This window comes from Salmo salar, chromosome 10, assembly GCF_965601325.2.
Source record: "Salmo salar chromosome 10, fSalSal1, whole genome shotgun sequence".
NCBI classification, from domain to species: Eukaryota; Metazoa; Chordata; class Actinopteri; order Salmoniformes; family Salmonidae; genus Salmo; species Salmo salar.
This window is the reverse complement of record NC_138300.1, coordinates 18,230,605-18,301,495: the sequence shown is the minus strand read 5'-3', so window position 1 is coordinate 18,301,495 and position 70,891 is coordinate 18,230,605. Positions and strand designations below refer to the sequence as shown.

Sequence of the window (70,891 nt, the reverse complement as noted above, 5' to 3'; positions counted from 1 at the left end):
GGAACAGCTAGCATGCTAGCTTTCGTTGTAGAATTCGTCGTTACGCTAAAGCTAGTTAGCATTGGCTCACGAAACTTCCTCCAACTTCCTTCGTACTGGACGTTGAGACATAAAAATGGTATCCCTAGTTCATCTGACTCTGAGGAAGTAGATACAGGGCTTCATTGCCAAATCCCTATAAGGTCTCCACATCAGTTTATATGGAAACCAGTGGTAATTTTTACAAAAATATTTGTCAGTGGCAATTGACGAGACTTTAACTAAATAGACCCAGAAAAAACTAACTAAACGAAAAAGCTTTTTCATTTCAGTCGACTAAAACGAGACAAGAATAAATGACCTCTGTGACTAAAATCTGACTGCTAAGTGGACTGGACAAAAGTTCTTGGAGAGATTGAGAGCTTTTCAGTGACGAGCACAATTAATATTAGCAGCACAGATGCGCAGCACAGTTCTGTTCAGCAGTGGGAAGGACACACCAAACCCGGCCTAGATCAGGTGAGCTGCGGGGGAGCAAGAGCTGAGGCAGACAGGCTCCGCCTCTGATTATACACGTCACGTTAGTGACTCTCTCTTGCTTCCCGTAGATGACTAGTCACCACCAGCTTTCTCGTTGGCTATCCTTTACCTGGATAAGAAACACAAGCTGCTTTACGAAATGAAAAACAGTAGCTGCATTTGAGTTTAATAGTAAAACAAGTCTAGCTATGTTTTTCTCTCCCTTGAGTATAGAGAAGTAGGCTGTCTTTGAATGTGTAGTCTCACTCAACCCTCCCACTTTCCCCACTGCATTTCATAGGCAGGTTCAGTAGCCAAGTCTCCCTCTTTTCCTCAGAGAGACAGCTTGATTCTAGCCCTTACGGTTCAAACGATATGACCCATAATACCGTCACTACGTGTTTTTCTTTCTATCGTGCTTTAGCGGGCCGCATTTTGCATTCGTAAAGTGGCTCGTTCTAAAACTAGGCTACTTGCGGACCGGACTGTTAACTATTTGTTTAGGCGACAACTTGTTCAGTCATAGCAAACAATTTATTGACTAAATTCCTCTTGCCACTACACTGTATCTGACTGGGTAAATAACTTTTATTTTGAGTTAATGGGGACTGAGACTTGAACACTTGGACTAGTTCTCGATCACTGATTTGGACTCTAGGTTTTTGTGACTGCACGACATCACTGGGCGAAAGTCATTAGCTCCCATTCTACTTTTGGACACCAATGTGGCTGTGGCGTCTGTGGAACGTTGACCACAATACCAATGACGCGACCGAGTGACGGATGTGCAACCCTTCCTGCTTTGCCAATACTTTGCGGCACCATCTGGTGATTATGCTTCTCTCGCGCTCTCTCTCTCTCCACTTGTGTGTGTGCGTGTGTGTGTCTGTTCTGTATGTAATGTACACTATCAATGTAGGCTGAGTTAGGAATTTACATGGCCAGATAATTCTTAAATAGTGGGGAGAACAAGTATTTGATACACTGCCGATTTTGCAGGTTTTCCTACTTACAAAGCATGTAGAGGTCTGTCATTTTTATCATAGGTACACTTCAACTGTGAGAGACGGAATCTAAAACACAACGTGATTTTCTGGATTTTTGTTTTAGATTCCGTCTCTCACAGTTGAAGTGTACCTATGATAAAAATTACAGACCTCTACATGCTTTGTAAGTAGGAAACACTGCCGATTTTGCAGGTTATCAAATACTTGTTCTCCCCACTGTATGTTTGTCATATTTCTGCTGCTGGGAAGAGAATAGGATGTTACGCAGACAAATATGTTGGTAGGACAACGCTATGTATGTTTGTGCTCATAGAAGTCAGTGACGTATGTTTACTATAGGTTAATGAGGCAATACAAATGTAACGTGACTAAAATGAAAGGGCATTTAGTTGACTAAAATGGCCCACTGTTTTCGTCATTTTGAAAATAACTACACAATCTTTTTTTTTTTTTTATGTAAAACATTTTACTAAGTCTTAATGATATTTTAGTCAGAGTGCCAAAGTTAACATTGATGGAAACTGAAGTTGTCAGTCGCTAGCTTTTACAACTGTTACTCTACATAAGACCTGTTGTATCAAGATGTCATTCTTCCCTTGCTCACCTGTACCTGCTTGCCCCCCGCCCCTTCCTGTCCCAACAGGAAGTAGAGATCAGTCTAGAGGATGTGTGTCACACTGACGAGCCCAAGTCTCAGGACCAGTACCACTTCGCCATGAGTGGCAAGTCCTTTGCTGTCATCACTGAGCACTTTCAGGATGTGCTGCAAAAGGTAATGGGGTCCATTCCCCAAACACATAGCTATTGCTGTTGTGATTTGGTTGTGTCTAATGCATTGTTGTCGGCCTATCTGGTGTAGTTGGTGCTGCATGGGACAGTGTTTGCCCGAATGGCCCCCGACCAGAAGACCCAGCTCATTGAAGCACTGCAGAGTGTGGAGTGAGTAGAGATGCTGTTGACCCATGGGCACAAATGGCACAGTACACACTCACCCTCTTCATAGATCTGTTTAAATTGCATTCGTTACACATTTTGTAAATTACAGTTAAAAACAGTCAATTATCTTTCCTTATCTGTAGCTATTTTGTGGGCATGTGTGGAGATGGCGCAAATGATTGTGGTGTAAGTACAGACCTCTTTTGAAAGCATTTTTTGTTGTCAAATGATCATGCAGATAGAAGTAAAGACGCTATGTTATTGCTTCAACTTGCTCCCCTCCTCCAACCTTGCTTTCTAGGCTTTGAAGAGGGCTCATGGTGGGATCTCTCTCTCTGAGCTGGAGGCCTCTGTAGCCTCTCCCTTCACCTCCAGGACCCCCAACATCTCCTGTGTGCCAAGCCTCATCAGGTAGGCCTGCACTGGGCCTCATGCACCAGAACACTACCCATCAGCTCAACATGGCTGATGGGTAGCCTTATAAAAGCACTTCCACACTGACTCGCTCAATTCTTTCCTAAAAAAAACCGATCTATCCACAGAGAAGGGCGAGCGGCTCTGATCACCTCCTTCTGTGTGTTCAAGTTCATGGCCCTGTACAGCATCATCCAGTACATCAGTGTCACCCTGCTCTACTCTGTGAGTACAGTACCCCTCCCTTAGTCTCTGCACTCCTGTCAGGACATTACTAGTCTCTGGTGTATACAGTAGCTGACCTCTGACCTTATCTCTCTGTAACCATGTCAGATCCTCAGTAACCTGGGAGACTTCCAGTTCCTCTTTATCGACATCGCTATCATCCTCCTCATCGTCTTCACCAGTAAGTAGATCAACACTAGTTAGTTTGACACTTGTCCACAAGTGTCCAGACACTTTTATTGCGATTTAATTTAGTTTTTAGAAACTTACCCCACCAGCAATAGACTTCCTCATTGCTTGTTCTGCAGTATGGGAGTCACAGTATGGGAGTCCAAAAACACCCAAATACTTTATTTTAGAAATTGCAAAGCTCTCAGTAGAGTGATGCAGGTCTTTAGATGTTGTTGGTAAGTTTCTATAAACCAGGTGAAATTTTAGAAAATTGAGATTTGGTAGAAATAAAAGTGAGCTTGTCCTTTTTAAATTAAATGTTTGATCTTCTACCAGCTTTGCTGGGTTTGTACCTCACTCTCTGTACCCATCCTACCTTCCGGTTCCTTACTTCTTTCCCTGTGTCTTTGTCACTGTCTCTCCCACCTTCTCTGTCCAGTGTCTCTGAACCCAGCGTGGAAGGAGCTGGTGTCGAGGCGTCCCCCCTCAGGTCTGATCTCAGGCCCTCTGCTATTCTCCGTGCTGACTCAGATCCTCATCTGTCTGGGCTTCCAGACCATCGCCTTCCTCTGGGTCCGACACCAGGCCTGGTACGACATCTGGACGCCAGAGTCAGAGTGAGTCCAAGTTCAACCCCCAAGCTAACTACAGGACCTATTCAAAACACACCATTGGGGGGACAGCAGTAAGAATGTAACATCACCAATTCACACCAAAACCGTTCCAGTGCTAACACACCTGTAACAATACACCAATGGACAAATGAGATGACACTACCAGACTCAAAACAAACCAATAAGCCATATACCGTGAATGTCTTATTGTGTATCATTACTGCAAACAGTAGGGACGTCGCCAGTCAGCTTTTGACTTGTAAAACTGCTTCCCGATATACATATGACTCTGTGTGCATCTCTGTTCTCTCCTCTCCCAGTGCCTGCAACTCGTCCCCCCATGCCAACTTCTCCCCGAAACACAACTCCTCTGAGGACGACCACAACATCAAGAACTACGAGAACACCTCCCTGTTCTACGTCTCCTCCTTCCAGTACCTCATCGTGGCCATCGTCTTCTCCAAGGGGAAGCCCTTCAGACAGCCCAGCTACAAAAACTGTGAGGACCACTACTAACACCAACATTCCCACGTATTCGCCTGAAAATCAGATAACAGTATAAAAGTGTTGGTTCAAAAATCAAGTTAGGGTTTGAGATTGGTTGGAAATGCACAATTATTTTCTGTGTGACTGACCTATGTTTGATTAGTTGTTCTGTCCGTCTCTCTGCAGGGCCCTTCGTGGTGTCATGTATTGGCTTGTACATATTTCTGTTCTTCATCATGTTCTACCCTGTGTCTGCTATCGATGAATTCCTAGAGGTGAGTGGACATCAACCAGGAGAGACGAGCTTCATACTGATATTAGCCTCAAGCTTCGGTTGAATTGGCTCCTACAGTAATGACTTTGTGAATTAACGTGGCGTTGCTTCACTTTTTGTTGTTGAAATGTGCTCTTGTGAATCTGTTCCTCTCCCTCCCGTCTAGATTGTGTGTGTTCCGTTTGAATGGAGAGTCACTCTGTTCTTCATCATCGTAGTCAATGCAGCCGTGTCTGTCTTGGCGGAGGTAAGACACGCACACACTGAACTGTCCATTTTGCAGTATTCTGGGCTCTCTTTACACCACGTTACGTAGGTCTTTCTCGCATGTACAGTTTTTGTTTTGTCGTCAGTGTTGACGTCATTAAGGTGCGTAGGTTGTCACGTGGTGTTCGATTGTGCGTTGACTCTGACCTACTGTCGGAGAGTGTTAAAGGATGAAGTGGAGGGCTGAGCTGTGATGTTACCATTTGACTACCTTTTCAGTATGAAAAAGACAGAAACTGCCTCGTCTTTCATTGACGTAACCAACTGAAAAAGCCCTCTTGTAAACTTGAGCGGGGACACGCACACAATTCCTCCCTTTCTTTAAACACAACCTGCCATCACCACAGTGACGGCCACGCTGTAAACCACTCGGCGTATTAAATCTAATGAGTGGTTGGTTACACACCCAGGCTCTGCTCTTTCTCAATCTCCAAGCGTAGACAAGTGGCAGAACATGATGCCTTCGAGCTGTGTGGCCCAATGATAGAGATGGCTCACCGGTGATTTAGTATTACAAAATGCCCCTGGCTTGCCCTGCGCAGTAGAGCAGTTCTCTCTCCCCGCTCTTGAGCCTCCCAAGCACACACAGCTTAGCAGTGACACAAGATGGCGGTCTCGCCAAGGCTGCCAACCTCCCACACACCAACCAATGACGCTCAATGGATAATCACCAGGAACAGATCCCTGTCACACAAAATCCACTTTTGAAACGCACCATCCTGTTGTAGATGATGACACCCTCTTTCTCACTGTATTTATTGTCGTCATTTATGTTGAGAATAACCCCTTTTGCCTCTACTCACGACTAACGTACAGCGCTGAAATCACCTCCAAACGTCTTTTCAGTAGTTTGACTATACAAAAAACAAATGAGGGTGGACAAAATCTGCTTGAGAAAAGCTGTGTGATCAAGTAGCCACTCTGCTCTTTGTAATTTTTTTCCCGCCCACTGCGCCTATTATTCCATAGACCCTCGTCCTTGACGTCGTCTTATGGAAGCTTGTGTTCAGCCGAGACAAGCAGGGCAGCTATGGCGCCACACCCGCCACCCCGACAACACAGGTTGGGAAATCTGACACTCTTCCACTGTCGCTTTTAATCTCCCCTGGTGACCCCCCCCTTCCCCCCCCCTTTCTTTCTCTCCTTTCTCTTTCTCTATCACCCAGCACTCTTATTATATAACCTACCCAAACCTTGCATGTGTGGACCTTATTGTTCTCTGACCCTCTTTCGCCCCCCCTGGTGGGTTGTCTGTGTTATTACTCTCCTCTGGGAGCACGATTCCTTCCTGTATTTAATACCCCCAGCAGTAGTACAGTATTGGCTCCAGTAAGCTCCTCCCGCTGCATGCGCCTCAAAGCGTCCCCTGTTAGCTCCTAACCGTGTGAGTGGAAACCGCATGGTCTAGATCAGGTACAGTACGTATCCACTGCAGGCTAGCTGAGAAGGGTGTCTCCCACCCATGGTGTCAAAAATTATCCTAATTATCTTCTCTGTTGCACTGCATGTCTGCTTGTTTTGAGGTAATTCTCGGCATAAAAACGACAATCCCCCAAACGTATTGCCATGCTTGACTTGAATTTGAATTACCTAAGAACTTATTCTGTTGAAATTATAGAATTTTTCACAACAGTTAAAAACCATAATAAAACAATGTGTGTGCATGCTGCAATAGGGAACCAATCGGAATACCATCACTACCTTTAGGTTATATAGTGCATGTGGTGACATAAGCATGTGAGATCATTCTACCTTCTAAAGGCACAAAAATACAAAAGAGAATTGGGAAGACAATGAATGAGGAAACATATCCACAGAGGAAAAAAATATTCATAAAGTTTTCTTTTCCCTTTCCCTCCTCTTGTTGTTATTGTGCGGTTTCCAGGGTGGCATTGACCTCTGGGGACCCAAGTGTCTGTCGTGGCTGTGCTGCCGGCAGAGGAAGGTACCCAAGGCACTCTACATGCACCTGGCCCAGGAGCTGAGCGTGGACCCCGACTGGCCCCCCAAACCCACCACCACCACTGAAGCCAATCCCCCGCCGCCTGGCAACACCCCAGAAAACTGCTCCTCCTACCAGATCATGGGCGACTCCTAGCACCCCCCCGCACCCGATCTTGCTAAAGCAGATATACATACACGACCAAAAGGACAAAAAATTAACTGTTGTCGATGAAAAGCACGAGGCGAAAGACTATGAAAGATGGGGTGATGGTGGAAATGGTTTGTGGGATGGACAAATGGGAGTGTGGATCCTCCAGGTATCTGGTCTCTCCATGCTCTTTGCTGCTCAGATCAATCAGTGTTAAGACCCTGGCTAGTCTACATAAGCCCCACCAACCAAACCCCTCAACCTGCCACCACCCCCTGGTCTACAAAGGTTTGTCTACTACACAAATACATCCCAAGGATAGTGAACTCCAGCGATTCTCAACTGGTGGGTCACAACCCAAATTTGGGTCGCGGGTGGTTTTGAATGGGTCGTGGGTGTCTGGATATTTATTTATTTACTCAGTCTGAACTTAAACGACTAAAACCAGTTAGAAAGTGATTAAATAATTTAATCTGACTATTTTTCTTCAATCACTGTATTTTCAATATAGAGCTATTAGCAGCGCTATGTTGGTTGATTTTGTGGTCTCAAACCAGTGAGTTTATGAACATACATTTTCCAGATTACATTTTTGCTAATTTTCTTTGTGACGCAAATACACTATATGACCAAAGGTATGTGGACACCTGCTTGTCAAACATCTCATTCCAAAATCATGGGCATTAATATGGAGTCGGTGCCCCCTTTGCTGCTATAACAGCCTCCGCTCTTCTGGGAAGGCTTTCCACTAGATGTTGGAGCATTGCTGCAGTGATTTGCTTCCATTCATACACGAGCATTAGTGAGGTCAGGCACTGATGTTGGGCGATTAAGCCTGCATCACATAGGTGCTCAATGGGGTTGAGGTCAGGGCTCTATGCAGGCCAGTCAAGTTCTTCAACACCAATCTCGACAAACCATTTCTGTATGGACCTTGATTTGTGCACAGGGGCATTGTCATGCTATAACAGTGAAGGACCTTCCCCAAACTGTTGCCATAAAGTTGGAAGCACAGAATCGTCTAGAATGTCGTATGCTGTAATGTTATGATTTCCCTTCACTGGAACTAAGGGACCTAGCCAGAAACATGAAAAACAGTCCCAGGCCATTATTCCTCTTCCACCAATCTTTACAGTTGGCACTATGCATTCGGGCAGGTAGCATTCTCCTGGCATTTTCCAAATTCAGATTTGTCCTTCAGACTGCCAGATGGTGAAGTGTGATTAATCACTCCAGAAAACACGTTTCCACTGCTTCAGAGTCCAATGGCGGAGAGCTTTACACCACTTTAGCCGACGCTTGGCATTGCGCATGGTGATCTTAGGCTTGAGTGCGGCTGCTCGTCCATGGAAACCCATTTCATTAAGCTCCCGACGAACAGTTCTTGTGTTGACGTTGCTTCCAGAGGCAGTTTGGAACTCGGTAGTGTTGCAACCGAGGACAGACGGTTTTTACGCGCTTCCGCACTCAGCGGTCCCGTTCTGTGAGCTTGTGTGGCCTGCCACTTCGCGGGTGAGCCTAGACGTTTCCACTTCAAAATAACAGCCCTTACAGTTGACCGAGGAAGCTCTAGCAGGGCATAAATTTGACGAACTGACTTGTTGAAAAGGTGGCATCCTGTGACAGTGCCATGTTGAAGGTCACTGAGCTCTTCAGTAAGGCCATACTTCTGCCAATGTTTCCTATGGAGATTACATGGCTGTGTGCTCGATTTTTATACACCTGTCAGAAACGGGTGTGGCTAAAATAGCCGAATCCACTAATCTGATGGGGTGTCCACATACTTTTGTGTATATATAGTGTATCAAGTTGCGACTGAGCCAACCTGGTTTAATTTGTGTCCTGGGCAAAACCAGTTGAGAACCACTGGTCTACTCTATATCCACCCCACTTCTCCTCCTCCGCCCTCACCTGGTCTACCTGCAGTCCAAGAGTCCTTGGTGTCGACAGGCTGGGTCCTGTGGCAGAGTCAGACCCCTGTGCTGAAATATGCAGCAAACGAACACACTCCAATCTTAGTTCTTATTTTTACAGTTGTAGTTGCTGCTGCCGTGATTCCTCCAGGAGCTCAAGATCTTCTCCCGTTGCTTTTGTTTGTAAGCAGCCACCAGACATCTCCACTAAGGTGGTTATCATCATACAGGAGACTCGACGCATGGATGTGCATGAACCCAGCTCCATATAGCCATTGTTACATGGTGGTTGGAACACTACTGCTTACCCAACAGTACTGTAATCTCATTGCTGAACCAGAACCTTTTTGTAGTATGAAACAGTATGTGCACACAAGAGGCTTGGAATCACGTGTAGCAGCAATCCCCCCCCCCCCCCGCATGTAGAAACCATCCATAGGCGAATAGACTTGCAAAATCGTGTCAAACTGGCCACACATGGGCTAGCATTGCTCCGCATAAAAACTGTCTTTGAAAAAAAATAAAAATTGATCCTGTATTGCATTTCTTCCCATGGAAGAAGAATCAAGGTATGATAATGGCATTGTGAAATTAATTAGCTAGCTGTATGCTCTCTCCATACAGCCGTGCAACTGGCAACACATACTGTACTACCGATACACACTGCGCTATAGCCATAATAGCATGCATGTATAACCACTGCACAGTCAAAAGTGAAATCAAAGGGCTAATACTCATTGTCCATCAGAGGAAGCTGCTGGGTGGAGATCTAGGATGACGGGCTGAAATCAAATACAATCTCATTTCATTTGTCACATGCTTCGTAAACAACCGGTGTAGACTGACTGAAATTATTACTTCCGGGTCCTTTTCCCACAATGCAGAGTTAAAGATAAAAAAATTACAATAGAAATACTAACCAGGAATAAATACGAATAACAATAACAAGTAAAAAAACATTGCTATATTCAGGAAGTACTGGTACAGAGTACAAGGTAATTGAGGTCGATATGCACATCAAGTAGGTGTAAAGTGACTAGGCAAAAGGATTGATAATACACAGTAGCAGCAGCATATGTGGTGAGTGTGAAAGTGTGTGTGGCATCAGTATGCATGTGTGTTTGTGGGCGTGTGTGTTGGGGGTGTCAGTGAGTGTGTAGGTAGATTCCATTGTGTGTGCATAGAGTCCGTACAAGAGTTGGTGCAAAAAAGGGTCAATGCTGGTAGTCCGGGTAGCCATTTCCTTATCTATTTACCAGTCTTGTTTAGCAGTAGTGCTAAGTGATTAGTGTTTTTTTGGAGGTTGTTTCGGTTCGATTATTAAAAAATAATCACGGTTTTAGGTTGCGGTTATTTGGGTTAAATGCTGCCCATTACTGCTGATCATTTATTCACATTACTTTAATATAAAATATAGTTCAGTGTATTACATTTGTTTTATTTGATGACTTTCAAGTCATCATCATGTCTATAGAGCTGCTGTCTGACAAAATCACTATTTTGTAGCTCTTCAAAGTAAATAATATTTTTATGACTGCTGAATAACAACGATCAATCACTTTGATCATGTATTTTCTGGTAGAGATACCTCTCGAAGCAACAGCTGCTCTGTCACCTCACGATCGTGCATTCTTGTCTCTTCCTATAGCAGGCATAAAAGAAACATAGACCGGACAAGTAGATGCGCAATGGATTATGGCCAATTGTAGTTAATTACCATGTTTTATGCACTAAACTATGTAGAATACTGGCCTGTTGGAAACTACATCGCACAGTTCAGGCTGGATCTGATTTGTCTTAAGAGAAACTACAATGTGCGCATTGAGCATACAGAAAAAAAACGGAACAGAATGGAATTCAAATAATTGAACCAACTTTAGCCAATTAGTTGCTTAAACAACAAAAAATAAACTTAATTGCTCAGCAATATTTAGCAGTCTTATGGCTTGGGGGTAGAAGCTGTCCAGGGTCCTGTTGGATCCAGACTTGGTGCACACTGGCACTGCTTGCTGTGAGGTAGCAGAGAGAATAGTCTAAAACACGTGAGAGAAAAGTCTGAACGTGTTTGATACCATTTAATTCTAACCAGTACAATGAGCCAGTCCTATACCTCTGCCACCATTGTTGTCCATATACTCGAAGATACAGTACACAAACATGCGCGCGCGCACACACACTCTGTCGCGATTAATATATTCTCAACAGCTAAATTGGTTCACATGATTTCACAACATAAAATGTACTGTGTGCATTGCTGTCCACCCTCATGTGTTGACCATATTGTAGATGTCATATTTTCTGCAGGTCAGTTGTGTACTACATAAGCCAGTCTTTCTCCTCATAGTAGCAGATCACATATCGTCAGAGATCCTAGTTTGTGTTCATCCAAAATGTGTTTCAGAATTGTCAGAAACACGGTACTGAGAGATACCGCTAGAATGCTAGTTCCAATCAAAAATACATGTTTAGACGGAATGACATGTTAAGGCAGTGTTAACTTATATAGTTTTCTTTTCTGCATCAATCACTTTTGTTTATTTTTTAAGATTCACATTTAAATTTCAAGAATAACAAACGGTTGTTACTTACAATGTCCTAGTTATACATGATTACATGATCAACCCTTACAGATCTCTATTGTAATGTTAATGATTTCCTGTGTGTTGGTAATATGACAGGTCCTACGGGCCCTAGTTTTGTCGCACCAGGACTACTGCTCAGTTGTGGTCAGGTGCCACAAAAAAGGACAATTGCAATTGGTTCAGAACAGGGCAGCACGGCTGGCCCTTGGATGTACACAGAGAGCTAATATTAATAATATGCATGTCAATCTCTCCTGGCTCAAAGTGGAGGAGCGCATGCTTGTATTTGAATGCACCAAGCTGTCTGTTTGAACTACTGGCGCACAGCTCGGATACCCATGCATACCCCACAAGACATGACACAAGAGGTCTCGTCACAGTCCCCAAGTCCAGAACAGGCTATGGAAGGCGCACAGTACTAAATAGAGCCATGACTACATGGAACTCTATTCCACGTCAAGCAACTCATGCAAGCAGTCATATTAGATTTTTTTAAAACATTAAAATAACACCTTATGGAACAGCGGGGACTGTGAAGCAACACAAACATAGGCGCATACACACGTACACATGGATTTTGTACTGTATATATGTGGTAGTGGTGGAGTAGGGGCCTGAGGGCACACAGTCTGAATGTATTGTAATGTTTTTAAAATTGTATAAACTGCCTTAATTTTGCTGGACCCCAGGAAGAGTAGCTGGCAGCAGCTAATGGGGATCCATAATAAATACAAAAATATGATAAGTGTATACAATGCACACTAAAGAGCATTTTTCCAGAAATATCGGTCATTGATTGACGATATGACCAGGGGCAATAGTACATCCTTATGTGCCAATTCACGTGTCTAAACCAACTCTATGATTGAATCCATGACAGTTTTGCTTTTAGTAAGGTTATTTTTACTCAATGTTTCTGAAGAATTATCCACATTGGTGGTGTTTATTTTCTTCTGTTCAGGGGATCTTTCCTAAATATCTGTAGAAGACTCAGATTTTTTTATTTTTTTAAATGTGGCATTTAGTTCGATTCAAAATCAAATGTTAGTTTGTTGAATGATTATATAAAACAAACCATATTTTGTCTTTCCCAAAGAGTAAAGAACATTTTAATCAATGTTCAAATGGTTGTAAACAAGTAATATCTGTTTCCAGATCGGTCCAAAAAGCCGAAATCCAAATCAGACTGGAATATTATGTGTGCATTTTACAGTATTTGTGTGTTAAAATGTAGCTTAAATATTGTTTAGAGATGTGCTTGAAGTCTGAAGTCTGTATTTTTCATTCATCTAAGGGCTGTAGTGTTGCTTTCTACTCTCTTTTTGTGGTACTGTTTTGTCACGATCAGTTGTCTGTATACTTATTTTTTTTTTTTTACCGGAACAGCAATGCTGTGTTCATCTTTCTGAATTAGACATGATTCTATTGGGCATTTCTATAATTATTATTTAAGCCAATGATTAGGTGCGATTGTCTAGGGCCAGAAGTTATTTCTGACCTTGTGACCTAACCAGGAAAAACTGGGCCCTAGTTATTTCTAAATCCTGGAATGTTGCTTGGTGAGGTGACAGTCAGGGAAAAACTCCTTGCCCTACGACCAATATCTAGTCATGTGAGGAATATATCTTCTCAGTACTCTGAAAACAGTTGCTATGAATCTAATGATTGAAATAAGGGATTCCATATAATATCCAGTGCATTCAGAAAGTCCCACCCCTTTACTTTTTCCACATTTAGTTGTTAAAGCCTGAATTTAAAATTGATTACATTGAGATTGTCACTGATCTACACACAATACCCCATAATGTCAAATGTTGTTTTTAGAATTTATTTGACAAATTAATTAAAAATGAAAACCTGAAATGTCTTGAGTCAACTATTCAACCCATTTGATATGGCAAGCCTAAATAAGTACAGGAGTAAAAATGTGCTTAAGTTGCATGCAATAATAGTGGTTAACATTATTTTTGAATGACTACCCCACACATACAATTATCAGGAAGGTCCCTCAGTTCAAAGTAATTTTCAAGCACAGATTCAACCACAAAGACCAGGGAGGTTTTCCAATGCCTCGCAAAGAAGGGCACCTATTGGTAGAAAGAGAAGGAGAAAAAAAAGCAGACTGAATATCCCTTTGAGGGTGGTGAAGTTATTAATTACACTTTGGATGGTGTATCAATATACCCAGTCACGACAAAGATGCAGGTGTTCTTCCTATCTCTGTAGCCGGAGAGGAAGGGAACCGTTCAGGGATTTCGCCATGAGACCAATACTGATTTTTAAAACCGTTAGAGTTTAATGGCTGTGATGGGAGAAAACTGAGGATGGATCAACAACATTGTAGTTACTCAACAATAATAACTTAATTGACAGAGTGAAAAGGAAGCCTGTACAGAATAAAAACATACATCCTGTTTGCAACAAGGCACTGAAGCAATACTGCAAAACACTTTTTGACCTGTATACAAAGTGTTTTGTTTGATGCAAATCCAACACATCACTAAGTACCACTCTTCATATTTTCAAGCATGATGGTGGCTGCATCATGTTAGGGTACGCTTGTCATTGGTGAAGACTAGGGAGTTATTTAGGATCAAAATAAATGTACTAGAGCTAAGCACAGGCAAAATCCTAGAGGAAAACCTGATTTGCTTTCCTGGGAGACAAATTCACCTTTTCAACAATAACCTAAAAAACAAAGCCAAATATACACTGCAGATGCTTGCCAAGACAACATTGAATGTTCCTGATTGGACTAGTTACAGTTTTGACTTAAATCTGCTTGAAAATCTATGGCAGGACTTGAAAATGGCTGTTTAGCAATCATCAACAACCAACTTGACAGAGCTTGAAACATTTTTAATGGCATAATAGGCAAATATTGTACAATCCAGGTATTCAAAGCTCTTAGACTTACCCAAAAATACTCACAGCTGTAATTGCTGCCAAAGGTGATTATAACATGTATTGAATACTTATCTAATCAAGATATATTTGTGTTCTATTTTTCATAAATATATAATTTTTCTTCCACTTTGTGTGTGTGTGTGTGTGTGTGTGTGTGTGTGTGTGTGTGTGGTGTGTGTGTGTGTGTGTGTGTGTGTGGATCGTTGACCAAAAAAATCCCACTCCAACAAAAATGTGTAAAAAGTAAACGGGTGTGAATACTTTCTGAAGGCATTGTATTGGCACCTCAGTTTGTCAGAATGTTTCTGCCGAGAAACAATATTTGTCAATCTTAAGTTGAATGTTCGTTTTCACTAGCACCTGGCACCTAAAATATGTAAATGATGCTTTGAGTTTTTAAGAATGTGCATTTCTGTGGATATCACAACCCCTCTCTAGAGAGGATTGTTTTGCTGCTAGGGGAATGATTCTCTCAACTGTCATAACCATGCACCTTAATGCTTCAACTTTGAATCAATATTGATAACCCTAAAACTTGCAAATTGTTATTCTGCTAAATGATATTTTACCCAGATACGGCTATATCATAGCAATGAAGCGTATGCTAAAACTCTATGCTCTTAAAAGGTACATTATACCGGTTGTTGACATCTGTAATCACCTGTTTTTTTTTATTAAGTGTTTGAAACGAAACATTGAGGCATTTAGAACATATCAGCCACTGAGTCTGTAGAACTTCCAGTGGAATTGTTTCCTCAGGGAAATGTGTGTATTTGTAACGTATAGAGAATTATAATAAAGTTAACCTAACTGAATGGAAAACAAAGCCTGTTGGTAAACATTTTATTACAATTTGTCGTAGATTGTTTGTTGCCATAAAATCTAATCTCCCAACCCTCAGTAAGAGGCTTCTCTGGAAAAAGGTTTTTTTTTGTTGCAGAGATGTAGATTGCTTGTAATTTATATATTTTTTTTTCTTTAAGGATTGTTCCTAATTTCTTTAGATTTCTTTTGATTGTCTTTTCAATAAATGTGGTCTTCAAAAACCGTTTGACTACTTTATAGTAAAAAAATATATATATGGAAAATTTAGGCCGGGATTTAATCCAATCGCGCTTTGTCGACAATGTGCCATTTACAGATAGTTTGCGATTGAGCGGACATATGCAGCATTTACCATGAACGCAGACTGTAATTATTATACCACCGTGATGCGGATTCCGTGAATGCAGGAACACACACCTTTTAAAAGGCGCATATGTATGTATGTTGCTGACGAAGCGCAATCACATTGAATCCCGGCCATAATAGAGCCCCACAGTGGCGGTGTCAGAATACCCATAAAACCTAGTGGTCTAACGGAAATGGTTCCAATCATTTTACCAACATTCATTTTTCCCATGCAAAACTGCAAATCCCTGCAAGCAGGTATTGTTAATGTAAAACTTGCACAAGACAGTTTACAGAATTGTCCGTTTTTAAAGAAATGTAGCCTATTTATTCATTACTACATTTAGCTAACAGTTCATCCAGAGATTCTTACCTTTGCCTCAATTCGGCAGTCTCGTCCAGATCATCATGGCATTTGTAGTTCTTTTATAAAGCCACGTTAGCAGCTAATTAGCGTTTAATTTTGAGGAGGTAAATACAGGTGAATATATTGATAAGTCACCTTGTCATAGAGAGATTTACATGGTTATCAAAATGTCACGCCAGTGTAAGCCTGCATGAAACACAGCCCTCATTTTAAGTGTTTCTCAAATCCTCTATGGGAAAAATTAGTGGTGGAAAAAACGATTGGAACCATTTCCCTGTTTGACCACTAGGTTTTATGGGTATTATGACTCGTACTCTCTTAGGCCAAGATTCAATCAGATCAGCGGTAACCCACATTTAGCTGACAAACGCATACATGGCTTTTCATTGCTTTTGTTTAGGCGGTGTCAGAGGTGTAATGTTAGACCTGTCAAATCTACAAGCGGCTGCTGACGTCATCTATCGCCATGGAATGAACTGAGTCGCATTAGTATAAATTCCATGCAACCGTGTTACAAGTTCAAACACTGGAATGTGTGATGTAATGTACACTGATTTAGTCTGATAAATCCTTGATATTTAATCATTTTCAATGTAACTGTCATTATTTCTATATAGCCTGCAGTTTCTCGTTCTAAACTTCTAAAGCGGGTGTGGTTTCATGACTACAAAGGCAGCTCACTGATTCGACAGCTATAATGCAGGAGGTTACACCACAGACAAAAGGGGAAACCCAGATACGTCACAGGGGGTATACATCTGAAGCATCGTTTAGAACTTAATGAGACAGCCCCAAGTTTTGCCAAAGTATGTCGTCTGGTTTTTGGCGTCCCAACGTAGGTAACGTAGCGGGCAATAGCTAGGGTGGCTAATACGGGAGCAGCATTAGCCATCCTAGCACGATGGTGTAATGGGATTTTATTAAGACTGGCATTTTTCCCTTTTGGGGGGGGGCTGCACACCAGGTAAATTGGCTTGAAAAACGTGTCCCTAAAGTTTTTTCATTTGTGTTACCACCTTGAAAATATCTTATTACAAATATATACAAGGACCTTCCCTCCTTTGGCAAACTGCTATGGATCTATATTAAAGAAAATTAAGCTAATTACACCCTTTTAGTATGTCATAAATTTGAGGATTCCATTAATAATTTGGTGTCATTGGTGTTGCAAAAAACAATTGGTGTAAGTTAATTTCAATGTGCTATATTCCATTTCCTGGTTGCTAAAATGTTAATAGTTCAGCTAATTTCAGTTTGTGACACAACAAGCATAGTGTAGAGAATCATTGTACCATCCAAGCCACTGTGAAATATAATTTCAATAACCAAAACTATTGTATTGTCAGCTGTTTGAAGCTGGTGTATAAAACCAAAAGTAAGATGCAAAAACTCCATTTAAGAACAAGAAGCATAGAACAGATCTACGGCTTCTTAGATTTGCTTTCAATGAGAGAACTAGATCTGTCAATGTGAATTTGGTCAGATTGCCCAAAAAGTTACATATTGCAGCTTTAAATGAAGATAAATTACACTGAGTATACCAAACATGAGCAACACCTTTCTAATATTTAGTTCCACCCCCAGCCTCAATTTGTCAAACATGGACTCTGCAAGGTGGGGAAAGCAGGGATGCTGGCCCATGTTCACTCCAGTGCTTCCCACATTTGTGTCAAATTGGCTGGATGTCCTGGACCATTCGTGGTACACACAGGAAATTGTTGAGCATCAAAAACCCAGCAGCATTGCAGCTCTTGACACAAACCGGTGCACCTGGCACCTACTACCATACCCCATTCAAAAGCACTTAAATATTTTGTCTTGCCCATTCACCCTCTGAATGGCACACACACAATCCATGTCTCTTCAAATTCATCAACACTGATTTGAAGTGGATTTAACAAGTGACATCAATAAGGGATCATAACTTATCTGGATTCACCTGGTCAGTCTATAGTGCAATCGGAAAGAATTCAGAGCCCTTGACTTTTTCCACATTTTGTAACGTTACAGCCTTATTCTAAAATGTATTAAATTGATTAGGGGGGGAAAAAAACAATCTACACACACTGCCCCATAATGACAAAGCAAAAACAGATTGACATTTTTGCAAATGTATATCAAACAAAAGGCATTTTGACATTTACGTAATTATTCTGACCCTTTTACTCAGTACTTTTGTTGAAGCACATTTGGCAGCGATTATAGCCTTCAGTCTTCTTTGGTATGACACAACAAGCTTGGAACACCTGTATTTGAGGAGTTTCTCCTGCCCCCCCTTGGGTTGTGCCATGGCGGAGATCGTTGTGGGCTATACTCGGCCTTGTCTTAGGACGGTAAGTTGGTGGTTGGAGACATCCCTCTAGTGGTGTGGGGGCTGTGCTTTGGCAAAGTGGGTGGGGTTACATCCTGCCTGTTTGGCCCTGTCCGGGGGTATCATCGGATGGGGCCACAGTGTCTTCTGATCCCTCCTGTCTCAGCCGCCAGTATTTATGCTGCAGTAGTTTATGTGTCGGGGGGCTAGGGTCAGTCTGTTACATCTGGAGTATTTCTCTTGTCTTATCCGGTGTCCTGTGTGAATTTAAATATGCTCTCTCTAATTCTCTCTTTCTGTCTTTCTCTCGGAGGACCTGAGCCCTAGGACCATGCCTCAGGACAACCTGGTATGATGACTCCTTGCTGTCCCCAGTCCACCTGGCCGTGCTGCTGCTCCAGTTTCAACTGTTCTGCCTGCGGCTATGGAACCCTGACCTGTTCACTGGACGTGCTTGTTGCACCCTCGACAACTACTATGATTATTATTATTTGACCATGCTGGTCATTTATGAACATTTTAACATCTTGACCATGTTCTGTTATAATATCCACCCTGCACAGCCAGAAGAGGACTGGCCACCCCTCATAGCCTGGTTCCTCTCTAGGTTTCTTCCTAGGTTTTTGGCCTTTCTAGGGAGTTTTTCCTAGGGAGTTTTTCCTAGCCACCGTGCTTCTTTCACATGCTTTGCTTGCTGTTTGGGGTTTTAGGCTGGGTTTCTGTACAGCACTTTGAGATATCAGCTGATGTACGAAGGGCTATATAAATAAATTTGATTTGATTTGATTCTTCTCTTCAGATCCACTCAAGCTCTTTCAGGTTGGATTGGGAGCGTCGCTGCACAGCTATTTTCCGGACTCTCCAGAGATGTTGAATCGGGTTCGCCCTGAGCTCTCTGGAGCAGGTTTTCATGTACTTTACTCCGTTCATCATTCCCTCCCAGTCCCTGCCGCTGAAAAACATCCCCACAGCATTATGCTGCCCCCACCATGCTTCACCATAGGGATGGTGCCAGGTTTCCCACAGACATGACACTTGGCATTCAGGCCAAAGAGTTCAATCTTGGTTTCATCAGACCAGAGAATCTTGTTTCTCATGGTCTGAGAGTCCTTTAGGTGCCTTTTGGCAAACTCCAAGCGGGCTGTCTTGTGCCTTTTACTGAGGAGTGGCCACTCTACCATAAAGGCCGGATTGGTAGAGTGCTGCAGAGATGATTGTCCTTCTGGAAGGTTCTTCCTCCACAAAGGAACTGTGGAGCTCTGTCAGAATGACCATCGGGTTCTTGGTCACCTCCCTAACCAAGGCCCTTCTCCCCCGATTGCTCAGTTTAGCTGGGCAGCCAGCTCTAGGAAGAGTCTTGGTGGTTCCAAACTTCTTCCATTTCAGAATGATGGAGGCCATGCACTGTCAACTGTGGGACCTTATATAGACAGGTGTGTACCTTTCCAAATCATGTCCAATCAATTGAATTTACCACAGGTGGACTCCAATCAAGTTGTAGAAACATCAAGGATGATCAATGGAAATAGGATGCACCTGAGCTCAATGTAGTCTCATAGCAAAGGGTTTGAAGACTTATGTAAATAAGGTATTTTTAATTTTTTTTATACATTTGCAAAAAAATCAAAAAAACAGTTTTGTTTTGTCATTATGGGGTATTGTGGGTAGATTGATTAAGAACAATAATTGTATCAATTTTAGAATAAGGCTGTAGCATAACAACATCTGGGAAAAGTCTAGGGGTCTGAATACTTTCTGAATGCACTGTAGGTCATGGAAATAGCAGGTGTTCTTAAAGTTGTATACTCAGTGTACACAATTAATAGTAAAATATTTTTTTATGATTAATGACAGACTTGAGCATATGTGGCCCACAATTGAAAGAAAATCCTCAATTACCTCCAATTTGTCATTAGTTTTACCATCATTGGTGTTACTACTCCCACTGGTGGCACAATGTTATTATAATGGTACAAATTATTGACTAATTAAGCTACCATATTTGTTGATTAAGAATGGGACGATGTACAGTACCAGTCAGAAGTTTGGACACACCTACATCCCGGATTTTTCTTTTCTTTTTACTATTTTCTACATTGTAGAATAATAGTGAAGACATCAAAACTATAAAACAACACATGGAATCATGTAGTAACCAAAAAAGTGTTAAACAAAATATATTTTATATTTGAGATTCTTCAAAGTAGCCACCCTTTGCCTTGATGACAGCTTTGCACACTCTTGGCATTCTCTCAACCAGCTTCAGGAGGTAGTCACCTGGAATGCATTTCAATTAACAGGTGTGCCTTGTTAAAAGTACATTTGGGGAATTTCTTTCCTTAATGCGTTTGAGCCAATCAGCTGTGATGTGGCAAGGTAGTGGTGGTATATAGAAGATAACCCTATTTGGTAAAAGACCAACTCCATATTATGGCAAGAACAGCTCAAATAAGCAAAGAGAAATGACAGTCCATCATTACATTAAGACATGAAGGTCAGTCAATCCAGAAAATTTCAAGAACTTTTAAAGTTTCTTCAAGTGCAGTCGCAAAAACCATCTGCTGCAGAGGATAAGTTCATTAGCGTTACCAGCCTCAGAAATTGTAACCCAAATAAAGGACACCAATAAGAAGAGACTTGCTTGGCCCAAGAAACACGAGCAATAGACATTAGACCAGTGGAATTGTGTCCTTTGGTCTGATGAGTTCAAATTAGATTTTTGATTCCAAACGCTGTGTCTTTGTGAGACGCAGAGTAGGTGAACGAATGATCTCGGCATGTGTGGTTCCCACCGTGAAGCATGGAGGAGGAGGTGTGATGGTGTGGAGGTGCTTTGACACTGATTTATTTAGAATTCAAGGCTCACTTAACCAGCATGGCTACCACAGCATTCTGCAGCAATACGCCATCCCATCTGATTTGCACTATCATTTGTTTTTCAACAGGACAATGACCCAAAACCCACCTCCAGGCTGTGTAAGGGCTAATTGACAAAGGAGAGTGCTGCATCAGATGACCTGGCCTCCACAATCACCCGACATCAACCCATCTGAGATGGTTTGGGATGAGTTGGACTGCAGAGTGAAGGAAAAGCAGCCAACAAGTGCTCAGCATAGGTGGGAACTCCTTCAAGACGGTTGGAAAAGCATTCCAGGTGAAGCTGGTGGAGAGAATACCAAGAGTGTGCAAAACTGTCATCAAGGCAAAGTGTGGCTACTTTGAAGAATCTCAAATATGAAATATATTTAGATTTGTTTAACACTTTTTGGGTTACTACATGATTCCATATGTGTTATTTCATAGTTTTAGTACAAATAAAGAAAAACCCTTGAATGAGTAGGTGTGTCCAAACTTTTGACTGGTACAGTACCAACATACATCTAAATAAATATAAAATCTAGAAAAAAAGTTACTTTTTCCCAAAATGCCATGCCTAAATGCCACCGCAATTTAAGAATGGCCTAAGTTCACAGACTGGCAATCCAAGATTTGGAAAACAACAAACCGCCACCCGCTACTTCTTTTAGTAAACAGCTGAGGGATGGGGCTGGAGAGATATAACCATGCTCAAATTCATTGTCAGAGGATAAAATATCCCTGTCCCTGGGGTAGTATGAGATACATTATTAAATACATAATTTAAGGTCACAATAGTGGCAATGTGGCTAGGCTGTCAGCTGTAAGGTATTGTTTGTGGTGCAGTGGAAAGGGACCGTTGGCACCTAGCGGGAACCCAGTGAAGCTCAGATTCCGACGAGGCTTTCCGTACACGGTGGGCCAAGCCATCCAGGAAGTCCTTGTGCTGCTGTGTGACCGCCTGGGAGAGCAGGCTGGGTAGGGCCTGCAGATTGACTAGGATGGAGTCCAGTTTGTCGTCCAAACTACCAATCCTCCTATCCAGCTCCTCGCTGCGCAGCTGCAGGTCAGACACCAGGTCGTACATCATGTTCTGAGTCTGTGGCGCAAAAACGGTGTGTCAAACTTGTGCTCAGGGTTTAGAAAGAAATATATGAATTAAATATGATGATAATGAAGGTGCTTAATGAAGATGATCATGAAGGTGCACCTTGGCTAGATCCACAAGTGTGTTAGCCTGGTCGGTGAGTTTCATCTGTTCCAGTTTGACTCTGCGCAGTCTAGGGGAAAGTGAAGTGGAAGTGAGTTATGGAGGGCAAAGGGGTAATTTAGGCTGCATAACATACTCACAGATATACACACATCAACTATTTATTTAACAATGGTTTGAAAAGGCACACTACTTACTGGTGAATGGCTTGCAGAAATTTCCGCTGATGTTTGCGTACCCTGGCGTGATCGATCTTCTTGACTAACTTGGTGTGTTTGTAGATAAGCCATGTCTCTCTGAGTACATTGGCAGCTGTGTTTTTCACCTGTAGGGAACAGTCCAGAAAACAGAGAAATGTTTTGGTACAGTACTATGATGGTAGGTATTCTGGTTAGAGCCAGTTTGCGCTGTTCTGTGAAGGGAGTAGTACACAGTGTTGTACCAGATCTTCAGTTTCTTGGCAATTTCTCGCTTGGAATAGCCTTCATTTCTCAGAACAAGAATAGACTGACGAGTTTCAGAAGAAAGTTATTTGTGTCTGGCCATTTTGAGCCTGTAATCAAACCCACAAATGCTGATGCTCCAGATACTCAACTAGTCTAAAGAAGGCCAGTTTTATTGCTTCTTTAATTAGCATAACAGTTTTCAGCTGTGCTAACATAATTGCAAAAGGGTTTTCTAATGATCAATTAGTCTTTTAAAATGATAAACTTGGATTAGCTAACACAACGTGCCATTTGAACACAGGAGTGATGGTTGCTGATAATGGGCCTCTGTATGCCTTTGTAGATATTCCATAAAGAAATCAGCCGTTTCCAGCTACAATAGTCATTTACAACATTAACAATGTCTACACTGTATTTCTGATCAATTTGATGTTATTTTAATGGACAAAAAAAAGGTTTTCTTTCAAAAACAAGGACATTTCTAAGTGACCCCAAACTTTTGAACGGTAGTGTATATAAAACGGTAGTGTATATAAAAGATACATATACACACACACAGTACAATTCAAAAGTTGTCATGATTATTAAGTTGTCATGATTATGATCCAGGCCTACAGTTAATAACATGACAGCCAAACCCAGTGAGCACCGATTGACGCAGGAGATCTATGGACGTTTATTATTGGTAGATATTTGGTCCATCCACCCTGGCCTTGGGCGTGTTTGAGCGGATCACTTTTGTCAAGTCGGTGACCATCACAGATTTAGTCTTGTCTGGACCGGCCTTGATTTGCCAAATAATACTAGTCTATGATTGGTCCAGATTTTAAAGGCTGTCCTTGTTTGGGGGCAGAGCTCATTACAATTATACTCTGTGTACTTTGCAAGGGTTCAGTTGCTGTAACTGTTTCTGAGAATGTTGTTGTAGTTCAAATATTCTGTTGGTTGTGTCAGTAAATTTCAAACATGATCACTGCCAGTTCTGAAGCTTTTGAAAAGTCTGACATAAGTGAAAGTGACAGATAGAAACAATAATGAGTAATCGATACTTTAATCTCCATTTTGCCCCATTTTGCTTTTATTGGGACATAATAACTTGGCATAATGTTTTCTTCATTGATATTTTGCCGTAGAAACAACAACCAAAATAGACGTCTTTTCAACTAAAACTGGATGTCAATAGGAGGTCCGGCAGAGTCTTTCCAACTACCGGCAGAGTCGTCTTTTCAACATCTGTTAAAAGACGCCTTGATAATGTCTTAAAATGCGCCTTGAAAACTAAAGTGGCTTCAATGTCAGACAAAGACGCATCTTCAACGTCTTGTCAACAACATTTTGCTTACTAGGTTGCTGATTGGGGAGCATTGTCTTTATTTATAATGTCTCTTCAAAAAACATTTTGATTATCCGATACGTATCAGGTTAGGGTCATAAATCCACGGGTTCAGTTTGGGTCAGACCCAACATTTTGGAGCCATGAAGAACTCTAATGTCCACTTACTCGTTTATAGAGCTGAGTGTCCATCATGAAGTTGTGAACATGCTTCTCAGCTCTGGTCAACTCAGACTTCCTGGCAACTACAGCAACCACCAGGGCAGTGCAGCCAGCCCCCTGGGGAGAAAAGACAAAGGCAGTAATACTTTTTCATGAGTAAAAGTGTTGTCTTTATATCTCATTAGATATTATTTATTCAATATAATAACACATGTACCGTATATGTTTTTGTTGCTGTTGCCAGTATGGTCAGTGTATCAGTGTATTATCACCAAAGTTCATCCAACTACAAACCCCTTCTCGGATTACACTGATGTGGTTCTGGGTACTAACTCCTAAACTTGGGATAGGGTTAACTTTCAGGTATTCTATTGAAATATTGAGTGCTTAGGTTTAGAGGGTCTACACCAGAAGCTAATGCTTATCTGTAGGAAGAAGGTATATAGTGTGTGCAATTAAGCTTGGAATGTACTGAGTGTAGGGAAAGCGATCACATGTGGCAGGCATTGATAAGGGGAGTGAGCCATGGATTAGTGATGAAGGGGTTCGAGGTCAGGTCAGGTTAATGGAGAAAGAAAAGTTTATGGCCCGTATCACTTAGTGTCGTGCCTAGCAGTAAAGATACAATGTTTATACAGATGTGTCGGAGGAGACTCAGCCTAGGAGGAAGGGTTAAATATCAGTGTTTGTATGAAAAGGTTTTTGTCTAATGCAGCTGTATTGATCCTCTGGGAAGAAAAAACTTGGTTAAGCTTTCATAGTGTCTGTTGAGTTTTTATTCTGAGAAATTAGAACTTAACAACACCTTAGAGCTGCCTCATCCTGAATGTCATAGATCTCTTTTGACACTTGCGGATGCATAGGAAACATACCATGATTCCAGTCAGCAGACACACACCCTTTCCACAGTAAGTGTGAGGGACCATGTCTCCATAACCAATGGAGAGAAAGGTGATAGAGATGAGCCACATGGCCCCAAGGAAGTTATTGGTCACTTCCTGTGCGTCATGATACCTGGAGGAACAAAAAATATACATGTATTATAATAATCACATATCTATTTTTTACAGTATAACATCTTATACTGTATACCATACATTTATGTATGTTTCATTATATATCAAGCAAAGAGGCATAGTAGAAGTCCATATCAACATCTTGAGCTAACCCTAATCAAGAGAGGCATTCATCTTACATAAGGATCTTCTTCACTGAGAAATGTACTGGGTTGTAGGGATACAGTGTTGATGGAATGCCTACTGTGTCTGGGGCCTGTACCTCTCACATACACGCACCGTCCACGCCGCGATGATCCAACAAGAGACACTGAAGACCAGCAGCACCGTGCCGGGGCAGATGGTCATGAGTGTCTTCATGACGAACCGCGTGTTGAAGTTGATCTTATTGAGGGCGCCGATGCTGCGCGATGAGGCGTCCGTGAAAAGCTTGCTGTGCAGCAGCATGACGCGACCGATTAGGTAGAGCCTGAGGAACATGGGGATGGAGAGGACGAGGTCCACGTCGGCATTGGTCAATGAGGGTGTGTAGGTGAAGGCCAGCCGGGCTGTCCAGGTGAAGATGTACTGGCCCGGAATGGGGTGGATGGCACAGACCAGCAGCTCCAGCACAACCAGAAAGATCCGCTCATACGTCATAGCAATCCTCCAGTCATCAGCTGCATTGTCCACCATGAAAAGCTGTGTGTGTAGATGTAAGGAGAGAAGGGCAAACAAGGATATTTAGATGTGGGGGAAAAGAGAGCAAGGGGAAAAACTGTAATATTAATGTAGAGATAGTGATGGTGGCATATCACCTGTATTTCCCGTGCATGGTACATCACAATGAGGCCAAGCAATACAGCAGTTGAAAGGCTGACAAGGCATTTCAGAGCGAATGAGTATGAGGATTCCTGCAGAGAAGATAGACAATTAAGATCCCCTTTTTAAAACATATTGTCTTACTATTACTCTATGCCTGATATTCATGGTAGACCTCTAATGCTGCATGACATTATGACGGGTCAATCCACTGCAATAGACACATTTCTTACCTTCGTGTAAACCCCCCAGGACAGTTCCGTCTCCATCACCATGACAACAATCCCAAACATCCCAAAGATCAAAGCATAGTCGCTCAACTGTTTGCGCTTTCCAAATAGTGCTCTACGCTGGCCCAATCTGTAGCCAATGTCCTTAGTCCTCTTCTGTGGCGCGTCTCCTCCTCCCTCGCTGTTGGCCTTACTATTGTCCTCACTGAGGCCTTTGGAGAACACCTCCTCCAGGACGGACCTGTGGAGAGTCTGGAGGGGCTCTTGTCTCACTGAGTCCAGCTCTGAAAGGTTGGGTGGCGAAGCTCCTAGGCTGCTCAGGGGTCTCCCAACATCCCCATTGTATTTAGCGCTTGTTACAACTGTGTCGGGAGGGAGTGGGCTACTGCTCTTGGACAGGGAAGGCGTTGAACCAACATGGCCAACCTTTTTGGTATGAGGATGTACCTGTTGCTCCCCTTGTCGTTGCCCTTCTCCCTCTAGTTGATGGTTCTCCGGCCACCGCTGGCTACTGGAAGAGGAGTGAACACTGCTTTTGTCGCTAGTAGCCGGGAATGAATTCTTCACTCGCGGGCTGCTGCTGGATGGGTAGAGAGAACACTGATGGCATTTTAGGGTGCTAAGATGTTCACAACAATGCTGCCTTTGAGGGTGTTGCTGTAGTTGCTGGTTTAAGTAAGGTTGTTGGCTTCCACAATGTACTCCACACTCATTGGCACAGTAGCTAGGTAAACCGTTTCCTAGGATCCATTGGTGTTGCGTATCTAAGGGAAGTTGCTGTTGGTCCTGAGATTGAGACAAAACCAAGAGCTGCCTAACTTTACTTGACTCATTGCTATTCAGAGGTATATTGAGCGAAGGTTCTGTTCTTTCAGTAGTTGAGACTGGTGGTAGGTTATGCTCTTTAATCTTGAAATGATTATGGGTCTGCTGCTGCCATTGATTATACTCCTTCAGCCCGTCTTCTCCCCTGCATCGGGATGTGAAATTATCCTTCTCGTGATTGACAGTCTCTATTGAGGGATCCTCTTGACTTGGTTTCTGCCTGAAAAAGCGGGATGACGATGACACCAGGGAGTTCTGAGGATAGGAGTGGGTATACTGTAGAGAAGGAGGAGTTCCCTTTTTTGAGAATGTGGAGAGGCAGTCCTTCAAGAAGCCCTGCTTTGATTGTGGCTGGAAACCGGCCACCTCTGATCCATGTTTTGTACTAGGAGAATAGCAAACAGAGCCACAGTCCTCATCAGGACGTCCCATCGTGGTCCCATGCCACTCGGCCAACAGTGGGCTTTCGCGCTGCAGTTCAAGAGTACCACCCACCTGGCTACAAAAAAGGAGGAGATCTTGATTGCTCAGTTTTGACAGTGTAGTTTTTAATGGTGGAGATTTCCTTGGTGGAGCGACTCCATTTGGAGTAGCCTGTGGCGGAGAAGTGGAAGTGGAAATGCTGTTATTGCTCTGCTCTAGTATTGACGTTTGGGGCTGGAGGGCAGTTCCAGAGTAGCGATACTGCATGACCTCAGGGGCTTTGTCTGGTAGGGACTGCCCTCGTGAGTTGCAGTGATCCGGGTCTTGGTCGTTGCAAGCGTCTCCTGTTGAATCGAGCCGACGCGTTGCATTGGTGGGTTTGACCAGAACCAGCCTCATAATGTATGATGATAATTATTTATTTAATTTCCTGTGTACTATGGCAGCTAAAAGCTGAATTGCAGTAACACATACAAGGAACCAAATTTCAATGAACATAACGAGATACAAGAAAATCAAAAATCAGGGAGTTGAAGCAAGAATGGAGGTAGAACAGTGAGCGGTGGAGGGATGGGGGGAGCATTTTGGTCACAGCAAGGGAGGTCGGTGGTCATATCAGAGTCAGTCAGAGACTGGTCCGGAGCCTTTACCACACCTCGCTGTCCCCGCCGTCCTCAGCCTCTCCTTACGGACTCTGTAAGTAGCTGGCTAGCTACTCCTCCGTACTACCAATGTGTAGCACCGACTTGGGTGATGCCCCGGAATCCGATGGCAGCTTAACTTAATGATTCCTGTACATGTTGTATATTTTATTCATATTTTGTTGTTTTTAACTGTCTTTTTAATCAACTTTTAGTTTTTGTTAGTTAACTAAGAATTGTTTAATAATTTTATGAATTTTGAAAAAACGGTGATGCTGGCAAGTTAGTTGAACATGAACTTAATGGGAAAATCTTGTCACTTGTAACACTGTTTACATTGATGAACTGAAAAGACTTTGCTTGGAAGGATTCCAGATTCAAATGGAAATGTTTCGCATTTTCAACCCAACTGCTTATGTTGGTATAACCATGTGCAATAGCCAATGCATTGTTGATCATAACTGGGGGGGAAAAAAATCAGATTCAGTCCATAATATTATTAATAACCTATTTAATCAGGTTATTCAGGTTGCTGTGTCCATATTCATGGTGTATTACAGTCATCCCGCTAAAAGACCGTTGGGTTCACACAAAAATAATCTGTAAGAAAGCAGAGAAAACATGAAGGAATGCTATACAGAGACATTGACACAACTCCCTCTTAAAAGCTGTAAAGTATCTGACCAATAAGATATCATTTTAAGTGAACTACATGCTCTACATTTTACGGCAAAAGCTAACAAAGATCTAAATCAAACATAGGACTTCTAACAGATAAAACATTTTTAGGAGACCTGTGTATAACTGTCTCCCAAAGTGAGACTGGGGAGATCCTGTCGAAACCAGATGAGCCCCTCTGCTAGGAATCTTCCTCAAACAGGGATATCACCATTGCTACAGATGTAGGGACTAAGGACATATATAAACCTAAATTGTCAACCATAACTGGGTTATCAATGTTGAATACACCATATATAAAACCTTTGTGTGTACGCTAACCTTTGTCATTCTTTAGCCTTATGTATTTTCCAACTGAGCTTGTAGAATGTGGTGATGGTAAAACATCCACAGTACTATTTATTTTAGAAAATTATTAGAATCACATATTATTCAATTGATTTTACATTTCCGTCTAACAGTGTCCTAATGCACCGACCGCAGATACTTGCCCCCGGGACAAGAAACCTAGCCTAATTTATCAAACGACTACATAATATTCAAGAAACTCCACAAGGATCTGGTTAAATGCAGTTCACAATATTGTGCACTGAACAACTATCAGACCCTCTCTTTGCTTGCTTAACAAATGTATCAATTGTATGACTCTTTAGGGAGAAAAAAATCTCCCATTTATTACCTTTCTCTGCTCTATCAACCCAAAGCATGTGAAATAACTGACTAGACCCCCGTAGCCCAGAGACTCTTACCTTATTCCTTCAGATACGTTTCTCTCACTCTCCTTGTAGAAAGCCACACACAACTTGGAGGTGATCTTGGCCAGTGCCGGGGCAGGGCACCGCTCGAAAGGCTTTTGAAGTGGGAGCCAGACAGCAGACTTCCTAGTGCTCAACACTTGAGATAGGGCCGCTTTCCTTTGAAAGTGATCATTAGGATTCAAACTGAAGAAAGGGCAGCTGCTGGGCTTATTAAAGGCCTGGCATGCAAATACAATGGGGGACAAAGCATTAGGTCCGTGCGGGATACAGAAAATGATGTGACATCAGATCTAAGCAATAAGGACCAATTCACACTTCACACATACATAAATGGACTCAAAGCAGCCCCATAGATAGCTAAAAGAACCGTTGGTTGTATGGGGTGTCGGCCGGTGCTTTCAAAGCAGAATAGTCAATTAGGGGTCAGAGAAACTTGTCATTGATGTTTCGTGGTTCAAAAGCCTACACAGAGCCTCTTATCTCCTCCGCCACAAGGACCACACAAAGCCTCTTTCTCATTCATCTTTCCTTGCATCCTCTCTCCTTTTAAAAACGCACCGGAGAAAAAGGTCTCGTGTAGGACCTTGGGTCTTCTCCAATACGCTTGAGAAAGAGTTGAGGAAATAATATGCAAGGAATCATAAAGACAAACTGTGAAGGGGCCAACGTTTCTTTAATCTGCACATGAGTGAGATCACCTGAACATAATACATCACGTCAAATCTGTCGCACACTAGACAACTGACTTGTTGTTCTCAATGTATGTTATATATCCTCCTGACACACAGGTTGTCATTCATTCTTCAATCATAAACAGGGGAAGTTTTTAGGTTTGTAATAGCAATCCAAGCTTTCTGCTCCAAACCAACTTCCCCATTTAAGGGGTGCTTGGGACACTTCTACATTATATACAGCTATTAATTGTCTATCGTATATACAGTTGTCATAAATTATAAAACTTGCATCAGCCTATTGTCCAAAAGTGGCATTGGCTTTTGCCATAGCAAGTAATCATAAAACATTGGATTTAATAATGCATTTGACAACATACACAGTGCTTCATGTGGTCATTAGGCCATTTACTTATGTATACATAATTAAACCTATAGGCTTAATAAAAGTGTTATATTACGCTTCATGTAGTTATTTACTATAGTTGAGGGCTTAATCACATTGGATACCAAGGATTGTCTCTCACCAAGAGCGACTCTGAAGGTTCAAAAACGTGGAGTTATGACATTTGAATGAACAATCATATATAAACTGAACAAAAATATAAACGCAACATGTAAAGTGTTGGTCCCATGTTTCATGTTCTGAAATAAAAAATAAAATGCTCCATACACACAAAAAGCTTATTTCTCTAAAAGGTGTGGCATATGAAGAAGCTGATTAAACAGCATAATCATTACACAGGTGCACATTGTGCTGGGGACAATAAAAGGCCACTCTAAAATGTGCACTTTTGTCACACAACACAATGCCACAGATGTCTCAAGTTTTGAGGGAGCGTGCCATTGGCATGCTGACTGCAGGAATGTCCACCAGAGCTGTTGCAAGATAATTTAATGTTCATTTCTCTACCATAAGCCAAATTTTAGAGAATTTGGCAGTACGTCTAAACGGCCTTACAACCGCAGACCACATGTATGGCGTCGTGTGGGCGAGCGGTTTGATGTCAACGTCGTGAACCGAGTACCCCATGGTGGAGGTGGGGTTATGGTATGGGCAGGCATAAGCTACGGACAATGAACACAGTTGCATTTTATCGATGGCAATTTGAATGCAAAGAGATAAAGTGACAAGATCATGATGGCCAGATTTCGTGCCATTCATCTGCCGCCATCACCTCATGTTTCAGCATGATAATGCACGGCCCCATGTCACAAAGATCTGTACATAATTACTGGAAGCTGAAAATGTCCCAGTTCTTCCATGGCCTGCATAGTCACCAGACATGTTACCCATTGAGTATGTTTTGGATGCTCTGGATCGACGTGTACGACAGCTAGTTCCAGATCCCACCAATAACCAGCAACTTTGCACAGCCATTGAAAAGTGGGACAACATTCCACAGGCCACAATCAACAGCCTGATCAACTTTATGCAAAAGAGATGCGCCACGCTGTATGAGGTAAATGATGGTCACACTAGATACTGACTGGTTTTCTGAGCCATGATCCTACCTTTTTTAAGGTATCTGTGACCAACAAATGCATATCTGTATTCCCAGTCATGTGAAATCCATAGATTAGTGCCTAATGCATTTATTTAAATTGACCGATTTCCTCATATTAGCTCTAACTCAGTAAAATCTTTCAAATTGTTGCATTTATATTTTTGTTCAGTATAATTAAACAATCATTAATTCTGACACCCAGCTACTTTCAAAAAGCCATTGAGGTGAAGCTGTAAGCATTTCCTGTTAGTAATACATTGTTACGCTCTTTCAAACTGGTGGCAGGCAAAGTTACAAAGACCACTGCATGCTTGGTCAGCAGGCTGCTGTTTGAATGTTGCTGTGCTTTAAAAAAAACATTGTAAAGAAAGGCAGCACAGGACACGGTCATAAACCAAATAAATATTTGCCGAGCTTCAAAGGTCAATGTATAACTGTGTTCAAGTGAATTGTAATATAAATGTGGCATAAATTAAAAACAAAAAGACAGTTGATTTAACAGCAAATACGGTAATGATATTTATTGGTCGTCCTCTCAGTTACAACTTTAATTTGAACACTACCTATGCAGATTTACTTGGATAAGAGGGTTTTGACTAATATATTCCACAGTAACTTCTTACACCTGAATGGTATTGGCATCTATAACAGTATTGTAGCAGAGTAAAAGGCATGCCTACACAATACTGTATTCCTGTATAAATGCCAACAGCCGATTCCACCTTATAAATATTAAATTGATAAGATATCTTATAGATCAGCAATTAACTAAATGGATGAGGATGTGCGCATAGTCTGCTGAGTGTCATCCAGTGGCATAGCATGAGAGTCAAATTCAGGAGCCACTGGGAACAAAAGATGAGTCACATGTGGGATGAATTCCAATTCCCTTCCTTTTTACTGTAAGTGTGCACTTGTTGACTCCATCATGTGTTTAAAAGCACTGGATTTGTGCAAGTATTCCTTACACTAGTCTATTCATTTTAAATCTATGAAAGGGAGTGAACATGTGTGCACTTCAAATCAGAGTTCAGTCGCGTACAGATGACTTGTTTCTACTTCCAGCAGTGCAGTAAATGCCTTGGGGAGGAGAAGGACAGAACCAGAACACAGCTTTCAGTATCCTCTTCAGATGGAAACCTGGCTGAAAAAGAGCACTAATGTAAGGCATGCACACGGCTGAAAGTCTATTTAAGTGGCTAAATGAGTGTAGATCAAAATGCAGTGAATTTTAAAAACCCACTTGTGCTAAATGTTGAAAATGTTGAAACAGAAGTGGTGGGTGTTAGGAGACACTTCTTAGCTGCAGCTCCGAAAACACGACTGACAAGAGATGTGAGCTGTATGCTTTCAATAAACGAGACGGCCTTTTTACATAAACTCTCAAAATCATGAAGGCGAGAAAATGGTACGTAAACCCGCATTACGTTGTTTGGGGGTTATTTAGATTTACATGAATTTGAGATTAGAATTTTTTTTTTTTGTAGTCTTTTCAAATTTCACTTACAAAAAAGCAATAACAATCTACATACAATTCAATGTAACCTGAAAGCAGATGCAGGCCTAATATTGCATGATACCAGGATTAGCAACAACAGTATTGATGTATTGAGTAGGTGCACCTAATAAGGCCTTGTTAGGATGGGGAACAGGTGCCACGAGACACTTTATCATAGAGAAAAGGGGTAGTCATTTCCAATGGTGCTCAAAATGGCAGTTTATAACAAGCCAGTATTCTTACAAGTCAACAACTGGCTCTGGTCATGATATTTTCTTATGTGGGTTATTATTATCATCGTCGGTTAAATGGAGGCGATTACGATAGGCAAGAGTGCAGATCACATACCTGTAGTCTCATTCTCAGAAAGAATTAGATATGTTAGTGTATTGTGAACTGAAATAAATGACTTTAATCCCTTTTCAACATAAGAGCCAAAAACTGACAGTGGGAATAAAATCCAGAAACTGCCGAGATGCTTCACAAGTGGACATGCACAGTAAAATAAAATCATCAGGAACATTGGTTGGGGGAAGGGGTTTGCTTTTCTTTGTCAAATCGGAACGAAACAAGCGGATGTCCCAAGGTGATTCCTTGCATCGGAGGTCCTTCCTAGGGAATGAGTGCTGCTTTTCCAGCAACACATTCATAAATGGGGGAATAATTATAGGTTGGGGGCATCTTCCATTGTAAGGTCCAATGTGCATAGGTAGACAGTTTTGTATTAGCTGCTGCTGAAGTTGGTTCACTTTGTGTTGTAGTTGGCAAAGCGCTGGTTCAGTGGGTTCTCTGGCGACTTCATCCACTCCTTTTTCAGTTGCTGTTTGAGCTGCGACAGCCGCATGTTGGGGTTCTCTTTTTTAAGGAGGGGCATGTTCAGATCCTCGAACGCGGCGAACGCTGCCTTCACCCTGCGCTCTGGGTGGCGGTCGAGCTCTTCAGCCGTGCTGGGAAAGAAACACACAAGAGGACGGGTTGAAATTTGGCCATCTCGACTTCTCACTTTAGCTATTCTATGGAACCTCATACTTATGATACCTGCCATGCCTGCTTCATCTTTTATATAGCCTAGAGTATGAGAAGTAACTGATGTTATACAGTGCCTTCAGAAAGAATTCACACCCTTTGAATTTTTCCACATTTGTTGTGTTACAAAGTGGGATTAAAATGGATTCCATTTACATTTTTTGTTAACAATCTACACAAAATACTCTGTCAAAGTGGAAGAAAGTCTAAGAGCTTTGCACAGCTGGATTGCAAAACATTTGCACATTATTTTTTTTTTTTTAAATTGTTCAAGCTCTGTCAAGTTGGTTGTTGATCATTGCTAGACAGACATGTAAGTCTTTCCATAGACTTCCAAGCCAATTTAAGTCAAAACTGTAACTAGGCCACTCAAGAACATTCAATGTCGTCTTGGTAAGCAACTGCAGTGTATATTTGCCCTTGGGTTTCAAGTAATTGTCCTGCTGAAAAGGTGAATTTGTCTCCAAATGTCTGTTGGAAAGCAGACTGAACCAGGTTTTCCTATAGGATTTTGCATGTGCTTAGCTCTATTCCATTTATTTTTTATCCTGAAAAACTCCCTTGCCAATAACAAGTATACCCATAACATGATGCAGCCACCACCAACATATGGATTTTCCCCCAAACTTAACACTTTGTATTCAGGACAAAAAGTGAATTTCTTTAGTGCCTTATTGCAAACAGGATACATGTTTTGGAATATTTTGTAATCTGTACAGGTTTACGTCTTTTCACGCTTTCATTTGGGTTAGTATTATGGAGTAACTACAATGTTGATTCATCGTCAATTACCTCCCATCTCAGCCATTACACTAATGGTTTTAAAATCACCATTGGCCTCATGGTGAAATCCCTGAGCGGTTTCCTTCCTCTCCGGCAACCGAGTTAGGAAGGGTGCCTGTATCTTTGTAGTGACTGGGTGTATTGATACACCATCCAAAGTGTAATTAATAACTTCACCTTTCTCAAAGAGATATTAAATGTCAACTACCAATAGGCGCCCTTCTTTGCGAAACATTGGAAAACCTCCCTGTTCTTTGTGGTTGAATCTGTGCATGAAATTCATTGCTCGACTGAGGGACCTTACAGATAATTGTGTGTGGGGGGTATAGAGATTGGGTTGTCATTTAAAAATAATTTTAAACACTATCATTGCATACAGTGAATCCATGCAAATTGTGACTTATTAAACACATTTTTACTCCTGAACTTACTTAGACTTGCCATAACAAAAGGGTTGAATACATATTGACTGAAGACATTTCAGATTTTCATTTTTAATTCATTTCTAAAAACAATTCCACTTCGACATGATGGGGTATTGTGTGTAGATCAGTGACACAAAATCAAAATGTTATACATTTTAAATTTAGACTAAGAACAATATGTGAAAAAAAGTAAAGGATTGTTAATACTTTCTGAAGGCACACCAAACCCACTTTGTTGATAACGGTATGGTACACCAATGGAAAGGCTCCCCTGGTTCTCGCCTGTAACCTTAACATTGTTACCCCCTACAAAAGCAACATTGAGAGGTTATGCCTATACAGTATTCTGTACCTGAGCATGGCAATGGCATCCTCTATGGTTCTAGCCTCTACAACACCTTCCTCAGGGATGATGCGATTTACATTCTCCTCCAGGGGCGTCTCCAGGTGACTCTTCTCTGTGGACACAAACAGAGGAGAGGGAGACCATAAGAATACAACAGAACCCGGAGAGGAAAGAGAGCCTGGTTAATGATTCAAGGTATATTGGTGAGGTCATTGCCTTTCTCTTTGGGTTGCTCCTGCTGTTGTAGCTGCTGCTCGACACGCAGCGTCTCCTCAATCTGGGCCCGAGTCACTTTGCCTGCCACCACAGCAGCAGCAGCAGCAGCCTCCTTGGCCTTGCCCTTAATCTTTGCAGCCTCCTCATCTAAGAGCCGCTGGTTCTCCTTCTTTCGCTCCAGGGCCTCAAGGCGCTTTTTCTCCTTGTCATCCTGCAGGTTCCGAGAGGGGACATTTAAAGTCAAGCCTAAATAATCAGGTTCACTTCAACATTCAGTAGATTCTAGAGCGTGGTGTCTGTACATACATAGCCAGATACTGGATTGTGATATAGCCCAATATAATACTACTGCAGACTATTTGACCCCGTGTGAGAATAGGAAACAGAGTGCGAAAGGTCTCACCTTCCTCTGTTCTTTCTTCAGGACATGTTTGTCGTTCTCCTGCCATAGTGCATCCTCCAGCTCTTTCTTCTTGCGGGCGTCTTCCACTGCTTTGGCCTCTGCCTTGCGGGCCTTGGCAGTGACCGCCTTGGAGTTCTCACCCTGGAACTTCTTCGGCATCCCTAAGACTAGGCCTATTCTTCAGCTGACAGAATCAATGTATTATTTTGACATGATCTTTTCGACTAACAACCTAACTATACATAGAGCCATTCTATCATGAACCAAACTAGGTGGCAAGTTAACTCACAATCGAATTGACACAGACCAAAGTGCTCTGAAATCGGAATAGATAGCCAGAATGACTTTACGAATGCACCCCCAGTAGTTAGCTAGCAAGCTAGCCAACTTTGGGAAAAGGAAAGGGGGATACCTAGTCAGTTGGCCAACAATGTATTCACCTGAAATGAGTCTTCTGCATTTAACCTAAATGGACATCAACGTCTTTAGTGCCCGGGGAACAGTGGTTAACTGCCTTGCTCAGGGGCAGAACGACATATTTTTACCTTGTCAGCTCGGGGATTTCCCAAAAATGGAAAAATGGCACCGAAGAACATGGCTGACGTTTCACATTCTCCCAACCAATTGTGCCATTTTTTTGAGTAACTTATTTTTTAAGTATTGTGTCGATAATGTTGCTGCTACCGTCTCTTATGACCGAAAATAACTTATGGACATCAGAAAAGCGAGTACTCACCACGGACTGGAAGAAACTTTTTCCTTTAACGGGTCCGACGAGAAGGATATCCTGCTTTCATTGGAACAGGCCCAGATCCACACTTTTTGCGTGAAGACGCCGAAAAAGGGGATGCAGATCGGGGATCCTTCTGAGAATCCAGAGGCGAGCGAGTAAACTCACAATGCCTTCCATTCTTCTTGTTAACGTGCAATCATTGGAAAATAAAATTGATAATCTACTATTAAGATTATCCTACCAACGGGACATTAAAAACTGCAACATCTTATGTTTCACCGAGACGTGGCTGAACGAAGATACGGACAACAAAGAGCTAGCGGGATTTTCCATGCACCGGCAAAACAGAGACGCTACCTCTGGTAAGATGAGGGGTGGGGGTGTGTGTCTTTTTGTCAATAACAGCTGGTATGCAATGTCTAATATTAAAGAAGTCTCGAGGTATTGCTCGCCTGAGGTAGAGCACCTTATGATAAGCTGCAGACCACATTATCTACCAAGAGAGTTCTCTTCTGTATTATTCATAGCCATCTATTTACCACCACAAAACGAAGCTGGCACTAAGACCGCTCTCAACCAACTCTATAAGGACATAAGCAAAGAAGAAAATGCTCACCAAGAAGCGGCGCTCCTAGTGGCCGGGGACTTAAATGAAGGCAAACTTAAATCAGTTTTACCAACTTTGGTGTAACCAGGGGGGAGAAAAAAATCCTAGACCACCTTTACTCCACCCACAGAGATGCATAGAAAGCTCTCCCCCGACCTCCATTTGGCAAATCTGACCATAATTCTATCCTCATGATTCCTGCTTACAAGCAAAAACTAAAGCAGGAAGTACCAGTGACTCACTCAATACGGAAGTGGTCAGATGAGGTGGATGCTACACTACAGGACTGTTTTGCTAGCACAGACTGGAATGTGTTGCGGGATTCATCCAATGGCATTGCGGAACACACCACCTCAGTCATCGGCTTCATCAATAAGTGCATCGATGACGTCGTCCCCACAGTGACTGTACGTACATATCCCAACCAGAAGCCATGGATTACATGCAGCATCCGCATCGAGCTAAATGCTAGAGCTGCCGCTTTCAAGGAGTGGGAGGCTAATCCGGACGCTTATAAGAAATCCCACTATGCCCTCAGACATGCCATCAAACAAGCAAAGCTGTTCTGGATGACTGTGTGATAACACTCTCGGTAGCCGATGTGAACAAAACCTTTAAACAAGTCAACATTCAGAAAGCCGCTGGGCCAGACGAAATACCAGGACGTGTACTCAAAGCATACACGGACCAACTGTCAAGTGTTAACATCGACGGGGCTGCAGTGGAGCGGGTTGAGAGTTTCAAGTTCCTTGGTGTCCACATCACCAATGAACTATCATGGTCCAAAGACAGTCGTGAAGAGGGCACGACAAAACCTTTTCCCCCTCAGGAGATTGAGAAGATTTGGCATGGGTCCCCAGATCCTCAAAAGTTTCTACAGCTGCACCATCGAGAGCAACCTGACCAGTTGCGTCACCGCCTGGTATTGCAACTGCTCGGCATCTGACCGTAAGGCGCTACAGATGGTAGTTTTATGGGCTTTCCTCTGAACCGCCCAGTACATCACTGGGGCCAAGCTTCCTGCCATCCAGGACCTATATAATAGGCGGTGTCAGAGGAAAGCCCATAAAATTGTCAGAGACTCCAGTCACCCAAGTTATAGACTGTTTTCTCTGCTACCGCACGGCAAGCGGTACCGGAGCACCAAGTCTAGAACCAAAAGGCTTCTCAACAGCTTCTATCCCCAAGCCATAAGACTGCTGAACAATTCATAAAAATCGCCACCGGACAATTTACATTGTACACCCCCTTTGTACACTGCTGCTACTCGATGTTTGGTTGTTACCTATGGATAGTTACTTCACCCCCACCTACATGTACAGATTACCTCAACTAGCCTGTACCCCGCACACTGACTCAGTACCAGTGCCCCCTGTATATAGCATCGTTATTCTTATTGTGTTATTTTATTATAACTTTTTATTTTAGCCTACTTGGTAAATATTTTCTTCTTCTTGAACTGAACTGTTGGTTAAGGGCTTGTAAGTAAGCATTTCAAGGTGAAGTCTACACTTGTTGTATTCGGCGCATGTGGCAAATAAAGTGTGATTTCACTTTGGCCAGTTAGCTTGGGAACTTGACTGCCTTTGTGAGGTCAGAACACTCGGATCAACCCTACTCCTCGGCCTGAGCGTTCAGAGTGCGAAACGCTCAGAGTTTACAAGCGCTCTCTGGCACTCCAGGGTGAATTTACGAACAATAGGGTGTGTTCGTAAATTCACTATGGCTATCTACTCCGATTTCATAACACTCTCATCTGAGTATGCCAGAGCGCAGAACAAGTGATGCATTTACTAAAGCTCAACACCAGTTGATTATGGCTGGTGTCAGTAAACGGCAAAAAGGCATAATACAATTGTTGCCAGAAGCGCAGTTAGTCGCCAACGCTCTGGATAACACGAAAACAGCCCAACCAGCACTGCTAGGGCGAGTAAAATTGTTAGAGTGAGGTGTTCTCTCATTTGTCTGGAAGTAGCTAGCAAGCTAGGAGTAGGGTTGATCCGATCGTTCTGACCTCAACGGCAGTCAAGCACCCAAGCTAACTGGCTAACACCTCACTGACTATTTTACTCGTCCTAGCAGAGCGGATTAGGCAGTTTTCATGTTATCCAGAGCGTTGGTGATTAACTCTGCAGCTGGCAACCATTTAATTACACCTTTTTTGCCGACGTTTACTGACACCGGCCATATTCAACGAGTGTTGAGCATTCGTTAATTCATCAGTTATTCTGCGAGAGTGCTCTGAAATCGGAGTAGATAGTCATAGTGAATTTACGAATGCGCACATAGTTAGGCATCTGGCAACGTCACGGTCTTTGTGGCTCAGTTGGTAGAGTATGGCACTTGCAATGCCAGGGTTGTGGGTTCGAGTCCCACGGGGGACCAGTACAAAAATGTATCCACTCATTGCTGTAAGTCGGTCTCGATAAAATGTAAACATGTAATCGGCTAGCAATGGCATGATGTTACACACTGGCTAGATGATATAGCTAGAAGCAGCTAGCTTGCTACTTCCAGACACAAATGAGAGAACACCTCACTGACTATTTTAACTAGCAATGACATGATGTTACACAATGGTTAGAAGCAGCTTGCCATCTTAGCTAGCAATGACATGAAGTTACACACTGGCTAGTTGATATAGCTAGAAGCTCTCCATGTCAACTATATCATGATAACGTTAACAAGCTAAGCAAAACATTAGACAAACGTTAGATACCTCAGTCACACGAGTTCTGTATTTACCCAACATATAAATACAACGGCTGGCCAACTTGCATAACGCGCCATTTAGCTAACGTTAGCTATAGAAGTTAGCTAGCTACTAAGCTAAAGTTAGCTAGCAAAGATGAACCAATTAAAGATTTCAGAGTCTGAATTCGTGGCAATTGACTATATTAACCAATGTAAAAATTATATATGTTTGTGAAAAGAAAAGGGTCGTACCTGAGCGACAACAGGTTATTGTTGTTTCGAAAAGGCATCTGCCAGCCCACCTTTCGTGACAATGACGCACAGCGATGACGTCCTTCTTCCATGGGGGTTAACGGCGGTTGGGATCCAATGTTAATGGTGCATTACCGCCACCAGCTGGACGGGGTGTTGAATAAGAAACTACAAAAATATTGCGGGAAAATGGGAAAACGTCATCATACATAATAAAACACAAACCAAGAAAACCCGTCCCACTTCTTCAATCACAGTCCACTCCAAAATACATGGTGGTACATTCACCGACATGAATTCTTGCATGGACTCGGCTGTGAAATCACAAAGACCAAAAAACGTTCAGTGGCATTCACAATGATTTCAATTTTATTAGACTTCTTCTCCACGTGTGCTGTACAGTTTATGCCCATTGCAATAAATAATACAAAGTCCACCTATTAAAAATGTTTAATTTCACTATCCCTCAGTTGTTAAGAACTCTGGTCGTGGTAGCTCTACTACCATTGTTTCTTCCCCGCCACTCGTTCCTTCCAATCTTCTCACCCCCTCCAGATAAGAGACACGCTGGACACTCCTTACCCTTGCCACCTCATTCTCCTTCACCCTAACAGGGCACTCCAGGAATTCAGGCGCATGTTCACCTCCACAGTTGCAGAATTTCACTTCATCTGGCATATGATACTCTTCCCTTTTGCACACACTTGACACATTACCAAATCTTTTACATTTATGACACTGAAGGGGCTTACGCACAAAAAGCATGAATCCTAACTTTATATGAGAAGGGAGAGACTCTTCATCAAAGAACAGTAGCATGGATGAAGTTAATATATTTTCTCCATCCATCATACAGGTCAATCAACGTGCACCAACCACTCCATCGGTGTCTTCAGTTATATCCTCTGCCTTTATTTCTTGCGCCACCCCAGAAATAATCCCCTTGATAGTTGCCCGGCTACGAAAATCTATACAGGAAAGCTTCCACTCCGATATATTTTTGAGTCTTAAAACACACTTCTTCTGCTCGGCAGACACACAAAAAATCAAAATAAGATCACTTCTTGTGACTCTCACCATCTACACACTTTCCTCCAAAACACTCCAGATTTTCCTCGAGACGTTAAACGAATTTCCCATGAAGCATTGATCCAAAACCCTATTTTCCTTCTCTTGTTTCCCCTTTTCTTCGCCACTGTAACCCACTCATTCTCACTTTCTGTACTATTAGCTTCACCCATCTCACTGGCAGTTTCAAACAAAACCTCAGTTTCTGCCATCATCTCCACAATCAAATTCCTCAGCGATGATGTGCTGAACAAAATGGCTCGTTTCAGTGACGTTACAAACTAACCCAATCAATTTGACTGACATTTCTTTATTGAAACTTTGATCATATGTCATTTCTGTCTATATATATTTAGTATTACACACACACGTAATATATATATATATATATTTTTTAATACAGTATTGTTTTGTGTTCTAAGACTAGTTTTGACATTTGAAAACCTAAGGGACTTTTCCCAACAGTTTTCCACCAGCTTGATATGATCGGAATGAATCTCCTAAAAATAAATAACATTTATTGTCAACATACAAACAGGAACACTAGCGTACTCACTACACAGATATTTAGAAAATTAACATCATAGTGCCCTCTAAGCTCATCAGTAAGCTCAGGGCCCTGGGTCTGAACCCCTCCCTGTGCAACTGGGTCCTGGACTCCACAGGGGTGCGTGCTCAGCCCCCTCCTGTACTCCGTTCACCCATGACTGCGTGGCCTCGCATGTCTCCAACTCAATCATCAAGTTTGCTGACGACACAACAGTGGTTGGCCTGATTATCAAAAACGACGAGGCAGCCTACAGGGAGGAGGTGAGAGCCTTGGAACAGTAGTGCCAGGAAAGTAACCTCTCCCGCAACGTCAACAAAATGAAGGAGCTGATCGTGGACTACAGGAGACAGCAGAGAGAGCACACCCCCATCCACATCGCCGGGGCTGCAGTAAAGGCCTCAACTTCAAGTTCTTCAGGCCTGCACATCTCTGACGACCTGAAGTGGTCCCTTTACACAGACAGTGCAGTGAAGACGGCACAACAGTGACTAATTTTCAAAAATGTTCAATTGATTGGACATGATTTGGAAACGCACAGTCCTGTATATATAAGGTCCCACAGTTGACAGTGCATGTCAAAGAAAAAACCAAGCCATGAGGTCAAAGGAATTGTTCGTAGAGCGCTGAGACAGGATTGTGTCGAGGCACAGATCTGGGGAAGGGTACCAAAGCATTTCTGCAGCATTGAAGGTCCCCAAGAACACAGTGGCCTCGGGGGAGAAGGGCCTTGGTCAGGAAGGTGACCAAGAACCCGATGGTCACTCTGACAGAGCTCCAGAGTTCCTCTGTGGAGATGGGAGAATCTTCCAGGTGGACAACAATCTCGGCAGCACTCCACCAATCAGGCCTTTATGGTAGAGTAGCCAGACGTAAGCCACTCCTCAGTAAAAGGTACATGACAGCCCACTTGGAGTTTGCCAAAAGGCACCTAAAGGACTCTCAGACCATGAGAAACAATATTCTCTGGTCTGGTGAAATCAAGATTGAACTCTTTGTCCTGAATGCCAAGCGTCACGTCTGGAGGAAACTGGCACCATCCCTACAGTGAAGAAGGGTGGTGGCAGCAGAATGCTGTGAGGATGTTTTTCAGCAGCAGGGACTGAGAGACTAGTCAGGATCGGGGGAAAGATGAACGGAACAAAGTACAGAGAGATCCTTGATGAAAACCTTCTCCAGACCGCAGACTGGGACAAAGGTTCGCCTTCCAGCAGGACAACAACCCTAAGCACACAGCTAAGCCAATGCATGAGTGGCCTTGAGTTGCCTTGGGCCTTGAGTTGCCCAGCAACAGCCCGGACTTTAACTCGATCAAACATCTCTGGAGAGACCTGAAAATAGCTGTGCAGCAATGCTCCCCATCTAACCTGACAGAGCTTGAGAGGATCTGCAGAGAAGAATGGGAAAAACTCCCCAAATACAGGTGTGCCAAGCTTGTAGCGCCATACCCAAGAAGACTCGAGGCTGTAATCACTGCCAAAGGTTGGAAAATTACATAGTTTGACTAACTATCCTGTGTTTTACTGCATTAACCTCTCTAGGGTATGTGGGACGAAATCGTCCCACCTAGTCAACAGCCAGTGGAATCGAGTGGCGCGATATTCAAATACCTTAGAAATGCAATTACTTCAATTTCTCAAACATATGACTATTTTACACCATTTTAAAGACAAGACTCTCGTTAATCTAACCACATTGTCCGATTTCAAAAAGGCTTTACAACGAAAGCAAAACATTAGATTATGTCAGCAGAGTACCCAGCCAGAAATAATCAGACACCCATTTTTCAAGCGAGCATATAATGTCACATAAACCCAAACCACAGCTAAATGCAGCACTAACCTTTGATGATCTTCATCAGATGACACTCCTAGGACATTATATTATACAATACATGCATGTTTTGTTCAATCAAGTTCATATTTATATCAAAAAACAGCTTTTTACATTAGCATGTGACGTTCAGAACTAGCATACCCACCGCAAACTTCCGGTGAATTTACTAAATTACTCACGATAAACGTTCACAAAAAACATAACAATTATTTTAAGAATAATAGATACAGAACTCCTTTATGCAATCGCTATGTCCGATTTTAAAATAGCTTTTCGGCAAAAGCACATTTTGCAATATTCTGAGTAGATAGCTCGCCATCACGGGCTAGCTAATTTGACACCCACCAAGTTTGGCCCTCACCAAACTCAGATTTACTATTAGAAAAATGTGATTACCTTTGCTGTTCTTCGTCAGAATGCACTCCCAGGACTTCTACTTCAATAACAAATGTTGGTTTGGTTCAAAATAATCCATAGTTATGTTCAAATATCCTCTGTTTTGTTTGTGCGTTCAAGACACTATCCGAAGGGTGACGAAGGGTTACGCGCCCGACGCGTTTCGTGACAAAAGAATTCTAAATATTCCATTACCGTACTTCAAAGCATGTCAACCGCTGTTTAAAATCAATTTTTATGCGATTTTTCTCGTAAAAAAGCAATAATATTCCGACCGGGAAACCCTGTTTTCGTTCAAAGACGAAAAAATAAAAACATGGTGTCGCCTCGTGCACGCGCCTCCAGTCTCATTGTTCTCTGATCGACCACTATCCAAATGCGCTACTGTTTTTCAGCCAGGGCCTGCAAAGGCATCATTCAGCGTTTTGCCGCCTTCTGAGAGCCTATGGGAGCCGTAGGAAGTGTCACGTTACAGCAGAGATCCTCCGTTTTCAATAAAGAGAGTGTAGAAGCCCAAGAAATGGTCAGAGAGGGCACTTCCTGTAAGGAATCTTCTCAGGTTTTTGCCTGCCATATGAGTTCTGTTATACTCACAGACACCATTCAAACAGTTTTAGAAACTTTAGGGTGTTTTCTATCCAAAGCCAATAATTATATGCATATTCTAGTTTCTGGGCAGTAGTAATAACCAGATTAAATCGGGTACGTTTTTTATCCGGCCGTGCAAATACTGCCCCCTACCCTAGAGAGGTTAAACTACCAACGAGACATTAAAAACAGTAATATCTTATGCTTCATCGAGTTGTGGCTGAATAACGAATTTATCAACATACAACTGGGTTCTTATACACTGTATCGGCAGGACAGAACAGCGGTGTCTGGTAAGACAAGGGGGGAGGGGTGGACTATGTATATTTGTAAACAACAGCTGGTGCACGATATCTAAGGAAGTCTTGAGGTTTTGCTCGCCTGAGGTAGAGTATCTCATGATAAGCTATAGACCACACTATCTACCTAGAGAGTTTTCATCTGTATTTTTTGTAGCTGTCTACATACCACCACAGACCGATGCTGGCACTAAGACCGCACTCAATGAGCTGTATTCCGCCATAAGCAAACAGGAAAACGCTCATCCAGAGGTGGAGCTCCTAGTGGCCGGGGACTTCAATGCAGGGAAACTTAAATCAGTTTTACCCCATTTCTATCAGCATGTTAAATGTGCAACCAGAGGGGAAAAAAACTCTAGTCCACCTTTATTCCACACACAGAGACGCGTACAAAGCTCTCCCTCGCCCTCCATTTGGCAAATCTGACCATAATAATATCCTCCTGATTCCTGCTTACAAGAAAAAACTAAAGCAGGAAGCACCAGTGACTCGGTCAATTAAAAAGTGGTCGGAGGAAGCAGATGCTAAGCTACAGGACTGTTTTGCTAGCACAGACTGGAATATGTTCCGGGATTCTCCCAATGGCATTGAGGAGTACACCACATCAGTCATTAAGTGCATCGACGACGTCGTCCCCACAGTGACCGTACGTACATACCCCAACCAGAAGCCATGGATTACAGGCAACATCCACGCTGAGCTAAGGCTAGAGCTGCCGCTTTCAAGGAGCGGGACTCTAACGCGGAAGCTTACAAGAAATCCCGCTATGCCATCCGACGAACCAACAAACAGGCAAAGCATCAATACAGGACTAAGATCGAATTGTACTACACCGGCTCTGACGCTCATTGGATGTGGCAGGGCTTGCAAACCATTACAGACTACAAAGGGAAGCACAGCCGAGAGCTGCCCAGTGACACAAGCCTACCAGATGAGCTAAACTACCTCTATGCTCGCTTCGAGGCAAATAACACTGAAACATGTATGAGAGCACCAGCTGTTCTGGACGACTGTGTGATCACGCTCTCCGCAGCCGATGCGAGTAAGACCTTTCAACAGGTCAACATTCACAAGGCTGCAGGGCCAGACGGATTACCAGGACGTGTACTACGAGCATGCGCTGGGCAACTGGCAAGTGTCTTAATTGACATTTTCAACCTCTCCCTGTCCGAGTCTGTAATACCAACATGTTTTAAGCAGACCAACATAGTCCCTGTGCCCAAGAACACTAAGGTAACCTGCCTAAATGACTACCAATCCGTAGGACTCACGTCTGTAGCCATGAAGTGATTTGAAAAACTGGTCATGGCTCACATCAACATCATTATCCCAGAAACCCTAGACCCACTCCAATTTGCATACCACCCTAACAGATCCACAGATGATACAATCTCTATTGCACTCCACACTGCCCTTTCCCACCTGGACAAAAGGAACACCTATGTGAGAATGATATTCATTGATTACAGCTCAGCGTTCAACACCATAGCTCATTAATAAGCTAAGGACCCTGGGACTAAACACCTCCCTCTGCAACTGGATCCTGGACTTCCTGACTGGCCGCCCGCAGGTGGTAAGGGTAGGTAACAACACACCCGCCACGCTGATCTTCAACACAGAGGCCCCTCAGGGGTGTGTGCTCAGTCCCCTCCTGTACTCCATGTTCACTCATGACAGCACGGCCAGGCACGACTCCAACACCATCACTAAGTTTGCCGATGACACAACAATGGTAGACCAAATCACCGACAACGAGACAGCCTAGGGAGGAGGTCAGAGACCTGGCTGTGGGGTGCCAGGACAACAACCTCTCCCCCAACGTGATCAAGACAAAGGAGATGATTGTGGACTACAGGACCGAGCACGCCCCCATTCTCATCGACGGGGCTGTAGTGGAGCAGGTTGAGAGCTTCAATTCCTTGGTGTCCACATCACCAACAAACTAACATGTCCAAGCACACCAAGACAGTCGTGAAGAGGGCACGACAAAACCTTTTCCCCCTCAGGAGACTGAAGAGATTTGGCATGGGTCCTCAGATCTTCAAAAGGTTCTACAGCTGCACCATTGAGAGCATCCTGCCTGGTTGCATCACTGCCTGGTATTGCAACTGCTCGGCCTCCGAACGCAAGGCACTACAGAGGGTAGTGCGTACGGCCCAGTACATCACTGAGGCCAAGCTTCCTGCCATCCAGGACCTCTGTACCAGGCGGTGTCAGAGGAAGGCCCTAAACATTGTCAAAGACTCCAGACACCCTAGTCATAGACTGTTCTCTCTGCTACCGCACGGCAAGCGGTACCAGAGCGCCAAGTCTAGGTCCAAGAGGCTTCTAAACAGCTTCTGTCGCCAAACCATAAGACTCCTGAACATCTAATCAAATGGCTACCCAGACTAATTGCATTTAATTACTTGTTATTCTTATCTCTTACTTTTTTTAGGGACATTTCTTATTCTTATTTGTATTTTTTAAACTGCATTGTTGGTTAGGGGCTTGTAAGTATGCATTTCACTGTAAGGTCTATACCCGTTGTATTCACCGCATGTGACTAATACATTTAGATTGTTTTATTTGAATACTTTCGTAAATGTGATATTTCAGTTATAGTTATTCTTTTTTTTTAACCTCTTTTTGCTTTGTCATTATGGGATATTGTGTGTAGATTGATGAGGAAAAAAGCTATTTTAATCCATTTTAGAATAAGGCTGTAATGTACTGTACTTCCATTCATTTTTTAAACTCAGCCTAGTCTTGAGGCCCTAGAGCAAAACTGATGTTTTCTCGTGAGAGTCTCACCTTTGAACAGGGGTTTTATATTAGTGTGTAGCCCAAATTGTTCGGACACTACAGACAGAAGTTGGCAGACCGGTTCTACCAACTTCAGATGGGTACCAAGACGCTTGTGGGGGCAAAACGGCGAACACCACAGTAATAGTAATAATAGTTTGTAGACCAAACCGTTTGGAAGCTACAGACAATTTTGTGCGAACACCGATTTTCAGGATGTCTCGTGGTCTGACAAATACCGCTCTAGCTCTGTCACCTTTCACCGGAGTTGCGGAAGTGCAACCTCTACCGATGCGGTGCGGGGATCCAATGCAAAAAAAGTTCTCTAGTTTAAATTGACAGATTTGTATAGAGCTTTTTTCACTACAGTACCAGTTAAAAGTTTAGACCCACCTACTCATTCAAGGGTTTTTCTTTATTTTTACTATTTTCTACATTGTAGAATAATAGTGAAGACATCAAAACATCAAACCATGAAATAACACATATGGAATCATGTAGTAACCAAAAAGGTGTTAAACAAATCTAAATATATTTTAGATTCTTCAAAGTAGCCACCATTTGCCTTGATGACAGCTCTTGACTCCAATTAGGGGAGGGGTTGCCAACTAATGGACAGTAACACTTAGGCTTCTACTTCCAGCTTATACATACTATATATATATTTGACGGGCACAGTATATATTACATTACTTATCTTTTGTTTGTTTTATTTAGTTATTAGAGAGGTGCACAGTTACACCGTCTGTACATTTTGAATAGCTGTTAGGGTTAAAGATCTTCAGGGCTATGTAATACTTGGCAGTGGATTTATTTATTCAAATCAAACTGGAATTCAACCCCAGTGTGGTGACACCTCCCATTATCACCTGGTGTAGTAACTTTTCAATGTCACCAAACCAGGATGTGTGCTTAAGCCGACACATCTCACTTGACTTGAGTTTATTTTTACAGGGACAGTGCGCATTAATCAACGTTTCAGTCAGTGCCGGTTTTAGCCAGCCGGCTAATTTTCAACTGCAGTCTCTGGGCAAGTTATTAAAACAATAAAAATACAGACAATCATTGAGCAGTGAGCACATGTAGAGCAACATAGGCCAAGCAAGACATAGCATTTTCTTAGCACACAAAGCTGTAAAAATACCCACTTCTTTACAGGGTGGTAAATCGTGTAAGGGGACTGCCAGCGAAGACCTTCGCAGCAGCAGAAACCTATGACTCATCAGGAATGACTTGATGGGCTGGGTACTTCTTATACTGGAAAATGCCAGTTCCTTGAATATGTCAACATTGCAGCTCCCGATGGAAGCAGACCCTTATGACGTCACCTACAGTGCATGCTGACTTAATTAATCCTTAAAGAAAACGTCCATTTCATATAGCCAATGACGACATGCTCTGGTATTAAACCAAGAGACAAGTTATATTAAACCAATATTCAAAAGGACTTGCTAGAATTTCTTCATAAAACATCCTGGGAATAGGCTATAGAATTCAAATTTTTTTCTTTGGATCGATATCCTAGTAGTTAAGCAACACATTATCACAGCTTATTGTGAAATTACTTAGTTTTACTTCATGCAACTGGCTCAGTGTGATTGTGGTTTTATTAAAACACGTGTTGACAGTAGACCTTCTTTGAATACTTATGTAAATAAGGTATTTCTGTTTTCTATTTTTAATATATTTGTATAAAAAAATATTCTAAAAACATCTTTTCGCTTTGTCAGTGTGTGTAGATTGATGAGGAAAAAATTGTATTTGATCCATTTTAGAATAAGCCTGCAACGTAACAAAATGTTGAAAAAGAGAAGGGGTCTGAATACTTTCCGAATGCACTGTATATCAAGTAAATTAAATAAAACGTGTTATTCAATACCAACTGCATAACAGACAAAGTACAAATGTAGGATCTTCATTTGATCACCCTGTTGCAGGAGAACTTTCCTGCAATGCAGGAAATAAAATGTTTTAAAAAAGAGGTTTAAAAAGACTTCCCTTACGAAAAATGTAACAACCCCTACAAAAATGGCCATACCTCAATTACCTCGACACCGGTGCCCCCGCACATTGACTCTGTACCGGTACCCCCTGTATATAGGAAAACCAAAGTCCCAAAGGCTGGGCCTAATATAGTGTATAAGAGGTCATACAATAAGTTTTGTAGTGGTTCATATGTTGATGATGTAAAGAATGTTTGCTGGTCTGTGGTGTGTAATTAGGATCAACCAGATGCTGGACTTGACACATTTATGAAATTGCTTGTTCCAGTTAATAAGAAAGCACCCATTAAGAAAATGACTGTAGAAACTGTTAAATCTCCTTGGATTGATGAGGAATTGAAAAATGGTATGGTTGAGAGGGATGAGGCAAAAGGTATGGCAAATAAGTCTGGCAGCCCAACCGATTGGCAAACGTACTAAAAATGAAGAAATCATGTGACTAAGCTAAATAAAAATAAACTATACTATGAAACAAAGATAAATGATATAAAGAATGATAGTAAAAAGCTTTGAGGGAAAAAAGCCAACTCGGCTCCTTCATTCATTGAATCAGATGACTCATTTATCACAAAACCCACTGATATTGCAAACTACTTTAATTACTTTTTCATTGGCAAGATAAACAAACTTAGGGATGACATGCCAGCCACAAACACTGACACTACACATCCAAGTATATCTGACCAAATTATGAAAGACAAGAATTGTGCTTTTGAATCACGTAAAGTCAATGTGGAAAAGGGGTCTGACAATCTGGATGGGAAATTACTGAGGATAATAACGGATGATATTGCCACTCCTATTTGCCACATCTTCAATTTAAGCCAACTAGAAAGTGTGTGCCCTCAGGCCTGGAGGGACGCTAAAGTCATTCCACTACCCAAGAATAGTAAAGCCCCCCTTACTGGCTCAAATAGCCCGACCAATCAGCCTGTTACCAACAGTAAACTTCTGGGAAAAATTGCGTTTGACCAGATACAGTGTTATTTCACAGTAAAACAAATTGACAACAGACTTTCAGCATGCTTATAGGGAAGGACACTCAACAAGCCCGGCACTTACACAAATGACTAATGATTGGCTGAGAGAAACTGATAAAATGATTGTGGGGGCTGTCATGTTAGACTTCAGTGCAGCTTTTGACATTATCGATCATAGTCTGCTGCTGGAAAAACATGTGTTATGGCTTTACACCCCCTACTATATTGTGGATAAAGAGTTACCTGCCTAACAGAACACAGAGGGTGTTCTTTAATGGAATCCTCTCCAACATAATCCAGGTTGAATCAGGAATTCCCAAGGGTAGTTGTTTAGGCCCTTTGCTTTTTTCAATCTTTACTTAACGACATGCTACTGGCTTTGAGTAAGGCCAGGGTGTGTATGTATGCGGAGGACTCAACACTACACGTCAGCTACTACAGCGACTGAAATGACTGCAACACTTAACAAAGAGCTGCAGTTAGTTTCAGAATGAGTAGCAAGGAATAAGTTAGTCCTAAATATTTCCAAAACTAAAAGCATTGATTTGAGACAAATCATCTACTAAACCCTAAACCTCAGCTACATCTCATAATGAATAATGTGGAAATTGAGCAAATTGACTAAACTGCTTGGAGTAACCCTGGAATGTAAACTGTCATGGTCAAAACATATTGACACAACAGTAGCTATGATGGGGAGAAGTGTGTCCATAATAAAGCGCTGCTCTACCTTCTTAACAGCACTATCAACAAGGCAGGTGTCACAACGTCCACAGAAGGTGGCGCCTCTCCTCGGTCGGGCGGTGCTCGGCGGTCGTCGTCGCCGGCCTACTAGCTGCCACCGATCTATGTTTCAGTGTTTGTTAGTTATGTCTGTTTTTTGATTGCACCTGTTTCGTGTTTGTCATTAGTGGGGGGGGGGGGTTAGTTTGTCTGTGGTTAGTTAGGATTCGTGCGGGATTGTTCATTGTTACGTGTGGTAGGGGTTGTATTGTTTATACGTAGTTGGTCTACTACTTATTGTCTAGGCATTAGGGTTGCCGGGCTGCGCCCCGTCTGTCTTTTCGAGTGGAGCTTCCCTCTAGTCTTTTGACTGTTGTGCTCCCAGCCTTATATGGATTTTGCCCTTGGATTTATTAAATCACGTTTGTTCCAACGGACCTCAGTCTCCTGCGCTTGACTCATCCTTCAATTGTTCTATCCGCTCGTGACAGCAGGTCCTAAAGGCCCTGATTTTGTCGCACCTGGACTACTGCCCAGTCATGTGGTCAGGTGCCACAAAGAGGGACTTGGGAAAATTGCAGTTAGCTCAAAACAGGGCAGCACGGCTGGCCCTTAAAAGTAAACGGAGAGCTAACATTAGTGACATGCATGTCACTCTCTCATGGCTCAAAGTGGAAGAGAGATTGACTTCCTCATTACATGTGGCTCAGTTGGTAGAGCATGGTGTTTGCAACGTCAGCATGGTGTTTGCAACGCCAGGGTTGTGGGTTCGATTCCCACGGGGGGCCAGTACAAAAACAAAAAAATGCATGAAATGAAATGTATGCATTCACTACTGTAAGTCGCTCGGGATAAGAGTGTCTGCTAAATGACTATAAATGTAAAAATGTAAATAAATGTAAACATGTTTTTGTAAGAGGTGTTGAAAAGCTGAAGATACCAAGCTGTCTGTTTTAAAATACTAGCACACAGCTCAAACACCCATACATACCCCACAAGACATGCCACCAGAGGTCTCTTCACAGTCCCCAAGTCCAGAACAGACTATGGGAGGCACACAGTACTACATAGAGCCATGACTACATGGAACTCTATTCCACATCAGGTAACTGATGCAAGCAGTAGAATCAGATTTAAAAAGCAGGTAAAAATACACCTTATGGAACAGTGTGGACTGTGAAGTAACAAACATAGGCACAGACACATGCATACACACACATGATAACATACGCACTATACACACACGTACACATGGATTTTGCGTTGTAGATATGTGGTAGTGGAGTATGGGCCTGCTGCCAAGGCAGCAGCTAATGGGGATCCATAATAAATACAAATACTAAAATGTATACCTGGTGCTAACATGCATCCTTTGTCCTGATCTTGTCCATATTCTGACTGTGCCCAAATTTTTGGACAAGTGTAGATGATTAAAATGTCATTGTGATCTGATTGTGATTTGATCTCCCTGACCCAGGGGTGGACTGCCCTGGCATTTCTAACACAACGGATCATTTTTTTCCTGGAAGCCCCCACACCGGCCCATTTTTTTTCGAGGCACCCATTATTAGCCAAATAATGACACTTTTGCAACAAACAAAAAAACAGTGTGTGGCCATGGAAAATCAGCTAATTGTATCACAAGTAGCGTTGCAAAATTGTTTAAACTATGATGCATTAATTGAATACCTGTTTCTAATGTTAATTTGTATATGTCCCTAATCCGTTAAAATAAACCAATTAGAAAATGAACAAAGGCAAAATATTAAAGTTAGATACATGTTCAGTCGTAACTCACTGGCATTGAATAATTATCGTCCTTTCAAAACAGCATCAATGATGAGATGGAATGATTGTGCTACTGTTCCTTCCTTCTTTTAACCACTGATCTGATTCTGACATGGTCAGATTGCGATAGCAATGAAGTGGAAACCTGGAACCCCTCCCCAAAAAATTCCCTTTATAATAAAGCATTGCATGCATCTATTATTTGCGGGTCCGGGAAAGAATAGGCCTTTATATGAAATAATTTCATACAATTGTACATAGTTTTTCATGACCGGAGACATCATACAACTCTTTTTAATACCACACAAATGACCGAAATGACAATTAAAAGTGTGTGCGTGATTAAAGACAAATAAATCACACACGCAATTTGCAACAACACTGTGTGAGAGTTCAGCGACCAGCCAGATGAAGACGAAACGACAGCACCCTCCTCAAGGGAAAGGTACTCAGTGTGAAGCCAATTAATACACAGCTGGGCCCACTAATTGCTTTGTGTCTTCCTCTATATAGGTGTGCCAGGAGAGGAGCTGGGGGAGGATTGGGAGTAGAGACGGGGACCTGTGAGGACGTCAGTTTTTCCTACCTCAGAGAAAGCTTCTGTGACTGGGCACCTTGTCTCTCTGTTAACCTAGGCAGGTTTTAGGTAGAGCGAAGCGTTCCTCCTGCAACTGTTACGTGTAGACGATCGTCTAAGACAGGAGTAGCTGTTTATTGTTTTGCTTTCCCTTTTTGGCCACAGCCTTTAGGTCAACAGCTTAGTTCATGTTTTGTTACGCTGGTGTTTCAGCGTTGGACGTCCCCTGTACTGGAGTTATCTTGTCGGGGCGAAAGAAGACCCGTTTAGTAAATGATACAAAAGAAAAGGAACCCACAACCACTGCCTCTGGTCTGTTCATTTGATGTCTCCCACCTGTGTTAGGGCGCTTCGGACAAACTGATCTGTTCACAATTGTTATACAAATGGATTAAAAAAATTATATTCTATAAACATGCAGTCAGCATTAGATTCACAGAAAGACACACAGGTGTTCATCCTCTGATTATTGATTTAAAAAGATAACATTTACAAAGAACATATTGTTATTTTGCAGTGAACCACAACAGTTTCCTATAAATCAATGTCTTGTCAATCATTTACATGAATAACAGTGCCAGCTGTCAAATTCCACAGTAACCTGGCATACGCCAATAGATCTGGCATTGTTCAAACATCTGCAGGAATACAGCAGGAATAAATCCTGCTTTGAGAGAGCACACCTCAGTAATTGCTTGGCAAAAAAAAGATTGTAAAAAGAAACCTGAGCAGGCAACTGATTTCAAGGGTTACAGTGAACCTTGCAAATTCCCACATTTCAAGTTAGGTTCATGTATTCCATGCCACATAATATATATCTGATGGGGTAGAAATCTGTGTACTAGAATTATTTCCCTGTAATAACAAGGGTCGTACGCGTCCACTTTTTGGGAGGGGACTTGCAGTCCAGCAGTCCTGATACCAAAATGGGACTCTGGCCTAAGACCGGCCTTTTCCAGACACATTCCCATGTAGACGTCGTCAATTGGCAAAATGGGAATGGTATGGGACATTTTGTAAATGACCATAGCTGTGTATCCAGAGAGCAGGAAGCCCCCTCCACCACAATAAGGGGGATATGAGTCTGACTCTTGAACCTGGACTGGGACATAGTATTTGCTCCCTGACTCTCTAATGGGTCCGACATAGCGGATTAGATGACCTGCAAAAAGGTGCATGTCACCATCTTTGTTTTTCTGGCTCTGAAGAAAGTCCACCATGTTATCTGTGTTGGCGAAGATATCATCGTCACCGTTGAAGAGAAATCTGGCCTGGCGGCAGTTCTTGTCCATCCACTCTAAGAACACAATTTGCTTCAGGGTTAGGTTGAAGAAGGAGTCGTTGAAGTCCCACTGCAAGATATCATTATGCTCACGATTCTCCAGTCGTAAAAGCTTGTTCAAAGTGCGCTTCTCAAAGCCTGTGCCTGTGGTGCCAGAGAGAAAAATCCTGCGGATCCACACTCCGTTTTGCAGTCTCTCGTTGGCCCAGGTTTTCCGTAGTACCTCACGGCGGTCGTAATTCACAGGTGAGCTTTTTATGACAAGCAGAAGGAAGACGTCAGCAGACTTGTGAGGGCCTCCACATTTATCAGGTACGTCCAGCAGCATTGGGAAGTGGCGGCAGTGACGATAGAAGAGGAAGTTTTGGATGTGACCAGGCAGAGAGGAAAACCCTGACACATTGGCGGCAGACTCATTCCGTTCACAACGGCCCCAGGTGAAAACACCTGCGCTCTCACTGGTTGGTTTCTGAGGTCTGTTTTGGTAGGTTGATTCCATTCTGTTTATCTGGACATGGTTAGAGGGTTCATCAGGAGGGGAAAAAATGATGACCAAGCACAGAATGCCTATCACAAGTAAAGCTGTCACCTCAAGCAAACGAGAAGACCTTCTCATCCTTGTTGCTCTGTAATGAGAAAAAACAAGACTTGCTTTTAAAATGGGCCACAAATACATCTGTGTTTCCTGTCCCCGTACAAAGAACAACTATTTTAGATGACACAGTCTTAAGCTCTGATTGGTTGACATACTATAAATTGAGAAATTTGGTGACTGAATTTAACAAAAAGAAGAAATTATATTATGAAACCAAGTTAAATGACATTGGAAAAATGCTTTGGAGTACCATAAACGATATCATGGGCAGAAAACCCAATTAATCGCCATCGTTCATTGACGTTTAATAATTTCAATTACTATTTCACTAGTAAAGTGAAAAAACTTAGTTGCTGTTCTATGCCCAAAATATGTCTGCAGAATTTTTTTAAATAACATGCTTCTTACAGTATGACAAACATAAGATGACTGGGACAGTCATTACTGAGGAAAATAGTATTCAATTTGAAATAAAGAAATTGTAACACGAATGGATAGAAAATTCTATTCTATAAACATGCAGTCAGCATTAGATTCACAGAAAGACACACAGGTGTTCATCCTCTGATTATGAATTTAAAATAGAGAACATTTTCAAGAAAACATTTTAGAAAGATCAAACAGAGAATGCCTAAAGACAAAGAATACCTTGTCTAACAGTTATTTTGCAGTGAACCACAACAGTTTCCTATCTGAGCTTAGCGGGTCTTCCTGAGGCACTGTGGTTTACACTAGCTCAAGTGTTCAGATAAAAGGTCAAAAACAGCAGAAAGGCAGTGTAAAGAAAGAGAGAATCAATGGCTAAACAAAATGGACATTCATTTCCCTTTTAAAGTATAAGAAATAAAAGTGATGCACAGTGACAGGTATACACGTCTACTCATTTTTGGGGGGGAAATTATAAATCAATAATCAACTATCTATCTCTATGATGTAGAAGAGTATCATTGATTCGAATCATTTCAACCTTTGGACAATTACGTCCTTCAGGGGTTAGGCAGGGGTGTGACAATAATGAAATTCCAACTCAAATGAGATCAAGTATTAGGTAGTTCTTGGCATATGCATTCAATTTTCTGAATTGCATCATAGGACTGCAGTAATGGAAATGCAAGGGTGGCAACTGATCCAATGTTGTCATGTCTGGAGAAAATAAGTGGAACAAGCCAACAGTTCTGGACATTCATCAAGGCATGTTTTGCAAAGTGGATGAGCAATTTCTCAAACAACTGGAAAAACCAGCAAGAAAAATAGATAACCTTTACTTAACAATGCTAATGCCATACAACAATTTCAGAAATGTGCTTATAGTTGGGTGTTTATTTGCGTAACAAGCCTTTCTTCCCGTTTGAGGCTAGAAAGCAGCTTGCTCAAGACACTTTTCTTTCTGTAATTGATTATGACGACTTATTGTATATGCATGCAGCCTCTTCTGTGTTAAAGAGACTGTTTAACATGCATCTCCGCGTTTTTTAAATAAATTCTCAACCACCTTTGCGCCTTGTATCAAATGGTGGTTCATCTCATAGAGATCAATAGAGGACTCATCTTTATATCTGTGCTATTATAGTGTGACAGCATGGGTAGCGCCATTGAGGCTACAACCTATAAGAATCCCTACCCAGTTGACTATATTGACTACTTTAAAATGGCGGAAGCATGATTTGAAGCCCTCAATGGCGCTGCTCATGCTAAAATGGCCTTTTGGCCATTAGAGGCCCCTATCATTCTCTATGGTTCCTCTACAAAGCCCTTCTGGGTAAACTAAACTCCCCCTCTACCTTGGTAGCCTGCTCTCCTTCACCACTAGCAGTTACTAGTTGCGGTCTACTAGGTGGTTGCTACATAAAGTCCCCAGGGCCGTTACCAAGTGAGGAAAGACTGCCTTTTCCTATTGTTAACTGGCAATAGCCAACACTCGCATAGCTGACGTTTTGGTGGTGTCGGAGGTGTGTGTAACCTAACTGTGTTGGAGCTGTCAAATCGATGAGCAGCTGCTCTTTATCATTGCCACAAAAAAACACACGCGTCCCATTCACGTTAGAAGTTTAGAAAGAGAAAGTGTAGGCTATAAATAATGACGGTCAAATTGAAAATTATTAAACAAAAGAATTTGGATTTCTACCAGCCTAATCAAGGTGTAGATTACATTATATCTCCCATTCAAGTGTTCAAACTTGTAAACAAGGTTGAATGGGATTTCTCTTAATTTGACAGCATGCAGCCAAAGGCAATGTCCGCTTTAGGTATAGACCTAATGCCAGGAGCCGCTTGTGGATTTGACAGCTCTAACGCAGTTAGCTCTAACGGTGTGTTAGAAATGCCAGAGCTGATTTCTGGTCCCAGTCCGCCCCTGTTGAAAACCCTATGTCCACACACCCACTGTTCAAGTGTTTGTATAATTAAAATTAGAAATACATATTAAGCTACTAACCAATGTGATTGTGACAGTGTTGTAGTGTAGGTGAATTTCTTTAATTTATTGACAATAAGAGGAAAGGGGTGTCCCCCAGTCAATCGTGTGCAATTTGAAACCGCCTGCCCGTTTTAAAACCAGCACCACAGCCTGTGGTAATTGGCTATTATACTTTTTTTTTTTATCCAACTGTGAATTTATAGGCAAACAATTTCTTATAATAACCACATTTGCCTCTGTCGCAGAAATTAAGCAAATATCCTCTATACTAGTAGGTATTTCGCTGTAAAGCCTACAATTGACAGTGGCTCATGCCTATAGTTCCTAAACTTCTCTCTGGGAAGCTTAGCCTTCGGATCTGCACGACTTTATTGTAATTGTATTGGAATGTCCAAAAGCAGTTTATTTGTTTGTTCGTATGAATACAATTGTTCTGTCATTACTTTTTAGTGATTATATTCGTATAAGTTATGCCAACAAACAAACCAATATAGTAGCCTATATTTATTTGTAGTATAGTGAAATTATACAACTAATTCGTTGCCACAGAAAAGCATATCTGCATATTTACAATGCACTTGTTTCTTACCTTACCCTTCCGGCAGAACGTCTGGTGCTGACTTGGCTCACTCTGAAAATTATAAATACACTTACTCCTTAGCGCTGGGCGTTATTCACCAGGGGCAAAGTTCAGTACGAACACATTCTAGAACGTTGCAGATAGAAATACCACAAACAGAGCCGATGTGATTACTTATTCTGCATGTCAGTGACGTATGTTGTTCTATATAGCGTTCCAAAACGTTGCATCCTTCTGAACACGAACCTATTACGTTTAATGTTCCTGAATATGCGCCTTGCGTCACCCCAACCCTTCCACGAATCACAGGCTAAGATAAATGTAATGTATTCATTAAAAGGGCAATATGCAGTGGTACATTTTTTTTTTTTACTTTTAAATTAATGATACTGTATCACAAGAGGTTGGTGGCACCTTAATTGGGGAGGATAGGCTCGTGGTAATGGCTGGAGTGGAATTGTGGAATGGTAGCAAATACATCAAACACATGGTTTCCAAGTGTTTGATGCCATTCCATTTGCTCTGTTCCACCCATTAGTAAGAGCCATCTTCCACTCATCAGCCTCCACTGTACTGTATATACTCATTGATTGGTTGCAACCTGGTCTCAGAGCATTTAGTATTATTATTTTCGGGAATCCGAGACACACCATTTAGTATGATATGTCACGTTATGTTAGGTTACATTACATTAGGCTTCCAATTTAATAGCGGTCGTACAATATAGTACGAATTGTGGGACGTATAGTATCCTACGTCTTGATTGCACATTTGCACCAGTATGCTTTGACCTGTTTGGTATGATAAATTACCTTACCTTAGGTTACATTACATAGGCTACCAATGGAATAGCGGTCCTAAACTCAACAAAAAAAAGAAACGTCCCTTTTTCAGGACCTTGTCTTTCAAAGATAATTTGTAAAAATCAAAATAACTTCACAGATCTGCATTGTAAAGGGTTTAAACATTGTTTCCCATGCTTGTTCAATGAACCATAAACAATTATTGAACATGCCCTTGTGGAACGGTCGTTAAGACACTAACAGCTTACAGATGGTAGGCAATTAAGGTCACAGTTATGAAAACTTAGGACACTAAAGAGGCCTTTCTACTGACTCTGTAAAACACCAAAAGAAAGATGCCCAGGGTCCCTGCTCATCTGTGTGAACGTGCCTTAGGCCAGGGCAATAAATTGCAATGTCCGTACTGTGAGACGCCTAAGACAGCGCTACAGGGAGACAGGATGGACAGCTAATTGTCCTCGCAGTGGCAGACCACGTGTAACAACACCTGCACAGGATCGGTACATCCGAACATCACACCTGCGAGACAGGTACAGGATGGCAACAACAACTGCCCGAGTTACACCAGGAACGCACAATCCCTCCATCAGTGCTCAGATTGTCTGCAATAGGCTGAGAGAGGCTGGACTGAGGCCTTGTAGGCCTGTTGTAATACAGGTCCTCACCAGACATCACCGGCAACAACGTCACCTATGGGCACAACCCACCGTCGCTGGACCAGACAGGACTGGGAAAAAGTGCTCTTCACTGATGTGATTTGGATTCGCGTTTATCGTCAAAGAAATGCGCGTTACACCAAGGCCTGTACTCTGGAGCAGGATCGATTTGGAGGTAGAGGGTCCGTCATGGTCTGGGGCGGTGTGTCACAGCATCATCGGACTGAGCTTGTTGTCATTGCAGGCAATCTCAACGCTATGCATTCCAGGGAAGACATCCTCCTCTCTCATGTGGTACCCTTCCTGCAGGCTCATCCTGACAATTGAGCACGTCTGGGACCTGTTGGCTCGGAGGGTGAGGGCTAGGGCCAGGGCCATTCCCCCCAGAAATGTCTGGGAACTTGCAGGTGCCTTGGTTGAAGAGTGGGGTAACATCTTACAGCAAGAACTGGCAAATCTGGTGCAGTCCATGAGGAGGAGATGCACTGGAGTACTTAATGCAGATGGTGGCCACACCAGATACTGACTGTTACTTTTGATTTTGACCCCTCCCCCCCCTGTTCAGGGACACATTATTACATTTTTGTTAGTGACATGTCTGTGGAATTTGTTCAGTTTATGTCTCAGTTGTTGAATCTTATGTTCATACAAATATTTACACGTTAAGTTTGCTGAAAATAAATGCAGATGACTGTCACGGATTTCGTCGTGGTGTTGAAGGGAGGACCAAAATGCAGCGGGTATATGGATACTCATCTTTTTATTTAAACTCGGAAACGCATCCACATGGAAAAAACAAAACAATAAACAGTACTCACGACTAGACAGTGTAGCAGGCTCAATCAACGCAGTGCTCACAAACAATTACCCACAAACACACAGACAAACACACCCTACTAATATAGGACTCCCAATCAAAGGCAACACCACACACCTGCCTTCAATTGGAAGTCCACCCCAATTAACTATACATAGAACAACCCAACCTAGACAGAACATACAAAACACAACTCCTTCTGCCACGCCCTGACCAAAACTTATACACTTACTCCCTCTGCTGGTCAGGACGTGACATTACCCCCCCCCCCCCCCCTAAAGGTGCAGACCCCGAATGCACCTTCAAAAGAAAAAAACACAGAAAACCAAAAACAAACAGAAAAATCCCCCTAACTACAGGGAGGGAAGGGAGGGTGGCTGCCGTCAATGACGGCACTGTGCTACACCCCCCCTCCCCAACCCACCTATGTTGGAGGTGGCTCAGGTGCGGGACGTGGACACCGTTCCACCCTCGTCGTCGCCCACTTCGGTAGCGCCCCTGGCGGCTCCGGAATACTAGTAGGCGCACCTGACCTCACCCGACTGGCGGGCGACTCTTGCCGCGACCGGCTGGCGGGTGTCCCTGGCTGCGGCCGGCTGGCGGGCCACTCTGGCTGATCCTGGCCGGCGGGCCACTCTGGCTGATCCTGAGTGGCCAGTCCTGAGTGATCCTGAGTGGCAGCTCCGGGCAGTCGGGCCACTCTGGCAGCTCCGGGCAGTCGGGCCACTCTGGCAGCTCCGGCAGCTCCGGGCAGTCGGGCCACTCTGGCAGCTCCGGGCAGTCGGGCCACTCTGGCAGCTCCGGGCAGTCGGGCCACTCTGGCAGCTCCGGGCAGTCGGGCCACTCTGGCAGCTCCGGGCAGACTGGCCACTCTGGCAGCTCCGGGCAGACTGGCCACTCTGGCATCTCCTGACAAGTGGGTGGCTCTGGCGACTCTTGACTGACGGGCGGCTCTGGCGACTCTTGACTGACGGGCGGCTCTGGCGACTCTTGACTGACGGGCGGCTCTAGTGACTCTTGACTGGCGGGGCTGGACTGACGCACTAGAAGCCTTGTGCGTGGGGCTGGTACTGGACGTGCCAGCCCGGAGACACGCACCTCAGGGCTAGTGCGGGGAGCTGGCCTGGGCCTCCATTCTTGCCCCGCAAAACTGCCCTTGTGCCCCCCCCAAAAAAAATCTTGGGGCTGCCTCTCGAGATGACTAAACTCCTCCATAGCCCTGGAAACGCTCATCCTTAATTCTGCCCATGTCCATCCTTCCTCCTCGTTCCTCTGCTGCTTGGTCGTGGTTTGGTGGGTAATTCTGTCACGGATTTTGTCGTGGTGTTGAAGGGAGGACCAAAATGCAGCGGGTATGTGGATACTCATCTTTTTATTTAAACTCAGAAACGCATCCACATGGAAAAAACTAAACAATAAACAGTACTCACGACTAGACAGTATAGCAGGCTCAATCAACGCAGTGCTCACAAACAATTACCCACAAAAACACAGACAAACACACCCTACTAATATAGGACTCCCAATCAAAGGCAACACCACACACCTGCCTTCAATTGGAAGTCCACCCCAATTAACTATACATAGAACAACCCAACCTAGACAGAACATACAAAACACAACTCCTTCTGCCACGCCCTGACCAAAGCTTATACACTTACTCCCACTGCTGGTCAGGACGTGACAATGACAGGACGTTTCTTTTTTTGCTGAGTTTACATGTACAGTATCAGTCAAAAGTATGGACACACCTACTACTTCAAGGGTTTATCTTTATTTTTACTATTTTCTACATTGTAGAATAATAGTGAAGACATCAAAACTATGAAATAACATATATGGAATCATGTAGTAACCAAAAAAGTGTTAAACAAATCAAAATACATTTTAGATTTGAGATTCTTCAAAGTAGCCACACTTTGCCTTGATGACAGCTTTGCACACTCTTGGTATTCTCTCCACCAGCTTCACCTGGAATGCTTTTCCAACAGTCCTGAAGGGGTTCCCACATATGCTGAGCACTTGTTGGCTACTTTTCCTTCACTCTGCGGTCCAACTCACCCCAAACCATCTCAATTGGGTTGAGGTCGGGTGATTGTGGAGGCCAGGTCATCTGATGCAGCACTCTCCTTTGTCAAATATCCCTACACAGCCTGGAGATGTGTTTGGGGTCATTGTCCTGTTGAAAAACAAATGATAGTCCCGCTAAGTGCAAACCAGATGGAATCGCTGCAGAATGCTGTGGTAGCCATGCTGGTTATGCGTGCCTTGAATTCTAAATAAATCACAGACAGTGTCACCAGCAAAGCACCCCCACACCTCCTCCATGCTTCATGGTGGGAACCACATATGTGGAGATCATCCGTTCCACTACTCTGCATCTCACAAAGACACGGCGATTGGAACCAAAAATCACAAATTTGGACTCATCAGACCAAAGGACAGATTTCCACCGATCTATTGTCCATTGCTCGTGTTTCTTGGCGCAAGCAAGTCTTTTCTTCTTATTGGTGTCCTTTAGTAGTGGTTTCTTTGCAGCAAATTGACCAAAGATGCCTGATTCATGCAGTCTCCTCTGAACAGTTGATGTTGAGATGTGTCTGTTACCTGAACTCTATAAAGCATTTATTTTGGCTTCAATCTGAGGCTGGTAACTCTAATTAACTCATCCTCTGTAGCAGAGGTAATTCTGGGTCTTCCTTTCCTGTGGCGGTCCTCATGAGAGCCAGTTTCATCATAGCGCTTGATGGTTTTTGCGACTGCACTTGAAGAAACTTTAAAGTTCTTGACATTTTCCGCATTGACTGACCTTCATGTCTTAAAGTAATGATGGACTATCTTTTCTCTTTGCATATTTGAGCTGTTCTTGCCATAATATGGACTTGATCTTTACCAAATAGGGCTATATTCTGTATACCATCCCTATCTTGTCACAACACAACTGATTGGCTCAAATGCATTAAGAAGGAAAGAAATTCCACAGATTAACTTTTAACAAGGCACACCTGTTAATTTAAATGCATTCCAGGTGACTACCTCATGAAGCTGGTTGAGAGAATGCCAAGAGTGTGAAAAGCTGGCATCAAGGCAAAGGGTGGCTACTTTGAAGAATCAAAAATTCTTGAAAACAAGAATTTGCTTTTTGGTCTTAATTTAAGATTATCGATAGGCAGTGTGGTTAAGGTCAGGATTAAGGTTTAAAATCAGATTTTAATAAGAGAAATTGTATAAATGGGCAGGGTTTAGCCATGATTACATTTCCTATCGCTGACACCAAGCGGGACATTCCCGCAGGACACTGAGGCGGAGTAGGCTCTGAACGACATGCCCGCTCGATGTCCGCATCCACCTCCCACACCACCGGTGCCACCAGATATTTTTTATTTATTTCACCTTTATTTAACCAGGTAGGCAAGTTGAGAACAAGTTCTCATTTACAATTGCGACCTGGCCAAGATAAAGCAAAGCAGTTCGACAACATACAACAACACAGAGTTACACATGGAGTAAAACAAATATACAGTCAATAATACAGTAGAAAATAAGTCTATATACAATGTGAGCAAATGAGGTGAGATAAGGGAGGTAAAGGCAAAAAAGATTTAAATAAAAAAATATATATATATTTTTTTTAAAGTCCATGGTGGCAAAGTAAATACAATATAGCAAGTAAAACACTGGAATGGTAGATTTGTAGTAGAATAAAGTGCAAAGTAGAAATAGAGATAATGGGGTGCAAAGGAGCAAAATAAAATAAATAAAATAAATAAATACAGTAGGGAAGAGGTAGTTGTTTGGGCTAAATTATAGATGGGCTATGTACAGGTGCAGTGATCTGTGAGCTGCTCTGACAGCTGGTGCTTAAAGCTAGTGAGGGAGATAAGTGCTTCCAGTTTCAGAGATTTTTGTAGTTCGTTCCAGTCATTGGCAGCAGAGAACTGGAAGAAGAGACGGCCAAAGGAGGAATTGGCTTTGGGGGTGACCAGAGAGATATACCCGCTGGAGCGAGTGCTACAGGTGGGTGCTGCTATGGTGACCAGTGAGCGGAGATAAGGGGGGACTTTACCTAGCAGGGTCTTGTAGATGACCTGGAGCCAGTGGGTTTGGCGATGATTATGAAGCGAAGGCCAGCCAACGAGAGCGTACAGGTCGCAGTGGTGGGTAGTATATGGGGCTTTGGTGACAAAACGGATGGCACTGTGATAGACTGCATCCAGTTTGTTGAGTAGTGTATTGGAGGCTATTTTGTAAATGACATCGCCAAAGTTGAGGATTGGTAGGATGGTCAGTTTTACGAGGGTATGTTTGGCAGCATGAGTGAAGGATGCTTTGTTGCGAAATAGGAAGCCAATTCTTGATTTAACTTTGGATTGGAGATGTTTGGTGTGAGTCTGGAAGGAGAGTTTACAGTCTAACCAGACACCTAGGTATTTGTAGTTGTCCACATATTCTAAGTCAGAACTGTCCAGAGTAGTGATGCAGGACAGGCGGGCAGGTGCAGGCAGCGATCGGTTGAAGAGCATGCATTTAGTTTTACTTGTATTTAGGAGCAGTTGGAGGCCACGGAAGGAGAGTTGTATTGCATTGAAGCTCGTCTGGAGGGTTGTTAACACAGTGTCCAAAGAAGGGCCAGAAGTATACAGAATGGTGTCGTCTGCGTAGAGGTGGATCAGAGACTCACCAGCAGCAAGAGCGACATCATTGATGTATACAGAGAAAAGAGTTGGCCCAAGAATTGAACCCTGTGGCACCCCCATAGAGACTGCCAGAGGTCCGGACAACAGGCCGTCCGATTTGACACACTGAACTCTATCAGAGAAGTAGTTGGTGAACCAGGCGATGCAATCATTAGAGAAACCAAGGCTATTGAGTCTGCCGATGAGGATGTGGTGATTGACAGAGTCGAAAGCTTTGGCCAGGTCAATGAAAACGGCAGCACAGTATTGTTTCTTATCGATGGCGGTTATGATATCGTTTAGGACCTTGAGCGTGGCTAAGGTGCACCCATGACCAGCTCTGAAACTAGATTACATAGCGGAGAAGGTGCGGTGGGATTCGAAATGGTCGGTAATCTGTTTGTTGACTTGGCTTTCGAAGACCTTATAAAGGCAGGGTAGGATGGATATAGGTCTATAGCAATTTGGGTCAAGAGTGTCCCCTCCTTTGAAGAGGGGGATGACAGCAGCTGCTTTCCAATCTAAGGGAATCTCAGACGACACGAAAGAGAGGTTGAACAGGCTAGTAATAGGGGTTGCAATAATTTCGGCAGATAATTTTAGAAAGAAAGGGTCCAGATTGTCTAGGACGGGTGATTTGATATGAGGCCGGAAGTATGGGAGTGGGATCGATGGGCCGTTCCTCTGTATCATAGAGATGGGACAGTGCGTCTGCCTTAGTGTTTTGGGAACCCGGTCTATACGAGATAGTAAATCTAAATCTAGTGAAATACATGGCCCACCTTGCCTGACGAGGGTTCAGTCTCCTCGCCGCTCGGATGTACTCCAGATTCCGGTGGTCGGTCCAGATGAGGAAAGAGTGTTTAGCCCCCTCGAGCCAATGTCTCCACACTTTCAGCGCTTTCATGACCGCTAGCAGCTCCCGGTCCCCCACGTCATAATTTCGCTCCGCCGGGCTGAGCTTCCTCGAAAAGAAAGCGCAGGGGCGGAGCTTCGGTGGCATGCCCGAGCGCTGGGAAAGCACGGCACCTACCCCAGCCTCGGACGCGTCCACCTCCACCATGAATGCCAAAGAGGGACCCGGATGAGCCAATACGGGAGCCTCGGTGAACAGTGACTTCAGACGATCAAAAGCTCTGTCCACCTCAGCCGACCACCGCAGAAGCACCGGACCTCCCTTCAGCAGTGAGGTAATGGGAGCAGCCACCTGCCCAAAGCCCCGGATAAACCTCCGGTAATAATTGGCAAACCCTAAAAACCACTGCACCTCCTTCACCGTGGTGGGAGTCGGCCAATTACGCACGGCCGAAATGTGGTCACACTCCATCTCCACCCCTGATGTGGAAAATGTGATACCCCAGGAAAGAGACGGACTGTTTGAAGAACACGCATTTCTCAGCCTTAACGTATAAGTCATGCTCCAACAGTCGCCCAAGAACTTTGCGCACCAGAGACACATGCGCGGCGCACGTAGCGGAATATATCAAGATGTCATCGATATAAGCCACCACACCCTGCCCGTGCAGGTCCCTGAGAATCTCGTCGACAAAGGATTGGAAGACAGCTGGAGCATTCTTCAACCCATACGGCATGACGAGGTACTTATAATGGCCGGATGTGGTACTAAATGCGGTCTTCCACTCATCTCCCGTCCGGATACGCACCAAGTTATACGCGCTCCGGAGATCCAATTTTGTGAAGAAGCGTGCTCCGTGGAATGACTCCGTTACCATAGCAACGAGAGGTAGCGGGTAACTGTACCCCACCGTGATCGAATTTAGACCTCTATAGTCAATGCACGGACGCAACCCTCCTCCTTTCTTCTTCACAAAAAAGAAACTCGCGGAGGCGGGGGACATGGAGGGCCGAATGTACCCCTGCCTCAGAGATTCGGAGACATATGTTTCCATAGCCACCGTCTCCTCCTGGGACAGGGGATACACGTGACTCCAGGGGGGTACGGCGTCTACCTGGAGGTTTATCACACAATCCCCTCGTCGATGAGGTGGTAATTTAGTCGCCCTCTTCTTACAGAAGGCGATAGCCAAATCGGCATACTCGGGGGGAATGTGCACTGTGGGGACTTGGTCTGGACTCTCCACCGTCGTTGCACCGATGGAAACTCCCACACACCTACCTGAGCACTCCTCTGACCACCCCTTTAGAGCCCTCTGTTGCCACGAAATAGTAGGGTTGTGAAAGGCCAACCAAGGAATCCCCAGCACCACTGGAAACGCAGGAGAATCAATGAGGAAAAAACTCATTTTCTCCTCATGATCCCCCCGCGCAACCATGTCCAGTGGCGCCGTGGACTCCCTGACCACCCCTGACCCTAGTGGTCTACTGTCTAAGGAGTGCACCTGAAAGGGTTTATCCAGCGGAAACTGGGGAATCCCTAACCTCTGTGCGAAACCACAATCCATGAAATTCCCTGCTGAGCCTGAATCGACTAGCGCCTTATGCTGGGAATGAGGGAAAAACTCAGGGAAAGAAATCAAAACAAACATGTGACCAACAGGGGGCTCTGGGTGAGCCTGGTGCTGACTCACCTGAGGTATCCAGTGTGTATCAGTGTGGATGACGGATCACCAGCTCAAGCTGGACCTCGGCAAGACGGAGCTGCTCTTCCTCCCGGGGAAGGACTGCCCGTTCCATGATCTCGCCATCACGGTTGACAACTCCCTTAGATGCACTATTGTCAAGTGGTTGTTCCACTGGATATCATAAGGTGAATGCACCATTTTGTAAGTCGCTCTGGATAAGAGCGTCTGCTAAATGACTTAAATGTAAATGTAAATGTATCCGAACAGTGCCCTGGCTGCCATCTTGACTCCCAGATGAGCCCCTCCAACACCGGTCGGTAGTGTGCCCTCTCAGACCACTTCCAGTGCGGGAGGACGCTCCTCCTCCGGTCGCCCTTGCTGCAGCACCTCCTAACTCCATGGGGTTTGGAGCAGAGGTGCTGGGGGTTGGAACCAACAGGACCCCATCCGGACGACCGCGGGTAGCCAGCAAGTTATCCAGCCTGATGGACATGTCCATTAGCTGGTCCAGGGTGAGGGTAGCGTCTCTACAGGCAAGCTCCCTGCGGATGTCCTCACGTAGGCCACACCGATAGTGGTCGATCAAGGCCCTGTCGTTCCACCCCAAGCCGGCTGCCAAGATCCGGAACTCCAGCGCGAAGTCTTGAGTGCTCTTCGTCTCCTGCCGCAGAAGGTCGATGGTCGAACACGGCCCGGAACTGGCAGGTGAACTCTGTGTAGTTTTCCCTCGCTGAGTCTGGTCCCTCCCAGACCGCGTTGGCCCACTCCAGAGCTCTACCGGACAGGCAGGAGACGAGGGCGCTCACGCTCTCTCCTCCCGAAGGAGCCGGGTGAACGGTTGCCAGGTACAACTCCAGCTGGAGCAGAAAACCCTTGGTTGGTGATGGTGCAGGTGGGTACACGTTGGGCGTAGGGGTAGGCCGACCACGCCTCTCCCATCTTTCCATCGTTGCCATCACCTGATCCATGGCTGTCCCGAGATGGTGGAGTACGGTGGTGTGCTATTGTATGCGCTCCTCCATGGACGTGGAGGGCGCGTCGGCTCCTGCTGACTCCATAATGTGGTGTGGGATTCTGTAACGGAGCCTCTCTATGGAGGGGGGGGGGGGGTGGAATCAGGAGCAGGAGAGCAGAGGGTTCCAGAAGAATCCACCGTTTATTTTGGCAGATCCGAAAAAACACAACGACACATACAGGGGAGAAACCTCAACTCCGTAATGCCTACAAGCAAAATGTTCATGGTAACACATACCGTACAAACAACTAACAACGCCCGTGGTGCAGGCACGCACCCCTTACATGTTGCCTACAGCAAAATAAACCCGCACACAGCCTAACCTGCTGTGGGGAAATATAAAGCCACCGAAATCAACAAAAGAAGACACAGGTGTGTAAAACCACACAGAACTAAATGAAAAGGAAAATGCGATCGGTGGCAGCTAGTAGGCCGGCGACGACGACCGCCGAGCACCGCCCGAACAGGAAGAGGAGCCACCTTCGGTGGATGTCGTGACAACTATTCCCTCTTTCTCTCGCTCTCTCTCCTCTTACCCACTCTCTCTCTATCTTCTCTTTCTCTATCTCTCCTCTTACCCACTCTCTCTCTCTCCTCTTACCCACTCTCTCTCTCCTCTTACCCACTCTCTCCCTCTTCTCTTACTCTCTCTCTCTCCTCTTACCCACTCTCTCTCTATCTTCTCTTACTCTCTCTCTCTCCTCTTACCCACTCTCTCTCTATCTTCTCTTACTCTCTCTCTCTCCTCTTACCCACTCTCTCTCTATCTTCTCTTACTCTCTCTCTCTCTCCTCTTACCCACTCTCTTTCTATCTTCTCTTACTCTCTCTCCTCTTACCCACTCTCTCTCTCTCCTCTTACCCACTCTCTCTCTCTTCTCTTACCCACTCTCTCTCTCTTCTCTTACTCTATCACTCTCTCCTCTTACCCACTCTCTCTCTCTCCTCTTACCCACTCTCTCTCTCCTCTTACCCACTCTCTCTCTCTCCTCTTACCCACTCTCTTTCTATCTTCTCTTACTCTCTCTCCTCTTACCCACTCTCTCTCCACTTACCCACTCTCTCTCCTCTTACCCACTCTCTCGCCTCTTAACCACTCTCTCTATCTTCTCTTACCCACTCTCTATCTTCTCTTGCTCTCTCTT

The 70,891-nt window shown here is 43.3% G+C and overlaps 4 protein-coding genes and 1 non-coding gene across 12 annotated transcripts in view; 2 read left to right on the top strand and 3 right to left on the bottom strand.

The window, feature by feature from the left end:
* LOC106613657 (polyamine-transporting ATPase 13A3) overlaps nucleotides 1–15,212 on the top strand; it is a 61,321-nt gene extending 46,109 nt beyond the window's left edge. For 2 of the 5 annotated variants that reach the window (XM_082956770.1, XM_045687427.2), the window contains exons 21-32: nucleotides 2,149–2,277; nucleotides 2,365–2,444; nucleotides 2,585–2,627; nucleotides 2,743–2,852; nucleotides 2,984–3,080; nucleotides 3,189–3,261; nucleotides 3,691–3,868; nucleotides 4,186–4,364; nucleotides 4,538–4,626; nucleotides 4,792–4,872; nucleotides 5,862–5,954; nucleotides 6,778–15,212. In XM_082956770.1, coding sequence (XP_082812896.1) covers nucleotides 2,149–2,277; nucleotides 2,365–2,444; nucleotides 2,585–2,627; nucleotides 2,743–2,852; nucleotides 2,984–3,080; nucleotides 3,189–3,261; nucleotides 3,691–3,868; nucleotides 4,186–4,364; nucleotides 4,538–4,626; nucleotides 4,792–4,872; nucleotides 5,862–5,954; nucleotides 6,778–6,990 — 1,365 coding nt within the window. In that variant the 3' untranslated portion in view covers nucleotides 6,991–15,212. The remainder of the gene's footprint in view (nucleotides 1–2,148; nucleotides 2,278–2,364; nucleotides 2,445–2,584; nucleotides 2,628–2,742; nucleotides 2,853–2,983; nucleotides 3,081–3,188; nucleotides 3,262–3,690; nucleotides 3,869–4,185; nucleotides 4,365–4,537; nucleotides 4,627–4,791; nucleotides 4,873–5,861; nucleotides 5,955–6,777) is intronic. The other 3 variants (XM_082956772.1, XM_082956771.1, XR_006756904.2) reach the window with 2 other exon arrangements.
* A 6,412-nt stretch (nucleotides 15,213–21,624) lies between these two features.
* LOC106613656 (small conductance calcium-activated potassium channel protein 1-like) lies at nucleotides 21,625–27,669 on the bottom strand. Of its 2 annotated transcripts, none has more exons than XM_045687426.2 (8): nucleotides 26,292–27,669; nucleotides 26,055–26,150; nucleotides 25,502–25,938; nucleotides 25,114–25,255; nucleotides 24,248–24,358; nucleotides 22,498–22,625; nucleotides 22,301–22,370; nucleotides 21,625–22,189 (listed from the first exon to the last, which is right to left on the bottom strand). In XM_045687426.2, exons 1-8 carry the CDS (start codon nucleotides 27,543–27,545, stop codon nucleotides 21,908–21,910), a joined length of 2,520 nt encoding a protein of 839 aa, XP_045543382.1. In that variant the 5' UTR covers nucleotides 27,546–27,669; the 3' UTR covers nucleotides 21,625–21,907. The 2 variants fall into 2 exon arrangements, with proteins under 2 accessions (XP_045543382.1, XP_014071622.1); XM_014216147.2 differs by having other exon boundaries at nucleotides 25,520–25,938.
* Nucleotides 27,670–32,286: 4,617 nt separating this feature from the next.
* On the bottom strand, nucleotides 32,287–40,963 carry LOC106613655 (coiled-coil domain-containing protein 124). Of its 2 annotated transcripts, XM_014216146.3 has the most exons (6): nucleotides 40,776–40,898; nucleotides 37,226–37,355; nucleotides 36,490–36,673; nucleotides 36,087–36,297; nucleotides 35,877–35,982; nucleotides 32,287–34,237 (listed from the first exon to the last, which is right to left on the bottom strand). In XM_014216146.3, the coding sequence occupies exons 3-6, from the start codon at nucleotides 36,646–36,648 to the stop codon at nucleotides 34,036–34,038; spliced, it is 678 nt and encodes a 225-aa protein (XP_014071621.1). In that variant the 5' UTR covers nucleotides 36,649–36,673; nucleotides 37,226–37,355; nucleotides 40,776–40,898; the 3' UTR covers nucleotides 32,287–34,035. The 2 variants fall into 2 exon arrangements, with proteins under 2 accessions (XP_014071621.1, XP_014071620.1); XM_014216145.3 differs by lacking the exon at nucleotides 37,226–37,355 and having other exon boundaries at nucleotides 40,776–40,963.
* On the top strand, nucleotides 40,141–40,213 carry trnaa-ugc (transfer RNA alanine (anticodon UGC)). The gene has a single exon. It is a non-coding gene; the product is annotated as a tRNA-Ala (tRNA).
* A 13,102-nt stretch (nucleotides 40,964–54,065) lies between the features above and the next one.
* Nucleotides 54,066–59,448, bottom strand: LOC106613654 (N-acetyllactosaminide beta-1,3-N-acetylglucosaminyltransferase 3). Of its 2 annotated transcripts, none has more exons than XM_014216143.3 (2): nucleotides 59,247–59,448; nucleotides 54,066–56,272 (listed from the first exon to the last, which is right to left on the bottom strand). In XM_014216143.3, exon 2 carries the CDS (start codon nucleotides 56,260–56,262, stop codon nucleotides 55,114–55,116), a length of 1,149 nt encoding a protein of 382 aa, XP_014071618.3. In that variant the 5' UTR covers nucleotides 56,263–56,272; nucleotides 59,247–59,448; the 3' UTR covers nucleotides 54,066–55,113. The 2 variants fall into 2 exon arrangements, with proteins under 2 accessions (XP_014071618.3, XP_014071619.3); XM_014216144.3 differs by having other exon boundaries at nucleotides 59,252–59,417.
* Nucleotides 59,449–70,891: the final 11,443 nt, after the last annotated feature.

What these genes read in the sequence shown, in the direction of transcription:
- LOC106613656 (XM_045687426.2), bottom strand. Translation starts at nt 27,545, where the DNA reads ATGGGACGTCCTGATGAGGACTGTGGCTCTGTTTGCTATTCTCCTAGT. An exon ending in ACCATGCACGGGAAATACAG is followed by an intron (nt 25,939 to 26,054) that starts GTGATATGCCAC and finishes CTACACACACAG; the next exon opens with CTTTTCATGGTGGACAATGC. An exon ending in AGGTACAGGCCCCAGACACA is followed by an intron (nt 25,256 to 25,501) that starts GTAGGCATTCCA and finishes TTGTTCCTCCAG; the next exon opens with GTATCATGACGCACAGGAAG.
- LOC106613655 (XM_014216145.3), bottom strand. Translation starts at nt 36,648, where the DNA reads ATGCCGAAGAAGTTCCAGGGTGAGAACTCCAAGGCGGTCACTGCCAAG. An exon ending in GGAGCAACCCAAAGAGAAAG is followed by an intron (nt 35,983 to 36,086) that starts GCAATGACCTCA and finishes TTGTGTCCACAG; the next exon opens with AGAAGAGTCACCTGGAGACG. An exon ending in GATGCCATTGCCATGCTCAG is followed by an intron (nt 34,238 to 35,876) that starts GTACAGAATACT and finishes TTTCTTTCCCAG; the next exon opens with CACGGCTGAAGAGCTCGACC.
- LOC106613654 (XM_014216143.3), bottom strand. Translation starts at nt 56,262, where the DNA reads ATGAGAAGGTCTTCTCGTTTGCTTGAGGTGACAGCTTTACTTGTGATA.